This window comes from Stegostoma tigrinum, chromosome 38, assembly GCF_030684315.1.
Source record: "Stegostoma tigrinum isolate sSteTig4 chromosome 38, sSteTig4.hap1, whole genome shotgun sequence".
In the NCBI taxonomy this organism is placed as follows: domain Eukaryota; kingdom Metazoa; phylum Chordata; class Chondrichthyes; order Orectolobiformes; family Stegostomatidae; genus Stegostoma; species Stegostoma tigrinum.
In genome coordinates, this window is record NC_081391.1 from 12,721,432 (window position 1) to 12,782,379 (window position 60,948).

Sequence of the window (60,948 nt, forward strand, 5' to 3'; positions counted from 1 at the left end):
GATGCCAGACCTGCTGAGTTTCTCTAGCAATTTATGCTTTTGTTTAAAAAAAAAGTTGGTTTAAGGAGAGTCTTAAAGGGCAGGCAGCTGGTTGGCAAATGAATAGGAAGGGTTTAGAGGCACATGGGCCAAATGTTGGCAAATGGGACTAGATTAATTTAGGATATCTGGTCGGCTTGGGCGAGTTGGACAGATGGATCAGTTTCAATTCTGTACATTTCTCTGACTCTGTGACAAGAGGAACATGGAGGTACCTAGGGTGGGAATTCTAGAGTTTACAGAAGTTTAAAGAACACACTGTTGAGATGGCCAATAGAGTGGTGAAGACTCCATATGGGCTAATGAAATCCTGGTTCTTTGATGCATCAATGGTGACTATGGAGGAAAGAGTCCTGTGAGACTGCACTGCACCCACTAGAGTGAAGTGGTCAGCCAGGAAAGGGTCAAACAATGAGCCCAAGCACCCTTTAACTTTCTGAAGCATGTGCAAGTGCAGAGCAGCCTGCAACAATGAAGGCAAACGCCAGTAGCTTAATCACCGATGGAGCGGAGGATGGTCCAAGTGGTCTGAGCTGGGAAGATCAGTAGCATTTTCAAGCTTTGCTGCATTCTGTTCCTGTGCCCACATTCCCCCCCGCCACGGCCACCCCACCCCAACTCCCCATTGAACAGTCCCTTACCCTGGACTGGTAACTCTGCTCCTCAGAAAATGGCAACTAGGCCAATGTGACAGTGGGGGTTGTGTTGCAAGGATGGCGGGTCGTGTAGGTGGGGAGCAGTGGTTCAGTAGTGGTAGAATAGGGGTCAATCACTGGGTGTATCTGGGTGAGGAGGAGCAAGGTGGTCGGAGGAGGTGGACAGCTTGAATGTGTCAAGGGGGGTGTAGTTGCAAAACGAGCCCATTACAATTTGACAGAGGGTCTTCGCTGTGCCTTCTGTCACTAGGAAATGTACACATTGTCTAAAAGAGGTGAGTGCACAGGGTAACATTTTTACCAAGCACTGTAAAAGGACAGTCACATTGGAAACACTGCTTTCTAGCTAGAAGAATGGAAGGCCTGACAACCTGTGGAGCAACAATAAAATCAGGAGGTGTAAGAATTGGGGGCTGGGGAACTCCGAGGTTTGTAGGGCTGCAGGAGGTTACAGAAATCAGGGGCGGTGAAGCATAGCAGGATTTCAACACAGAGGCTGCAAACTATAACATCTGGGCATTGTTGCACGGCCTGAGAGCAGTCAGCAAAAGCCTGAATGATGGATGAAAGGGTCTGCAGCCTAACATAATGATGAATTAAGAGGTATAACGATGTTTAAGGGGGAGCCAGCAAAAGGACTATCCCTCAAAGGCCTCAAATCACAAGCAGACTCCCTTAAAACCACAGAACTTCCACTCAGAATTCATCCCAGCAAAACACTGCTCTCAAACTCTGAACTTCAATTAGCTGAAAGTATTCAAACTATTTTTCTCCAGCCGAGTCCTGGTCCCATGGGATCACACGTAGATCTGTTTCTAATAATGCCAGGCCGGGCCTGTCTCTAAAAAAAGTGATGGCCTTGAGCTGAGTGCAGATTGTTGTGACTGCGAACTCTGAATGTTCCCAGACTAGTGCAATTCACCCGAAGGGGCTAGAGGCTTAACGATTACAAAATGTTTCACTGAAAGTCCATTTAGTGATTCATTCCCTACCTCTCCTTTGTAACATAGCCTTTGTTTGGATACAACTGTAAATTTGCTCATGCACAGGAAGGGTCGTCAGGCTGGGAGATTTGAGATAATTGGGAAAAGGAAAGGGCTTGAGGAAGATGAGGAGACCTTTGTTTTATTAAGAGTTACAACCTGGAAAAGTCAATGGAGGTCTTGTGATGCAGTGGGTAAGCTTCTGAGCCAGGAGTTCCATGTTGCTAAAGAAGATTGACAAAGTAGACAAAGAACAAATGTTTTTGCATATGGGAGTTTGCAGTTTTATGATAAGGGATAACAGATTTAAAACAGAGACAAGGAGAATATACTTCATTCAAAGGGTAGTGAATCTGCAGAATTCACTTCCAAAAGTATGGTGGATATTGGGACAGTGAATAAATTTAAGGAGGAGATAGACTGATTTTTTTAATGAGTAATGAATTAACAGGTTATAGGGAGCAAGCAGGGAAACAGAGTTGAAGCTGAGATGACAGCAGCCATGATTACATTAATTGGAGGTGTAGGCTGGACAAAAACAAAAGTTGCTGGAAAAGCTCAGCAGGTCTGGCAGCATCTGTGAAGAAAAAAATCAAAGTTAACATTTCGGGTCCAGTGACCCTTCCTCAGAACTGGGCAACCTATTCCCACACTTGTTCTTATGTTATATTCTTATGTTCAAGTCCTGCCTCAAAACCCGATGGAGGTGTACTGTAATGCAGCCAGACTGGAAAGTTATCAACTTGTAAATCCTCACGATACACCTTTGACTGATGATAAGAGTGGGAGAATTTCCCGGTCAGCCAGAACCACGCGGTAGCTGCCATACACTCTCGCTCACACTACACACACTCACACTACACACACACACTCACTCACACTCTCTCTCTCTCACACACACACAAACACACACACATATGCACAAGCACAGACACCAGGCATGTGTACACACACATACAAACATACATTCACACACACACATACACACACACACACAGGTACATATGCACCCACTGAGACACAAACACACACACACTCCCTCTCTCTCTGTCTCTCTGAAAGAATAGTTGAAGCAGGTTCAGAAACATTCAGAATCTGAAAATAAAACACCAGGACGTTGTCAATCTGACTCACAAACTGCTTCTTGTCCTGATTTGATGAGCCCAAAACTTGCCTGCAGAAAGCTCATACGTTTTCATTAAGCAGAGGACTGTGCAGAATTCAAAGCCTTACAAGTGTATCTGAAAGAAAGAATGATAGTCCGTGACACACAGTGCCAGAAGAGAGGGATAAACTAATCTGAAACAGGCTGGAACTAGGTCAGGGCCTGTCACAGGTTGACTGTTACAAATAATTTAATACTATTTGCCTGAATCCTAAGCATCTCAATAAAATTCTACCAACTTTCCCATAAAAGGTGGGGAGCTGCATTATATGAAGTGTTCTTTCTCATTAAAGACCTGAGGGGTCCAGGCACCACAATTCTCTGTCTGCCCTCTTGGATTGTGTTACAATTGGTCCCTGCGGGAGGGTCTCCAACTCAGCTTGATTCTGGTCACAATGCCCCCATGTTTATATTCGCAGGTGAGGAGGAATAAAATCTGGTTCCTTTTAATTCTACCTTTCTCTCAACTGGTCAAAAATGGTTAATTTAAATAAAATAACCCCTTTCCTGGTGGATACCATTTCCCAAAGCAAATGTATTTACATTTTAAAAGAAGCTAAATTAACCAAATTGCCTTTGGTTAATGAAAGGGTGAGAGTGCTTGCTACTAAATGTGATGAAATGTAATAAAAAGCAACTCATGTACACAAAAGTCAAAATGTGAATTGAAACATAGTGATTAGAAGCAGGATGAGGCTATTCAGCCCTTTACTCTTGCTGTGTCATTTCTTATAATCATGGCTGATCCTCTCTTTTAATGGCATATTCCTGCTTTCTCTCCATATCTATTTAATATTCAAATAATTAGCAATTCTTTCTGGAATATACCCAGTGTCCCAACCTCCACAGCCTTTTGTGGTAGTGAACTTCATGGGCTGACCGCGCTCTGCATGAAGAAATCCATCCTCATCTCAGTCCTAAATGGCCTACCCTGTATCCTGAGACTGCATTGCTTTGTTTTAGACTCCCCAGACAAGGGAAACATCGTTCCAACATCTGGTCTGTCCAGCCCTGTTAAAATTTAATATGTTTAAATCAGATACCATCTCTCCTTCCAAATTGTAGTGAATGCAGATCCAATCGAACAGATGTCTCCTCATAGAATGATCCTGTATCAGCCTAGTGAACCTTTGCTACACTCCCTCCATTGCAAGGATATCCTCTCTTCGGGAGGGAGACCAAAACTGCACACCAAGTGGCTCAGTAGTTAGCACTGCTGCCTCACAGCGCCAGGGATCCAGGTTTAATTCCACCCTCAGGCGACTGGCTGCGTGGAGTTTGCACATTCTCCATGTGTCTGTGCAGTTTTCCTCTGGGTGCTCTGGGTCCAAAGATGTGCAGGTTAGGTGGATTGGCCATGCTAAATTGCCTGCAATGTCCAGGGTTGTGTAAGTTGGGTGGGTTAGCCATGGCAAATATTTATTTATTTACAAAGTAGGACATGGGATGCTGTTTGCATGGTCAGAATGGACTTGATGGGCCAAATAGCCTACATCCTCAATGTACACTTTATGTGGCAATCCTGCAGGTGCGAGGGGTGGCACGGTGGCTCAGTGGTTTGCACTGCAGCCTCACAGCACCAGGAACCCAGGTTCATTACCAGCCTCAGGTGACTGTGTGGAGTTTGCACGTTCTCCCGTGTCTGCGTGGATTTCCCCCAGGTGCTCCAGTTTCCTCCCACAGTCCAAGGATGTGCAGGCTAGGTGGATCCGCCATGTTAAATTGCCCGTACTGTTCAGAGGTGTGTGGGTTATAGGGGGATGGGTCTCAGTGGGATGCTCCAGGGGCGGTGTGGACTTGTTGGGCAGAAGGGCCTATTTCCACACTGCAGGGAATCTAATCTAATCCCAGCAAGACATCATGATTTCTGAACTCAAATCCTCTTGCACTGAAGGCCAACATGCCATTTGCTTTCCTAACTACTTCCTGTACCTATATGTTTACTTTCATTGACGAGAGTATAAAGACACCCAGGCCCCTCTGGGGTCATAATCCCCATTACACTTCCCAAATATATCTCCATTTAAACAATAATCCACGTTTCTGGTTTTCACACTGAAGTGTATAACTTTGCATTTAGCACATTATACTGCATCAGCCACGCCTTTGCCCATACAATCAACGTGTCTAGAGTACCCTGAAGCTTCCTTGCATCCTCCTCACAACTAACAATTTCACTTACATTTGTGTCATCAGCAAAATAAAATGTGCAATATAAATGTGATATGTAAATGTAGTAGGGATTCCTATGGGTTTAGACCCTATGCAGCTGAAGGCCTAGTTGGCAATAATGGTGTCTGATCTGCTATTTTAGCCACTGTATTTTGTTGACTGGTCCACTTCAGTTTCTGGTTAATAGTTACCCCTAAGACGGTGACAGCGAGGTCCTCAGTGATGGCCTCAGTGATGGTAATGCTTTTGAATGTCAAGGGGCAATGGGAGGTGGGGATTCTGACTGATTGCCTGGCATTTGTCCGTTGTGAATGTTACTTGCCACTGCATCACCCCAAACCTGGATATTGTCTGGATAATTTCTGAAGAAGAGTCTAGGTCTGAAACGTCAGCTTTCCTGCTCCTCTGATGCTGCTTGGCTTGCTCTGTTCATTCAGCTCTACACCCTGTTATCTATTGTCCAGATCGTGCTACATTTGGACGTGGATTGCTTCACCATCTGAGGAGTTGGTGTCAAGAAAGCCAGTGATGAACAAGAGGCCTGAGCTGGAGGAATGCAAAACCCTCAAAGGTTTCTAGGCCTGAAGGAGATTCACCTGATCCCCTGACTCCATGTTAATTTTTTTCTAGGGCAACTGGAGGCTTTTAAAATCCAGCTGTCTCCTATCTACAACTTGCTGGTCCATCTTCATCTGAATTTTCAAACTAAGACACACAAAGCTATTGCATTGTATGGCCCCTATACTTCAGCATTAACTGCTTCTGACAGAGGCCTCCTGCTGATTTAGATCTCTCCCCTCGTGATGAGAATCTTTTTTATTGTGAGGTTTATCTTTCTTTCCCATTTCACAATGTCCCATTTCCAGGCACTAAGACCAGCCCAGGGTTTGGGAGATGTGTAGCGATCAATAATTATTTGTTTGATTCAAGAGTCTGGGTACTGGCATATACTCACTGGGCTTGATTAGTTATGACTGAGTGCAGACTCAGAGGAAAGTAAATAAAGCCATAGGGAGAGATGGAAGCCTGACCTGAAGCATGGAGCAGACATTTTTAAAGAATTGTATGAAGTACTGTGAAATAACTACACCAAGGCTGGTATCCCTTCACCAAGTCACCCTTTACTTACTTGTGCATAGTACATGGGGTGGGGCCAGTCAGCTTGGAGTAAGTCCTCTGAACTGAGGAGATTCTAAACCCTCTGTTTGTATTGGTTAGTCAGGGCTTCCTGAATGGCCAGGTTAACAACCCTAATCAAGGATCACATAGTCAATGATGTCCACCTGGTTCCAATCACTACACACGGTAAATAAAGTTCTGATATATCTAGAAACTATTGTCATCACTGCATAGTTCTGAGTTAGAAATGATACACCAGTTGGAACATTTACGCACATCCCTCCACCATCAGGCCTGAGAAGAATAGCCAAGGGGTAATTTTCCCTCCAGTTCCGTCCACCTTCCTGTGTGAAGGAAGTAAGTTCACAGCTTCTGTTAATCTCATTATTGGAGAACTAACTCTGCTGCCTCTTAGCACCAATTTTGCAGCTGTTTTATAGAGGTTTCAACACAGCTTGGTTGCTAACCTTTTAACTGGGACATGGTTTCTTGGTGTGTGAAGAGCTCTGTATTTCCCTGTGTCTGTTTCTGGCAGTCTGTTTGACTTCTGCCGGTCTGCTTTCTTGTCTTTTTCTTTATGCACATGTCTGAATGAGTACAAGATGTCTTCAATTCTCTCAAGGAATATGGGTATCATTAGCAAGGTCTGCATTTGCTGCCCATCCCTAGTTGCCCTTGCAAAGTTAAATGCCTTCTAAATGGTTCACTAATGTCCCTTTAATGTCATCCTTACCCTGTCTGGCCTATATATGATTTCAGAATTGCTGCAATGTGGATGACTCTCAACTGCCCTCTGGGCAACTGGGGATGGGCAATAAATGCTGGCCTCGCCAGTGACACCCACAGCCCATGAATGACTTTTTTTTAAAAAAACAGGGCTGAATATCTTATTTGGTTGTTTCTTGGGCAGTTAAAAGTCAACCACATTGTTGGTAGTATGGGATGACAAAGAGACAATGGTAGATTTACCTCCCTAAAGGCATGAGTGAAACAGATGTGTCTTTTTACAACAAACCAGTAGTTTCAATATCACTATTACTGGTTTCATTTTCTTTAAATGTGTGCAGATTGATTTAATTCATTGGATTGAAATTCTGCAGCTGCTATGGTGGGATTTTAGTTCATCTCTCTGGATCATTAGTCTAGACCTTTAGATGCTACTGTTCCCAGAGGCTATGTGTTTTTATGTGTGATCCTGTCAATCCAGTTATCTGCTGGATGCCTCCTTTTGTCCTGTTTCTGTGTACATGTTTGATTTTATGTGTCTGTGAATATTGTGTATGTTTGTGAACTTGCATTTGTGTGTGTCTGTATTTTTGCGTGTGAATTTATCTGTGTGCGTGCGTCCTTTAGCTCCACAATGTATCTATTCTTTCTGTTTCTCTTTTACTATCATTTTTTTCCTTTGACGCTTTTTATTGTGCTTTTTTCCTCTCTATTTATTCCATTCTTTCTCCATTTGAATCTCTCAACGTTTACTTCTCCCAAATTTTTCTCTGTAACCATTGTCCACTGTCTCTCCTTTTACATCTTTTTCTTTCTCATCTTTTGTTGCTCATTTGCTTCCCTTTTGTTGAATTACTATCTTTTATGGGGCAACATCCCTAGATCTGAGCCAGAAGCTCCAAGTTCAAATCCCACCCCAAGATTTGATGGCTATGGACATAATGTGGGCATGTGTAATAATAGTGCATGATTCTGACTTATTCAAGGCATGTGGGAGTCTCTGGCTGGGCCAGCATTTATTGCCCATTCATGCTTGCCCTTCTTGAACTGGAGCTGTAGATAGAACCACGATGCTGTTAGGAAAGGAATTCCAGGACTTTTTAACCCAGCCAAAAGTCACATGTTACCAGGTTGTAGGCCAACAGGTTTATTTGAAATCACAAGCTTTCAGAGCATAGCCCCTTTGTCAGGTGAAATCCAACATCAGCACCTCCACATTTTTACCCAGCAACAGTGAAGGAACAGCAATGTTTTTTCCCCACTGCATCCCAAAACCAGTCCAACCTGTCTCTGCCTCCCTAACCTGTTCTTCCTCTCACCCATCCCTTCCTCCCACCCCAAGCCGCACCCCCATCTACCTACTAACCTCATCCCACCTCCTTGACCTGTCCGACTTCCCTGGACTGACCTATCCCCTCCCTACCTCCCCACCTATACTCTCTCCACCTATCTTCTTTACTCTCCATCTTCGGTCCGCCTCCCCCTCTCTCCCTATTTATTCCAGAACCCTCACCCCATCCCCCTCTCTGATGAAGGGTCTAGGCCCGAAACGTCAGCTTTTGTGCTCCTGAGATGCTGCTTGGCCTGCGGTGTTCATCCAGCCTCACATTTTGTTGTCTTGGATTCTCCAGCATCTGCAGTTCCCATTATCTCTGAATGTTTTTTCCAAGTCAGGATGGTGTGCAGTTTGGAGGAGTTTGTGCAGGTGGTAATATTCCCATGTAGCTGCTTCCCTTGCCCTTCTACAGGTCTTGGGTTTGGACGGTGCTGCCAAAAGGTGCTTTACTGAGTTACAGCAGTGTGTCCTCTGCATGGTACACGCTGCTGCCAATGTGCATCACTGGTGAAGGGAGTCAGTGTTGAAGCGCTGGATGCTGTACCAATCCAGCGGGTTCTGGATGATAAAATGCGAGGCTGGATGAACACAGCAGGCCCAGCAGCATCTCAGGAGCACAATAGTTTCTTGAACTGCTTCCATCCAGGCAAATGGGCAGTATTCCAGCACACTCCTGACTTGAGCCTTGTAGATCATGAACAGACTTTGGGTAGTCAGGTGATGAGTTACTTGCTGCAGTATTTCTAGACTCTGACCTGCTCTTTTAGCCACTGTATTTACTTGACTGATCTAGTTCAGTTTCTGCTCAATAATAACCCTCAGGAAGTTGACAGTGGGACATTCAGTGATCATAATATATTTGAATGTCAAGGGATAATGGGTGATCAGGATTGTCCCCCCTTGCCTGGCATTTGTCTATTGTGAATGTTACTTGACACTGTATCACCCCAAATCTGAATGTAGACATGGACTGTTTCAGTATCTGAGGAGTTGTGAATGGTGCTGAACTTTGTGCAATCATCGGCGAACATCCCCACTACAGACCTTATGGTGGATGGATGGTCATTGATGAAGCAGCTGAAGATGGTCGAGCTTAGGCATAGATGGCATTGAGGTAATGTCACTGCAGTAATAATCCAGAGGCACAAACTAATGATCTGCAGAAGTGGGATCAAATCCTACCAGGACAGCTAGTGGAATTTGAAACAACAAATGAATTTGAATCCGAACGCTAGACATGATAACGGCCATCGTGAAATTAGCATTGTTTAAAAGCCTATCTGGTTCAGTAATGCCCTTGATGGAAGGAAATCTGCCTGATCTTGCCATAGGGCTCCAGACCCAGAGCAATGAGATTGGCCTGTAACTGCCTTCTGGGCAATTTGGGACGGGCATTAGGATGTCCTTGTCATTGGCAGCCACATCCCATGAAAGAATAAAAAAATTAAGGAGGTTTTAAAAGCAGTGGAGGAGGTAGCAATGATAATACAGCAGCTTCAGGTAATTCAGATTCACTAAGAATACAAGACTCCCAGACTGAAGAGCTGGTAAAAGTGAATAATTCACCAGGAAGTTATTGGCACTGAGACGGGTATGAAATCTGACTGCTGCTGTCCTCTGCCAATGTACAACCAGCAGCGTGTGCCCTCCACGTTGGCAGCAGTTCATTGCATGGAGCAAGCAGCAGATTCTGCTTTGCTGCCCTTGTCAAAGTTCCAGCAGATGTCAAGACAGATCTGTACCATTAAATGTTTTAGTTGGCAAATTGAATTGGAACCTTCATCTGTGGTCTGAATATTAACTTTGTGCTTCTAGCTGGCAGCCAGCGACATTCCGAAAGGATGGATTTTGCTGGACCCAACCTTTTGGATTTATCTTGACATGACATTCCAAACAAGTGTTGGAAATACCATTTGTAATGTATACTAACTGCCAGTAACACTTTGATAACGTGGCACATGACTGCCTGCTGCAAAAGTTCTTTTTAAATTTGTTCTTGGGAGGTGCACATTGCGGGCAAGGTCACCAGATATCACCATCCCACTGTCAATGCTGTTACAGAGTATGTTCCACGATTTTGACATAGTGACACTGAAGGAAGAGTAATATATTTGCAAGGATAGTGAGTGGCACAACTTATAGATTGCCCACACTTCTGCCACGACATGCCAGTTGTAGGGGGAAAGTATAAATTGGTGGATGGGGTGCCAATCCAGCGGGATGCATTGTCTTCGATTGTATCAGATTTCTTGAGCGTTGTTACAGCTGCATTCGTCTAGTCATGCGGGGAATAGTCCATCACACTCCTGACTTTTGCCTCGTACTTGGTGGACAGGCTTTGGGGAGTCAGGACTGGCTATTTAAATTTGTAGCCTACTATTCAAATCTTTCCATGGTTTTGCTCATCTCGATCTCTGAAACCTCCTCTATCCCTACAGCTGTCTAAGATATCTGCACAAGTTTGGAATCATTGGATTCTTGATACTTCTTCACTCTACTATCAGTGCCTTCGGCTACCCATGCCCTAAACTCTGGAATTCCTTCTCTCTCTTTAAGACCCCACCCTTGCCTCTTCCTTTGCCTCTATGATGACTCTAAATGTCTGCATCTTTGACAAAACTCGATCGTGACCAAGTTGGGGGTATCAAGGCCCACTTCTACGTGGGTAAAACTGACACCAGAGTGCAGGAGTGCATGAGTATTGGAGATGCAGTGTTTGGATGGGATTTTCAACCAATGTCCTTTACTGGGTGGCCGTAAAACATCCCATGGCATGATTCAAAGAATTTCAGCAGAATTTATCTAAGCAGACAGATAATGATTGACACAGCACAGAAGGAGGTCACAGTGCCTCTGTCAGCTCTGTGGGTAAGCTATCCAACTAACCCCAACTCTTTTCCCATGGCCCTGTAAATTAGCTCACCAGGATCATGGCCTACAATCAGCCCTTCAATATCTTCACTGAAACAATGCCATCATTATATAATTTCTGTTTATGGGATCTGACTCCATTCAAATTGTTTTCCATGTTTCCTACCTTACAGCATAAAGAATAATTCATTGGCAATGAAACACTTAGATGTGCTGAAGCAAATGCCAAGTCTGCCTTTCTATCAATGGTGTAGCCATTCTATACCCCATAACTTTACAAACAGCACCAAAACAGGTAAACAGTCAATCTTCACTATTGTTGAGATTGAAAAAGGAAATGTTTGCATATATATGGTGCCTTTTCTGAGCACCAGATGACTCAAAGCACTTTGCAGGCAATTAATTACCTTTGAGGTAGAGCCAGTGTTGTAATTAGGAAACACAGGAGCCAATTTGTGTACAGGAAGCTCTCACAAACAGCAATGTGATAATAACTAGATCAACTATAAGTTTGATTGACAGACACATACCTGCCAAAGAAAATCCCATTGAGCTGGATGATCAGTCATGATCTAGAATGCAGCAGGCTTGAGGGGTTGAGTGGCCCACTCACACCCCTACGTACACCCCTGCTTTTCTCCAAAATAATGCCTTATGGGAACGTTTCTGTCTAACTAACCTTCTGATTAATGTCTCACATAAAAGGCAGCACCATATTCTCAGTGGATTCACACTGGAGTCACAGCCTTGAGCTTCGTAATTCAAGGCCTGGAGTGGGACTTGAACCTAGAACTTTCGACAGATCTAGGGGCAATATCCGGCAAGAAGACTAGCCAGTAAAGCTGGAAAACTCCCTGCTCTCAGTGTCAGCCTAGGCAATAGTTAGTACCATTCAAAAACTTTATCATCTTTGCCACTCCATACCTCACTGCGGTTATTCCAGACAAAACATCCAACCTCCACAAAACGAGCTGCACTACCAATTTAATGAGGTGTTACATAACTGGGAAAATTGTTTTCTTGGCTCCTCCATGGTTTCAGATAGCATCATAAATCACCAAAGCTTTCCTCTTGCAGTTTATGATAATCCTGTGATTAGATTACAGCTTTCAACCCTCTCCCTGGTGGCTATTGTGAAGTAATAAATACCTCATGGCAGTTCATGAGTGGGAAAGTAAAACTGCCCTAACAGTGAGGAGGAGACCTTTAATGCAAAGGTGGGTTGATGGGGTGTCTGATCTGTGTGTGTGTGTGTGTATAATATGTGTGAGGGGAAGTTGAATTGGATTCATGCCCAATCAGATCTCTGGGCAAACAAATGCAGGCCTTCCGGGTATTGTATTTCCATTTATTTTTATTGTTGCGTTTATCTTGTAGAGGGTCTGACCCTCCTGTGAAATGTTAGCTTCTGACCCTACGGACAGTGGGTCTGTGAGTCTGCTGTGATCTAAACTTCCCTTGCTGCTCAGGGGACAGATTTTAGTTTTCATTGTGCCACCCATCACTGTCGTTTTGTCAGAAAGTAGTTCCTGACCGATTGCAGAAATGTCAAAATTCTCATCCCTCTGTTCTGACACCACCAAACCTCTGTCCCGCTCCCTATTTCTGCGACATGAACCAGCCCTTTGACCCTTCCATGATCCCTGCATTCCTTAAATTCTGCCCTTGTTGTGCAATCCCCTATTTCCTTCTCTCCATCATTGCCAGCTGTGCCTTCAGCTGTCTAGGCACTAATCTCTGGAATTTTCTGCCTAAACCTCTCTCCTTCTGAGATCTTTCTGTTAGATATCCCTTCGAAATAACCTCTTTGGGCAAAATTTTTGTCTTTTCTCTTGACATCTCCCTAACGTAGCTCAATACCAAAATTTGTCTGATAATGCTCTCAGGAAGTATGTGGGTGCTGTACAAATGCCAGCTTTTGCCTCTACATCAACTGTGGCTCAACTGGCAGCCCTCTTATTGCCTAACACAAACATACAACAAGAAATATGAGTAGGCCCCACATGGGGCCTTTCGAGCCTGTTCTGCCATTAAATAAAATCATCGGTGATCTGATCTTAACCTCAACTCAATATTCCTGCATATTCCCGATAATCTTTCATTCTCTTGTTAATCAAGAATCTACCTACCTCTGCTGTAAAAATCTTTAAAGATTCTGCATAAGCTGTGTTATGAGGAAAAGAATTCCAAAAAACACACAGGCCTCTGAAAAAAAATGTTTCCTCATTTCTGTCTTATGTGGGTGTCCCCTTTTTTAAACCCATAATTCAGATCCCTAGTTCTAGATTCTCCCCCGAGAGGAACCATTCTTTGCACATCCACCCAGGCAAGTCCCCTCAAGATCTTAAGTGTTTCAATTAAGTCACCTCTGAGTCTTCTAAACTCCAGAAGATGCAGGCTTGGCCTGTCTAGCCTTTCCTCATAAGGCAATCTGTTTTCAGTCCTGGGGTGGAACAATCAAGGCTGGAGTTGCAGTGCAGTGCCGAGACAGTACTGCCTTACTGGAGGTACCATCTTTCAGATAAAGCACTGAATTATGGCACGCCTTGGATGGGTGGTCTTAAAAATCCCGTGGCATCACTTTGATGAAGGACAAGAGAATTCTTGCCAGCATCCCAGCCTTTAATTACCTCTCAACCAGCATCGCAAAACACGGGTTATGTGTCAGTGTTATATTGCCATTTGTGGGAGCTTGCAGTGCATTAAAGGCTACCACTTTTCCTACATTTACAATGGTGACTACAGTTCAAAAGGCACTTCAGTGTCTGTGGAGTAAAGTTGTTTGAGATGCTCAGTGTTCCTGAAAAATGCTTCCTCAATACAAGTCTTTTTTTTCTTGTTTGGAATTATAAAATCGATGGATAAGAGGAGTGGATGATAAAGTGGATTTGAAATCTGACATTGTTGCATTACAATAAAAGCAAACCACTATGGATGCTGGACATTTGAAATGAGTACAGAGAATGCTAGAGAAACTCAGCAAGTCTGGCAGCATCATTGAGAGACAAACTGAGTTAACGTTTCGAGTCCGATCTGACTCTTCTTCAGAATTGTATGTCTCACAGGCAGTATGCAGTACACCTTTAACTGGCAGTTTTGTTTATTCATTCAGAGGACATTGGCTCCTCTGGCTAGACCAGTATTTATATCCCATCCTTAATTGCCCAGAGGGCAGCTAAAAGTAAAACAGATTGCTGTGGGGCTGGAGTCACATGTAGGCCAGACCAAGTAAAGACAGCGATTTCCCTTCCTAAAGGGCACTACTGACTCAGATGGGATTTTCTGACAAGTGACAATGGTTTCATTGAATCCCAATTCCATTTTTTTAAATTGAAGTCAAATTTCACCATCTACCACGGCAGGATTCAAACTCAGGTCCCCAGAATATTACCTGGGTCTCTGCCTTAATAGTCTAACCGTAATACCACTGAGAGCCAACACATGCTCTCCATTTTATCTAATTAGGTGTGCCTCATACATGTACCTTTAGAATACCCCAGTGCATAATATCATCTCCTGTATCTCTGTGGCCTGAAAGTATAAAGGTCTCTCTGACTCCATCGCACCTCAGGCCACTGAAGTGCCTGTGCATGTATATTTGTGTATATTAGCAAGCTATAATAAAGGTCTGTTGTGTTATTATCGACATTATCCACATCTTAGTTTGTATGTTATGTTGTGAGGGACAACATAATCCTTGCCGTATTGGGTAAAAATGCCCTGCTGGAGGCAAAACTCACATCAAATGTCAGGCATGATCATACTGAAAGAGGAGAAGCCTTGACAGGTCAAATAGTGTAATCCTGCTCCTACTTATCATGTTCTTGTGTCTTCTCAAAAAGGCTCAGTCAGATCACCAAACAACTCAGGTTCAGTTCCTCACCCGTGGTGAATAAACCACAAACTTTCACATTAACTGGCAATGACTGACCTCAGAGTTGCTGGTCATAAATGGAGAGTCAACTATCACGGTGGATCCCAGTCCATGTTCAGTTGGTCAGATTGGGAGAGAAAACTGGCAGACAGGGGAGGGCATTGTCATGCCACTACAGTTGGTTAGCCATTCATATTCACTATACGGACATACGTGTAAGGCATGGCCAATCTGATAACACGGCTGCATTCTGCCAAAAGCCCTATGAGTCTCCTCGTTCTGAAATGACAAGAGACAAAAATTGGGGCAGAGGGATCAAATGAAGGTCAGAAGGCAAATTCTACAGACAATTCACATAGTACTCAATATGAACTGATCATGCAAATTCAAAAGGACTAACATTACTCCAAGATCTAATTACCAAATAAAGGAACAACTGCCCTAGCACACAATGGATTTATTCATCGTACACTAAACACTGTAGGATTGGTAATGCTCACATTACCAATCCTACATTGAGAACGCTGGAAGGTTGAAATTAAAATGGAAAGTGCAGGAGGAACTCAGCAGGTCTGGCGGCATCTGGGGAAGGAGAAACTGAGAACATTTTGGGTCCCATATGTCTCTTCTTTAGAGCTCAAAAGTGACCCTTTAATTTTGTACAGGGACCACAGCTTCAAGATTCTCCTGCAAGAGGAAACATTTCTTCACGTCTACCCTGATAAGACCACCCAGGAATCTGATATGTTTCAATCAAGCCACCTCTTACTGTCTGAAACACCCACTTTCATTCTGAGACACTTCATTTTTGCATTGAGACAGGAGGCACTAAAGATGTGTTCATAAAATTGTTCAGGAGGCCATTCAGCCCATCATGCCAATACCAGTTCTTTGAGGAAAGTTTCTAATTTGTTCCCTCACACCTGCTCTTTGGTCTCATTGTGGGATTGAAAATTGGTCATGGGTATGGATAAAATTAATCCAAAGCAATCTGTTCAGGTAAAACTTGGAATACTAAGCAAACCTACATTCATGCAGCACCTTTCACAACCTAAGGACATCCGAAAGCACTTCACAGTCCAGGAAGTGCTTTCTAAAGTGTAGTCCCTGTTGCAACAGAGGAGAGTTTGGAAACAGAACAAGGGGATGCGGGTTTAAATGAGTGAAAAGGGAATTTTCCAGACCATTAATTCAGCACTGTAAATAATGCACAGAGTGCAACTCCAGAATGTAACGGAAGTAAAAACTCAGCAACCATTTAAGAAATAATTCAATGTTGAACTTAGGGAGAGAGTAGAATTATTTTTAATGGATGGCTCATGTCACCAAATGAGCATTGCCTGCTGCCATTCTCCCACATTCTCGTCATCCGTTATTTTTCCTGTGCCCATTACAACCAAATTCAATGCCTCAATTAAACCTCTCTCCATCACACCCACATGCATGGGATTCCAAAGCACATGCACTTGCTGCATGAAAAAGTGTTTCCTCCTTAATAAGTCCCTTGCTACTTACTCCATAGCCGACACAATAACTCATTAGAAATTCCAAAAACTTTGCTCCGGAACTTGCATCACAATGAGGGTACAGGGTACATTTGTTTGATGTCTAGTGTTTGAAAACAATTCCATCACTTCATAATGTTTCCTATTTCCAAAGGTGGAGCTTGCACATTTGAGGAATATTTGGCTGGTGAGTTAGCAAGCGAGGACAAAAGGCCAATTCCTCACGAGTTTTCAGCCAGAACAAGGGACTTTTGCTGCCCTCTGACCTCTAACTGCAACTTGCACAGCTATCATTAATCCTCTCCCTGGCACTGGGGCAGATGGTTTATAAACAGCCTGTGAGTAGGAATGCTCCTGTAAAAGTAATATTTACTTTGGCAAAGGTTGTGCCTCTATAAAAATCTAATGGAAAACTACTAATTTATGGCAATATTGAGGCTGTGGATCCTTCATTACAGCTGCTATTCTTGGAAGGTGCGGTATTGGTTTTCCTGCTTTGTCTGCTTCTTGCAATCTCGTGGATGACTGCTGTTAAACAGATTTAGCCCTCAGGCACAAGTTAATTTGGGGGCTCATCAAGAGAAGTAATCTCTGACTACAAGAGCAGGTTAGAGGTTGGGAAATCTGCAGCATGTAACTCACCTCCATCATCAATAAGTCACAAAACAGAAGTGTGTTGGAATACTCTGACTTGCCTGAATGGGTGCAGCTCCAACAACACTCAAGGAACTTGACGCCATCCAGGACAAAGCAACACACTTGCCACCCCATGCACCATGTGCAACCTTCACTTTTTTCATCACCAGAGAAGAGAGGCAGTAGTATGTGCCATCTACAAAACATGCAACACCAACGTATCAAGGCGCCTTGGATAGCACCTTCCAAATCCACAGCCTCACCATCAAGAAGGATAAGGGAAGCAGACACACGGGAACACTAGCTTGACACCATCCAGAACTTGAAACCATCCAGGACAAAGCAGACCACTTGTTTGGCATCACACAGCATCCACCATTGATACTCATTAGGAACAGTGTGTAATACCTATAAAGTGCACTGCAGAAACTCTCCAATGCTTTAATGGACAGCACTGTCCGAATCCATGGCCACTTTCATCTAGAGAGACAAGGGCAGCAGATACTTGGGAATGCCACCAGCTGCAAGACCCTGGTCAAGCCACTCACCATGCCGACTTGGAAACATATTGCTGTTCCATCAGCGTCACTGGGTCAAAATCCTGGAACTGGGCCCTAGGTGTGAAATGTGGCCTCAGCCTAAAAACTTTATTTCTTGGAGAATTTATGTTGCAGCAACAATTCCGGCTTCAATATTTGTTCAGGGAGGGTTCAAGTCTGAATCCAAGCATTTGGAGTCCCATCATTCCTGTTACTTATAACAATTAAATATTTCAGGGCATTTGGAGCAGTGAATCCCTGAAGTGTAGAGATAATGGGAACTGCAGATGCTGGTGAATCTGAGATAACAAAGTGTGGAGCTGGATGAACACAGCAGGCCAAGCAGCATCTTAGGAGCACAAAAGCTGACGTTTCAGGCCAAGACCTTTCATCAGAAAAGTGGGATGGGGAGGGGATTCTGAAGTAAATAGGGAGAGAGGGGGAGGCAGATCGAAGATGGACAGAAGAGAAGATATGTGAAGAGGAGAGTATGGGCGGGGAGGTAGGGAGGGGATAGGCCATTCTGGGGAGGACGGACAGGTCAAGGGGGCGGGATGAGGTTAGTAAATAGGAGATAGAGGTACGGCTTCGGTGGGAGGGGGGGATAGGCGAGAGGCAGAACAGGTTAAGCAGGTGGAGACATATAGGTTGATTATAGCTGCCTCTTCAGGTCAAATGCCATTGTTCTGTCTTTTTCCTTCCTCCTATTAAATATTATTCCTCTAAGACGAATTTTCCCACACTCTGTGTTCCTATTACTCTTCTCTTCCATCTTTAGGGCTTTATAAACACTAATTTGGGCACTCCATGGCCCATTTTCAGATCCAGTTTGCCACAGTTATTTGCATGAATGCACTGTTACCACATTTATTGTTTTCGACAAATACCAGCTACAGCTTTCAAGAGGAAACAGGAAACAGTCTTTCCTCGAGGAACAATAGATTGTTTAACTTAATGGAGGGGCCTTCATACTGCTCTCTCTTCAAACAGCCCATGAAATAAATCTATAGCACGGTGATAGTATCCAAAAAGGAAAAACTGTAATACTGCAAACATGTGGAGACTGAGCTAAAATTTCTGCAGATGGCTTTTACAGATGGAGTCTTGCTGTCACCAACCCCAACACCCTCCAACTATAGAAAAAGTAGGCATGTTCTGTCCATGAAAACATTTGATGGCGGAAGCAGAATAGAACAGTCCTTCTGAGATAAGCAAGAGCTTCACCTTGACAATAAGGAGAGTGAGGACGGAGAACGATGGGTTGACTGAGTTGACCAGAATCTGGTAGATGATGTATAATGTGGGAAAACATGAAATGCACTTCTTTATCCTGGATGGCATGGTGTTTCGAGTGTTGTTGAAGCTGAATTCAACTAGGCCTGTGCCAAATATTCAATCATACTCCTGACTTGTACCTTGTAAATAATGGAGATGCTTTGGTGACGGTTCACTGGCTGAAGAGTGTCTGATCTGCTTTGGAGTGGTGAAGATTCAATGATGGTAATACTTTGATTTTCACTCACCTGGAAGACTGTACCTGTAACAAAACTGAAGATGTTCAATGCTGCCCAGGACAAGACTGCCCATTGGATCAGCACTGGAACCATCATCTTAAACATGCACTCCCCACCCCCTATGACAGCAGTGTGGACTATCTATAAAATGCTTATCAGTGACTCACCACAACATCTTCCAACCTGTAACCTTCATAACCCACAACCTAGAGGCAATCCCCTCAAATCACAAGACTATTCCAACTTGGAAATATATCTCCACACCTTCACTGTAGTTAACACTCCTGGAATCCCTCCTTAACAATACTGTGGAAGAAGCTTTGTACATACAGACTGCAGCAGTTCAAGTGTCAGCTCATTACCACCTGCTTTAGCGTAATTAAGGATGAGTAACAAATGCTGGCCAAGCCAGCAATGCCTATATGCCAAGAATGGGATATTAAACCATCCTGTAGGATGGTGTACAGCCCATTGAGCTGCTGAGTCAGTAAATATCTATTTTACAGCAAAACAATTAGATAGCATCACCCCATCATACCATTAGATACATTTAAGAGTCATAGAATCATAGAGATGTACAGCATGGAAACAGACATCCATCTATCCAAACCAGATATCCTAAATTAATTTAGTCCCATTTGCCAGCATTTGGCCCATATCCCTCTAAATCCTTCCTATTCATATACCCATTCAGATATCTTCTAAAAGTTGTAATTGTACCAGCCTCCACCACTTCTTCTGGCAGCTCATTCCATACACACACCATCTTCTGTGTGAAAAAGTTGTTGTTCAGGTCCCTTTTAAATCCGTCTCCTCTCATCTTAAACCTCTGCCCTCTAGTTTTGGACCACCCCACCTTGGGGAAAATCCTTGACTATTTACCCTATTCTTGCCCCACAAATTAGCATACATAGATAAGGATCAAACAGGATGCAAGATGCAAAACCTGGGCCATTCAGCCCAACCAAATGCAGGATAAGCTCTACTCATGCCTTCTCCCATTTTCTTCTTATCTCAATCTAGTACTGAAATCCTCTATTCCCTTCTCCCACATAAGTTTGTTCAGTTTCACTCTAATGTAACTATGCTTAAATACTTTTACTCCACAGGTAGAAAATCTATTCATGAGTTGGTTTGTATGCAAGTTGGAACACAATGCAGGACAAAGTAAATCAGCTGTTCATAACTGCAAGAAATGTTCCTATGCCAGGTCTTTAAAATTACAAGCACATAAGGGATTGTATTTTTAAGTACAGACATTTCTAAGTTGGACATTCGTAAATCAGGGACCTCCCTGCAGAAATGTTTCAACCACTCCCTGTGCTAATGGCTTCTACCCAAAGAGTGCTGAGAATGTAAAAACATTTCTTCCTCATTCTTTGACAAATTTTTTGATTACTATCTTCTGTATCAGTACTGAAGAAGAGTCATGTTGGACTTGAAACATTAAATTCATTCTCTCTCCACAGACACTGCAAGACCTGTTAACTTTCTCAAGCACTTTCTGCTTTTATTTCAGATCCCAGCATCGGAAAATTTTGCTTTCCCATTTTTACATCATTTGATACTCTCACAAATGATGTGGTTGAGTCTGTCAGGCCTCACTTATATAGAGAGAAAGAAGGAAATGACAGATCAAAGTTGTTCTCTTGCCTAGAAAACAAATCTCGAGATGTAAGTTGTCTTGAGGGTGTCTACTGGACAATCTTCGAAAAAGGCAAACGGCATAAGAGGCGATTACAGTTGTTCTGGGGGTTTCAGGACAGGATGTATAAGACAGATATTTGCACCTCGTTCAGTGCAGGTATCTGATAGTGAACGGGCCTTGTTAATTGAATTTCCCATGCTGCACAAGCAAAAGCTATCCATCTGTGACCCTGTTTGGCCAAATCAAACACATGCCATATGTCTAACCACGGCCAGACGGAAGACAGGTAGGGAGCAAATCCCAAAACTAACTACATTTTTTTCCCCCTGTAAGTGGATGAGTAACTGTAGAACTCTCTGATGAAGGGTCGAGGCCCGAAACATCAGCTTTTGTGCTCCTGAGATGCTGCTTGGCCTGCTGTGTTCATCCAGCTCCACACTTTGTTATCTTGGATTCTCCAGCATCTGCAGTTCCCATTATCACTCATACTCAATCAATCTATTATTTTATACTTCAAGTAACAAATTGGCCTGAATTATTTTATTGAACACAGTTTGGATGAACAATTAAACCGGCATTGTTAATTGAGGGTAGGTCATGATTATTGAAAGTCACCCAGGTCCACTGCTGCCCTGAGCTGCTTCTTTGAGATCTATTGCTAAGCTGAGTAATTTGGTTCAGGAATGGGAATATAGCTCTGAACAAGTTGTGACATTTCCAAGAACTTGCAATACTATAAACAGAAAAGGTGATTAACAGAACCTGTAAAATGAACCCTGTCAAAAGCCTGTGCATTTTCCAAGTCTGCTAAAACTCAGAGATACTCCCAGACAGGATACAAGAAAATGCTCATGAATTAGGCTATCCCAGCTGTCTTGTCTCCCTCTCTCTCTCTCTCTCTCTCTCACACACACACACACACACACACACACACACACACACACACTCCCTTTCTCTGAGATTGCCTTTCCTGTTCTTTCCTAACTTTTGAAACTATCAGTCACTTATCCACTCATATTTCCTCCTTGATCCCCCCGGAGTACCAAATACACCCTCTTACATATGATTCTGCTGAACTGCATGTTCATCATGTTAAGAAACTTAAAAGTAAACTACCTGTGTTTATATAGAGTTTTTAATGAGATAAAGCATCTCAAGGTGCTGCTGTGCAAGAACATTATAAAATTAAATACAACTTCTTTTCATTCAATCATGGGAAGTGAGTATCAGTGGTTAAGCGAACCTAATTGCCCAGGGGGCAGATAAGAATCACCCACATTGAAGCCACATGTAGAGCAGCAGATCTCTCTTCCCAATAAGGCATTCATGAACTAGGTGGTTTCTTCCCCCACTACAATCAAAGCTGATTAAATGGGGACTATTTGGTTAGCTTCATAATTCTAGATTTTTATTGAATTCAAATTTCTCCATCCACAGTGGTGGGATTTGAACCCACATGCCCAGAACATTAACCAGGAGTTTTTAGATAACAAAGTCCAGTGACATTATCACTACGCCACCGTCTTCCATTGAGCTACTGAAGGAGACATTGGTCAGATGACTAAGTGCATTTTAAGGGATGCTTCAAGGGAGGAGATTGAGTTAGAGAATTGGTGAGGTGAAGTGTGTTTAATCCAGAATTTGAGTAATTGAAAATACGGCAATCAAAGGTGAAGTGATTAAAATCAATGACAGTCAAGAGGCTGGAATTAGAGAAGTGCAGAGTTGTTGGAGGGTTGTGGCTCTAGAGGAGATTATAGGCATAGGCAGGAGTGAGTGTGAAAAAGAGCTTAAAACAAAGATGAAAAGTTAAAGTCGAAACACCGTTTGACTAGGAGCCAGTGTTGGCCAATGTGCATGGAGTGGCAGGTGAATGGGACTTGCTGCACGTTAAGACAGGGGAAGTAGAATTTCGGTTGACCTCAAGTTTGCAGAGGATGGAATGTACAACACTAGCCAGGAGTACAGTGGGATAGTCAAGTGCAGAAAGCTTGCAGTTTGTGTGGGCGTGGTAGTGTAGTGGTGATGTCAGTGGGCTAGTATTCCAGATTAGTGCTGATGAGTTCATTATCCCACTACAGCAGATGGTGATATTTCAATTTCATTAAATTAAAAACTCATCTAATGGTGGCCATGTAACCATTACATTGTTTAACAATTTCCTATAGAGAAGGAAATCTTCCATTCTTACTGAATCTGGCCAATAAATAACTCCAGACCCATAACAACGTGACTGAGTCTTAACTGCCCTCTGAAATGAGTAGCAGGCCAAGACCAATTAGGAACAGACAAAAAATGCCAGCCTTATCAGTGGCACCCACATTCCAAGTAAGAATAAATAAATTAATTCTTCTACAGTGCCTTATTAAATCAACATCTCTTTTGAAATAATAATGTGGATTAATTTTGTTGTACATTGATTTAATTCTGATTCCTGCTCTTTCTGAGCTGGGAGATGCAGCAAAGACAGTTCACAGCATTAATCCTTTTGGGGTGCGAAGACAAGTTATAATGCAAAGAGTTAGCCGTGGACAGTGGTCACTGTCCAGAATTTTGTTGCCATTTGAAGCCAGGTTAGTCAGCGATGCTTAATTTTTGACCTACACAGCTAATTATCAGGTGCCAGTGTTATCTCAGGGTGAGCTCCACTTGCAAACATTGAGTACTGATGCCTGACATTCCATGTAGATCTCAAGGACTGATAATGCAGGTTGACTGGTTTGAATCAGTGGACTCTGTACATTTAATATTAACAGTCCTGTAAATCCATGTGGTGTGATGCTGTCCCTATTCTGAAGAAGATTGTTCACTTCAACAGAGATGAACATGTTGGATCATGCACCTTTCCAAGAATGTGCAGCCAAGCTAATCTTGCAAAACACCTTTATGATGTTCCTCCCTCCCCACCCTCCCGGACTAACCCTTTGTCAGTTTTACATCAAGTTGCTGAACACATGAACTCCTCACTAGAGCAGTTTCACTGGTAGTGGGCATCCTCTGGCATCTCATCCAAGTGGGCATTCTTAGATGGTGGTAATGAATGTCAACAGGCCATTGTATCTCGGGATGGTTAGAGGATGGGAGTTATTCCAATGTACCTTCACCCTTGGCATTGCTGGATAGAAATCAAAAATTAGAGCTTTGATTCATTGCATTATTTCTTGGCTGATTTCAGGTTCATTTTCAGCTTAAATCAACATAAACAGATGTGTACTTCTTCAGTTCAATCCACTGCTCCACAAATAGGACAAGGAAGCAAAATCAACACCCCCCATGACAATTAGGTTCAAACTCCACTGGCACCACTCTGCCCATCTGGGCCATGAGTACTCCCTCCTCAATGATTTGCAGTGGTAGCATACACATCTACCTGCATTTTGTAATCTGGAGCAATGGGTAGTTACAGGAGAAGCTTTAATTTCTTTCCATCTCATGGCTGACTGGAAATCTCTCCTGATCTTACCACCTGGCTTGGTATGTTTTGGAAGGATTAGTAGCTGGATACTTAAGTTGTTTGGCTGTGTTATGAATGTACTTTCTTTTGACATCAAGTCCTAAGGCAGGATTTGAATCCAGATCCATGAGCTCAGAGGCAGGAACACTATCCACTGCACTGCAAGACCACCCCTGGTTGAGTTATAGTGAAATCCCAAAAAGGATCTGAGCAAGGTGGTCACATCTGAACACAGATTATTAAATATTTAATATCTGAATTATTAAATAATTTTATAAAACTCTCCTCTGCATATGCTAAACTGTGTTGCTAAACTCTTGTGTACCTGTCACACTGTTTCATATCACTCTTGTATATTGGATATGATATTTTGCATCTGTGTGAATGTCAAAAGTAATAGAAACAGCAGAAATAGTACATTAAACTTTTAACACTGCGGTACTAAACAGATGATATTGCAGATAGGCAACGATTTAAAATTAAGCAGTAAGCGCAGGTCAGGCAACAGCTGTACAAAGAGGAAAGCTTACAGGGTTAACTTTTATCTTTCATCAGAATGTAGCAGAGATTTTAACTCTTTTACTTTCCAACTGGGCTATTTCAATATCAGTCCTGTACAGGGATCTTCATTTACTTCTTTCCCTTTTCCCTGGTCATTGTAATTCCCCTTTGACAGCCTAGGACATTTAACTCTTGGAAATGTTTATTTATCCTTGTACTCAATACAGGATGATTAACAAATTTAAACTGATGTATTGGGGAATCTCTTCGACATGTTAGTTTTCATTTGTTGAAACCAATAAGAAAAAATCTTTAGTGCTGAAGAAAAAGGGACATGTTGTTGAAGATCTTCACCATGCACCCATCAAGATAGAATCACAAGAATGCCACATTTCGTAGCGAACACCAATTTATACTGCTCTCTTATGAAGGGTCTAAGCCCAAAATGTCAGCTTTTGTGCTCCTGAGATGCTGCTTGGCCTGCTGTGTTCATCCAGCTTCACACTTTGTTATCTTGGATTCTCCAGCATCTGCAGTTCCCATTATCACCAATTTATACTCCTTGAGAAGCCAAAACATATATATAGGGCACTTTGCAATTGGAAAGAACATGTTCACGTATCTTGTCTCTTTTCAACTGAAGAAATGCTTGGAGGAAAAGCATTGCCTGGCGCTTTTACCAATGACAACATCTTGACCAAGCAGGGTCAGCCTGTCTGTTTTGAAGTTGAACTAAAGTCAAGCAGTTCACTGTTCCTTGATGCATTCTCCACACTAGTGCCTCTGCCAGACACCACTCTCTTTACATGCATAATAAATTGTTGTTCCTTTTGAGATTTGGCATTTTTGTGATTCTGCCCTGATGAGTGCAGGACAAAAAGTTTCAACACGTCTCTTTTGACAGCAACATTTAAGTTCTGTACCCCAAAGAGTTTTTAAAAATAATTTAAACATCACTGGTAAAGCCAAGATTTATTGCCAGTTTCTAATTATAGTTCAGAAGGTGCATTGCTGTATTTTAGTGTGGGTACATGCATAGTACTAGAAGGGAGGAAGTTCCAGGATTCCATGCCAGAGACAAAAGAACAGAGATATGGTTCCACAAAAGGGCTGCGTATGGCCTTGAAGGGAACTTGCAGGCAGTGGTGTTCCTGTGGGTGAGTTGCCTTTGATCTTCTAGATGATAGACATCATTGGTATGGAAGGTACTGGCAAAGGAGCAAGTTGTGGCAGTGTGTCTTGTATGTGGTGCACACTGTAGCCATGTTGTTCTTTTGGTGGAGGGAATGAATGTTCAAATTGGTTGCTTGGGTGCCAAATTAGTAGGTTGCATTGTTCTTGATGTGTTTTGCCATATTGGGCTTTGGCTACCAACTATGGATGGCTTGTGTCACCAATCCTGATTTCTAATCTGAATCTGAAGTTTTGTCTAATTTTTAGCAATACAGGATAAACCATTGTAGATTTCTAACAAGAGGCACTTATCTTACATAACAAGTTGTGATTTAGATATTTCTAATCAACTTGTTTAGAGATGTTATTACACACCTCTGGAGCATGTGGGACTTGAACCCAGGTTCCCCTGGCTCAGATGTAAGGATATGACCATTGCATCAGATGAGCCACCAAATTGTGGCTTATTTCTGATAGCAATGATAGCAACAGGTAAAATTAATATTGACTGGTTACACATAATTATAACAATCAGAAGTCAAAGATGACCCATCCCTATCCATCAGGATGTCACACAAGACTGCCCAAATCTCCACTCCAAAGTAGTGTTATATCATCAAATTGGGCAGAACTAATGCAACCTAAACATTAAGTCCAACAGTTTTGGGTCTTTTCAGTATTGTTGGTGCTGAGAGTATACCATCACGCTTCTGACTTGTGCTGTGTAGGTGGTGGACAGACTTTGAGGAGTCATGAGGTGAGCGACATGCCTCAGAGTTCCCAGCTTCTGACTTTCCATTGTAGTCCCAACATTCATGTGCCTAGTCTAGTTTAATTTCCAGTCTAGGTTAACCCTCATGATGTGGATTGCGGGTTATTTAGAGAAAGTAATATTGTACAATGTCAGGGGAAGATAGTCAGATTCTCTCAGAGATAATGGGAACTGCAGATGCTGGAGAATCCAAGATCACAAGTGTGGAGCTGGATAAACACAGCAGGCCAAGGAGAATCTTAGGAGCACAAAAGCTGATGTTTCAGGCCTAGACCCTTGAAATGTCAGCTTTTGTGGTCCTAAGATGCTGCTTGGCCTGCTGTGTTCATCCAGCTCCACACTTTGTTATCTTAGGTCAGATTCTTTATTGTCACAGGTGCTCATTACCTGGCACTTGTGTGCTGCTAAGGTTACTTAAATAGAATTGAAAAGTAGGGAGATTATGTTAAACCTCTCCAGAAACTGAAGTAAACTGCTCTGTGATCAGTCTTAGTCCCAACCTTATGTAAAAGATAAAGAGGCACTGAAGGAAAAAATATTAATATGGACTATACCAAAACTGAAAAGATATCTCTGTGAGAAAAATTAAACTGAGCTGGGAAGGAACATCATCTCAAAGCAGTAAGGGATTGATAAGGTAGCCATATAGAAAATGCTTCCACTTCTGGGAAAGACGAAGACTGGACATCATAAATATAAGAAAATCTATTGACAAAACCAATACGGGAATCGAGAAAATCTTATTTACCCAGAGGGTGATTAGAAACTTGAATACACCATGGCATGAAGTAGTTGAGATGAGTGGCAGAGATGCATGTAAAGGGAAACTACATAAACACGAGGAAGTAGAGAATAGAAAGCTTGCTTGGCTCGGTTTAATGATGGGAAATGGTAGAATGTTTTTGTAGAGTTTAACCTGTAAAAGTCCATCTGGTTCACTAATATTTTTTAGGGAAGGAAATCTACCATCCTTTCCTGATCTGGCCTACATGTGACTCTAGATCCACAGCAGTGGGGTTGATTCCTAACTGTCCTGTAAAATAGGTGAGCAGGTCACTTGATTCAAGGGTAGTTAGCGATGAGCAATAAATGCTGGACTTGCCAGCAACATTCACATCCCAGGGAAACATTTTTTTAAAATCTCTCTTGATCACTGGTTGAGATTATTGACCCACCTTCATGGATTTGCTAACCCAGAAACACCAGTCTTTTCTGAATCAATCAGTCCTATCAGTAAGCATAAATCTGTGTAGCAGGTGAGATTAAATCCTACAAAAAGGGTTCCGTGGAAGATAATCTATCCTGTTACAGGAGAACTGACAAGCACTGGTCAAAATTGTATCCACTCTTTGCTGCAACATCTGAAGCGGGAAACAAGAAATTAGTAACTACAAGGTTTAAATTATGTTGTTTTGATTTTATCAGCATGTTGAAGTTTGAAGATTTGTCTGAACTGGCCAGTCACTGTGTGGGTGTATTCAGTGATTGGAGGGAAGGGGAGAGACAGAAAATCTCAGCTGATCTGACACTACCTGTAAATTCCAATTACTTGCCAAATGCATACCAGACATAGAACAGGGATTCCTTGCGGGGGTTAGAATAGGAGCCCGAATATTTTCTTCCCCTATTTATTTTGACCTCTCCCAAAACAAGTGTCTCCAGCCAGGAGTGTAGCTTTTTTCAAACAGATGCATTACCTCGGGGCTGACTCTACCATGCCTCCTACCCTAAACCCAACATCCTCCCCATCACCCCACGTACTTTTCATCAAAATGCACCAGCAGGTTGCATAATGTGCAGCATGCAGGTGTGAAACCAGGTATTATTCTTGTTTAAATAAAACAAGAACTGTGGATGCTGGAGGTCTGAAGCAATGACAGAAATTGCTGGAGAAACACAACAGGTCTGGCAGTTTCTTCTGGGGGCAAAGTGGAGTTTATATTTTGAGTCCAGTGACTCTTCATCAAAACTGTTGACTTGGTGATGCGGTGATGGCATGCTGGCCGCTGTGGAGTTATTTCAATATGGGTGAGAAATAAGTGTTTTGAATCAAAGCATGTGGATGCAATGGGTACTTTTTTTTCTCTAAAACATAAGGTCCTGGATTTAATTTCCACTCTGGAAACACGAGTTCAAAATCTAAGCTTACACCCAGCATTAGGCACAGTGGGACTGTACTTACTTCTGGGTGAGAAGGTGTATGGCCAAGTCCAACCTGACCCAGGTATGTGTTAAAACATCTTACTGGCTGAATAAATTGTTCCTACACGCAGTGCTGCACTGAAGGCGTACTATACTGTCAGAGGTATCACTCTTTCAGGGTTTGAGTGAAGATTTGTAGCTTGGGTCCCGATTGTAGATTTGGGTGTGCTGGTGTCACTCTTGAGTGCCCTTCCTGTCCACTCTCTAGGGGAATGGAAAAGGTGTTTCAGAAACATAACAAAAATTTCTGAAAAATCTCAGCAGGTCTGGCAGCATCTGTGGAGAGAAATCAGAATTAATGCTTCAGATCCAGTAACACTTCTTCAGAAAAGATTTCAAAGGATGAGAGCTTGTGAATTTTTCCTGTGGGTTCACAGAATTCTTACAGTGCAGAAACAGGCTATTCTGTCCAACAAGTCCAAACCGCCCCTCCAAAGAGCATCCCATCCGGGCCCAACCACTAACCTTTCCCCGTAACCCTGCATTTCTCATGGCTAATCCACCTTACTTACACACCCCAGCCACTACAGGTAATTTTGCATGGCCAATCCACATAATCTGCACATCTTTGGACTGTGAGAAGAAACCTGAGCACCTGGAGGAAATCCATGCAGACACAGGGAGAATGTGCAAACTCCACACCGACAGTCACCCAAAGGTGGAATCAAATCTGGATCCCTGGCGCTGAGAGGCAGTAATGTGAGCCAGTGAGCCACTGTGCCGCCCATATTCATCTCTCATTGTGCCAATATTTATCCTCCAACGATCAATGCCGACTATCTGCTTTTGTTCCACTGTTGTTTGCTGGAGCTTGCGATGCACAAATGACAGCAAGGACATCGCAGGATGTCACCCAGACTCTGAAATCAATTTGCAAGTGGCATCACTATTGTCATTTAGGAAAATTTCTTCATTGAAATAATGTCACCAAGAGGGTAAAAATAGGTTAACAACTCACTCAAAACCCAATCAGCACCAACAACACCAGAACATTTCCTCAGTACTGCCCTGGATTATCAGATTGGATTTTATCAGGTGACTAGAGTGAAATTTCTACCTTTTAACACAGAAGCAGGGGTGCTGTGAAGTTACAATTTAGAAGTAGTAGGCCATTCAGTCCTTTGAGTCTGCTCTACCATTTTTGTTTTTTATTCAATAATGGGATGTAGGCATCACTGGCTAGGCCAGCATTTATTGCCCATCCTTAATTGCCCAGAGGGCAGTTAAGAGACATCCACATTGCTGTGGGTTTGGAGTCATATGTAGGCCAGCCCAGGTAAGGATGACAATTTCCTTCCCTGAAAGACATTAGTGAACCAGGTAATGTGTTACAAGATTGATAATAGTTTAGTTTTGATGACACCAGACTGGGACTGACTCTATGATCCAGATTTAATAACTGAAATTGACTTCCATTGTGAGATTTGAACTCATGATCCCAGCATTAGACTGGTTTTTAAACCTAACACAGTGACATTACCACAAAGCCATTACCCAACTTGTTTGTCAATTGAGGCCAATACAGGAATCCCATAACAAACACTTACAAATGCTCATATTTACGAATGCCATCCTATACAGGGGTGTAATTTCAAAGACCCGATGTACGAACGTTTCCTGCACTTATAAATGGCTGCTTTGTATTGCACTGTATTGAATTCTGATTTGCATACAAGTTAACTTGTGAACAGATTCCAGAATGGAATGGAACCTGGGGACTGATAAATCATGGGGGTCCAGTGGTAGAGTAAATAATGTCCTTAACTCTGGGACAGAAGTTCCAAATTCAAGGCCCACTTCAGGTCTTTGTCATATAAGGGTAAGGTCAGACAGTGTGATATGGAGACGCAGTACACATTACTATAAGAAGTGATACTATGTAACGTAATATCGCAGTCTTGATGATATCACAGTAGGATGTTTCTGAAACAAAGATGTTTTCCTTAACTTAGCGGATACTGTAAATATCCTGTGATAGTGCAGTGATATTATAGATATTTTAAATCAATCTCTTCAGACATATTATGATACACCTCTGGAAATTGAACCCAGGTTTCATGGCCCAGAGGCAGGGACACCATCATCTGAATATAAGATAGACTTTAAGTCCATGGAAGTTCAGTTCATAGCATAGGCCATTCAGCCCCTTGAGCATGCTGCACTAATCACGGTTGAGCCAACATTTCGATTTATGCTTGCCTGCCCTTTCCTGTTAATCCTTGATTCCCCTACAGATTAAGAATCTAACTCAGCCTTAAATATATACAAAAACCCATATATACAAAATATATACTGAGCCCCCCAACTCTCTGTGGCAAGGAGATTCAAAGACTTACAATTCTCACAGGAGAAATTCCTCCTCACCTTTTGCTTTGATTGGTGTCCCTTTATTCTGAGACTATGCCCGCTTGTCCTAGACTTTTCCTGAGGGAAAACATCCTCTAGCACTTGCCCTGGCAACTCCTAAGGATCCTATATATTTCAATGAGATCATCTCTCATTCTTCTAAACTCCAATGAGTCCCAGCCTGTTTAGGTTTGTTCATTAGAAAATCTCTCCCTGCCAGAGATCATCCTCGTAAATCGTCTCCGAACTGCCTCCAACGAAACAATATCTTTGCTTAAATAAGTAGTCAACTCCTTCTGCTTTAACATTTGATGATTATGAAATCAGCGTAATTTCTGAAAACAAAATCCGATTTCGAATGACAAGGATTTTGATCCGTTACAAAGGAGTGAGAAGAATCACCCGGTCATTTCTCATTGGGCAATGTTACTATGAATCAAGAGTTGGTCTGTTGCTCCACCCTCCACCCGTTGCACTCTCTCGCTGTTACTTGCAAGTAAGCGTCAAGTAAAGTTTAAGCAGCGAAATAGGGGCAGTATCAAGTTTAGGTCTCGCAGGGAGACTGGGGACAGATAGCTGCAGAGCAGTTGAAGATAATTTAACCTCATTTAAAAATGTGTAGCTGTGAACGCAAGCTGTAGCAGACTGATTGGGTAAGTTATTGGTATTACCGGATATAAAAATTACTGGTGATGAATTTTAGCTCAGTGCCAAGTTGTAGGCTCTTATCAATCTTTGGAAAGTGAAAATCGAACAAAACAGTTGTTTTTAACATGTATGAAGCGTAAAAAAAAGACCCCAATGGAAATTGTTGCAAATTTCTAACTTTCAATACATAGTAATAGGAACAAATTGAGATGTCTGAACAGCATTTCATTATCGTTACTAAAATGTGCTGTTGTTTTACTCAGTCTAAACATGTTGATGTTAAACAGTTTTAAAACTCCTGGAGTGAGAATGAGAGGCTGCAATTTGAACCTAAAGTCTGGCATTGTTCACTCCGTAAGCAAATTCCTGATGTGGGAAAGTCCAGTTTGAAACCTTCATCAGACCTGACTAAAGCGACCTGTACACGCATCTCTTGCTGCAGCATTTCGACTCTTCCTGTTTTTAAGTATCTTTTGGTTTCAAAAAACAAACCTTCTAAACAAAAGTTTGAATTATTTTGCATTTGTATTTGTGACCCTTGATGGATCAACTTTGCGACACAGAGAGTGAATTAGCTCTCTGCACAAACCAAACCCCCTCAGTTGTCGCTATTTTTAGAAGGGGGTAAAAGTAATCCTCCCTCCCTAATGGTAATAAATCGGGCTCTTGAAAGAATGATTTGGGTATTGTGTTGTCTTTATAAAACGGTTTAACATGTCCCGGCCGCTCCGCTATATTCATTTGCTGTTTCAACAGCTTCTTAAATTATATGTTTTTAGAAATTCGATTTATTTCACTAGCTTTGTAATAGCAAGGGACTTAAGAACTAGAATAGTAAATTCGTCTATTAGTACGTGTTTGGGTTTTGTTACTTTGCCATGTGAAAGATAATACATTTCCTTTGTTTGAATTGAAGTGTGTAGACTGAGATGAATGAATGTTTGTTAGTGATTTGGGAATTGATAGTTTATTTAGCAGGTCACAACCCATGGACTATCATCATTATTAACCCTCTGAAATTAAATTTGAGCGTAAAAATTGCCTCAAGTCCTCATTACACAATGCTATTGTCAACTGTGGGTCAGTTAGGAATCTTTGATCCAGACAGTTGTGGCTTCAAGTTCCACTTGACAGTCTGGAGTGTGTCTAGACTGATGCACCACTGTAACTCTAAGGGAGTGCTGCACTGTCAGAAGAGGCCACTTTCCAGTAAGGTTAAGAGGTCTTCTATACCTATTAAAATCAGTGAAAACTGTGCCGTTGTGTTTTATAAGTAAAAGATCCTGTGATGCTTCATTTGAAGCAAATGGTCTCCCGTCTGTCCTGGCCATTGTTTGTCACTCAATCAACGTCATTCAAAATTGCATGATCACTTGTGTGTGTGTGGGGGATCTTGCTGTGCAAAAATGGCTGCTGTCCTACAGTGTGACAATGAATTACTTAATTAGCTAATAAAATGGGTTGGAATATCTTGTATTTATGGAAGGCTTATATGCCAATTCAATTTCATATTTGCAATCCAAACCCTTATAATTACTCTCATTTTTCCAGAATGGTCAACGGGTACAAATGGTAGCTATGTAGTGAGTTTGCCTTTCTATGGATGTATTGTAAGAGTTAATTGAGTGTGGATTTATCATGCAGCAGTCAGCAGTTAAGTCAAACTGAAAGGTGCTGCCCAGTTGTTAATTGCATACAAATGTCATGTACAGTGCAGGCTTGTTAGATTATTTGTTCAGTCCAGACAGAGATCTGGTATTTAGGAGTCTGACTGTAAGGAATCAGACTGGTGAGGATGCATGAATCTAACTTCCATTCTGTGTAGTTACAAACAACTGAAGCTCTCTGTCAGCATTACATTAAGCGGTGAAGGATTAGTTTGCCTCAGGACAACTTTGGCCTCCTGGCAAGAAAATCGAGTTCAAATCCTAGTCTGGACTCATATTTCTACAATTTCTTCCCCTAGAGTGTTGTGTGTACTGGAGGTTTCTTTGGTCAGACTGACAGAAAAGAAACTGTATGTTAGAAGGGCTGGAGGTAGGTAGGCTCTTCCTCTCCTGCTCGATGTGCCTCCTGGTGGATCAGCAGTAGAACAGCCCAGGAGACAGCTGCCGGTTTAACCATCTTCCAAAATAAGGACATGGTGTGAATGCAGGCATGTTACCAAAGGCACAGGAAGGAATAAAATTGTAGGGGAAAATTAGCATCAGAAATTCCAACTGATGACTTTGCTGGTGTTTTCTTTTGATGTTATATGCTGAAATAATTTATTGTCTGTTGTATACGCAGTTAGATCAAATCTGGTCTGCTGCTCACCATGTTGTATAATGGATCGTCACCACAGACTTGCTGAAAGACATAATGGGGATTTTGCTGCCATCATCCTCCTTTTAGGTTGGGATCTTAGGGTATGGCTGGGATAGTGCAGTAGGAGACAACTTCCCGAAGAGGCTCTTGTTTCAAACAAGATTTTGTTTGTTGCGTGATAGCAACTAGGTACAAATTGGTGCAGAGGGTTGGTTAGCTCAGTTGGCTGGATGTCAAGTGATTTCAACAGTTCCTGTACTGGCTGAGGTCACCATAAAGGTTCTGCCTTCTCAACCTTGCCTAGCAATCCTCAGGTTAAACTATCACCAGTAATATCACTCTAATAAGAGTGCAACCCTACAGTGCTCTGGGACTATGGCAACTTTACCTCAGAAGTTGGTGTCGTAGTATTACTAAGACTATGAGGTGACCTTAATAGTACCTCTTGTCTCCTCCGGGGTCCAGAGCTGTCCTCCCACTAAAGTCTGTTTGCGCTCTTCATATTGGCCAGGCTTAATGTACTCCTCAGCAGTAATTCTTAGAGAGCTAAACCCCCCTATACAACTTGCCATTTGGCAGCTTTAAAACCTGAGATGTACGATTTTTTGTTTGATGAGAGTATTAAGTATAAATAGTGAAGATAGAGAACAACCACAACCAATTGAATGGTTGAACAATCCTGAGGGTCTGAACAGCCTCCTCCACTTTGTGTCTCTCTCCTCTATTTTTGCTCCCTAAAACCCATCTCTTCATTGTCAAACCTCATTTGATGAAGGTAAAGTTGCCATAGACTCACCAAACCACAGGGCTGCTCTATCACTAGAGACAAGTCAACAGGTGATGGTTGAACTTGAGGATCACCATGCCTCAGGTGAGGGAAAGATGTTGAGAAGAAGAGTCCTTCACGGTAAGCTCAGCTAGTGCAAGAATTGAACCCACGCTGTTGGTGTCACTCTGCATCACAAACTAGCCATCCAACCAACTGAGCTAACCAACAACCCCCTATGCCACTCCTTGGCTCATGATGCTCCCATGAAGTACCGTTGGAGCATTTGTCTATATTGTACAAAGAGGTCACTAGTCAAGGGCAGAGATTTGACAAAATAAGTAGAAAGGTGAGAGGGAAATTTGGGTAATTTAGTCATTCAAAGGGTAGGGGCTAGACCTCACTCCCTGAAAGAGCTGCAGACGCAAAATACTGGTCATATTTAAAAAAAATAATATTTGGATATGCACTTAAAGCACCATAAGCCTCAGGGCTATGGACCAAAAGGCAGAACATAGGATTAGGCTGAATTGACTTCCCTTGTTAAAGGTGCTGCATAAATGCAAGTGCCTATTATCGTTCCTGTTCACATGAATGTTCTTCAACAACCTATACTTTATGAAAGTCTTGCATGTGGCATACACGCTTCACATTACTCCTACTTCCAGCACCATAATTTTCTGTCAACATTTCTAACTCAAGAACTCAATGTTGACATATACAGTTGCAAGATTGCCACATCAATATTTGCCTGTCACATTGTAATTTCAGGTTTTCTGTCACTAGGTGACAATGTTGTGCCTCTTTCATGTTTGCCACAACCATGAGTTTCATGCTTTCTCCACTCACCAGGGTTGGGAAACCTCTTGTTTTGGATCTGATTCAAAAGAAGTCATTGAGTACTGTAACAAAACAAGTCCCTTCTCTGTGACAGTGCTCCTTGACTGGCTACCTTCACTGCCCTAACAATTCTTCCTCTTTGACTTCCACTCATTGCCATTTGCTTCAAGCAAATGGCAATGTTTGCTGTGTGAGCTGCTGGCACATATTGTTGATCTCTTTTGAATCCATACAATAACATGTTTCACCATTGCCCCTCTGATTGATAGGCAGAGTTTTAAGTACTCCCCAAAATCATAACGAAATGAAATTGCAGAGGCTGTCAACCTGTACCTCTGTGCCCAAGTCAATGTGCTATAAGTAAACAGTGTGAAGAAGGCAGACGCTGGTAGCTTCCAAGTAAGCGCTAAAAGTGAGGGAGTGCGAAGAAAGTAAGCTAAGAGCGCTAAGGTGCATCTCTCTGTCCGCATAACAGCATATTGTGCATATGCATGGCTGTCACTGTGCACAAATTGGCATGACAGAAACTTGCAATTCCAAGATGACCATCAGCTCCAAATTGAAGGGTTGATCAAGTGTCTGGGTTGGTCTGAGAGGAGACGTGATGGATGTGGTTTGGCTGATGCTCTACCAATGCAGTGTTGCGTGAATGAGGGGTCAAGGAGGATGGTGGGCGTGGAACATGCAAGAAGCAATGATGCAATAGCTGGGACAGGTTTACATGGAGCTGGAGCTGCTGGTAAGCATCAGTTTAAACCTTTTAGGAATTTGTGCCATCTCGTCCCTTAGTGAGGGAGAGAGTGGTTGGAAGTGGGATGTAAATGGACCAAGCTGGGGCTCTAATAGGTTGCAAATACATGGAAATAAGGCATTCACCATTCACAGGCCACATCCTAAAGTCATCATTTAAGGCTTGATGGGAAAAATGGGGAATATTTTGTCACCATCAAGGATCTGATTTAATCTTTTCATTTTTGTCGCAGTTGTCGCCATTTTTGCCATGACCACAGAATGGGATAATTCCAACCCACACTGCAAATCTTAGCTTCTTATTGTGTGAAAATGTTCTTCCTCGTGTTATGTCTGGTACTTTTACTCATCACCTTAAATCTGTGTCCTCTGGTTATTGAGTTTTCAATCACTGTGTGCCACTTCTCTAAATTTAATTAATCTTTTAAAGGCTTATATCAAATATCCTTTGGTTTATTGCTGCTCAAAGGAAAACAACCTCAGTTCTGTCCCTGTAACTGTAATCTCTCATCTTTGGAACCATTCTGGTAAATATTTGGACCGTTCTGGTAATGTTGACAACACTTCAGAGGAGTGAATATCAAACAAAGTTTGACACCAAACCATAAAAGGCAGTGTTCGGACTGCTACCCGAAAGCTTGGTCAAAGAGCACCGTTTTTACGAAGCAATCTTAAAGAGAGAGTGAGACCTGAAGATAGAGAAGAATCAGGGAGGAATTTCTGAGGACTAGACCTCAGAACGTGAAGCTTCCAGTGATGGAGAGATTAAAATGATGGGGGAAGCACAAAAGATCAGAATTGGAGGAATGCAGAAACTTCAACCTTTGTGGAGGCCGAAGGAGGTTACAGAGATAAAGAGAGGCAGGGAATTATGGGGGTTGGGGAGGAGATTTAAAATGTGGACAAGCATTTTAAATTTGCCAGCGTAGGTCAGAGAATACAGGAGTCAAGGCAAGTGGAAGTTTTTGGGGACAAAGGCATGTTGACTAAATTAGAAATCTGGTACAGCATGCTTTGTAGTCCTTTCAGGTCTGTGAACTCATGATCAATTTCTAATCTATGGTCTGCCACGTTAATTAGCAATGTCTAGTCTCCAGAACATTTAATTCAACTCCTACATTACAATGCTTAACTAACTGCTAACCATACAGTCATATTACCCATGTGCTATATTGTGCAACATTTTTCCAAATTACAGGCCTGATATAAAAAACGGCAAACGCCAGGTTGCAAATCTACAATCAGTGAGGTATTTCATTACACAGTTTTCATTAAATCAGCTTAAACCTCTGTTCACAAGCATGGCTAAGGACACCTGCTGAATGTGTATCAAGATTCCAATTAAAGACAGTTTTTTCCCCCTTTATTCACTTGTGGGACATGAATGGCATTGGCTGGCCAGCATTTATTGCCCATCCCTAGTTGCCTTTGAACTGAGTAGCTTGCTTGGCCATCTGAGGGAAGTTAAGAGTCAACCACATTGCTGTGGATCTGGAGTCACATGTAGGACAGACCAGGTGAGGATGGCAGATTTCCATTCCAGAAGGACATTAGTGAAGCAAATGGGATTTTTTCCCCCCTGACAATCAACAATGGTTTTGTGGTCATCAGTAGATTCTTAATTCCAGATTATTATTGAATTCAAATTCCATGATCTGCCCTGGAAATATTCAAACCCAGGTCCCCAGAACATTAGCTGAGTTTCTGGATTAATTGTCTAGCAATAATACCAGTAGGTCATTCCCTCCCCATTCTAGCTTGGCTGTTAAATCTCCACTCTTGAACAGTCTGCTGATATCCCATTTGAATGCGAGGAATAACAAGCTTATGACCATAAGAAATAGGAACAGAAGTAGGCTAATTGGCCCCTGTAGTTTGCTCACCATTCAATAGGATCATAACTGATCCAACATTCTATATCTCCACTTTCCTGCCTTTTCCCCATAACCTTTGATTCCCTTACTGATTAAAATCTATCTATTTCGTCCTTAAATATACACCAGGACTCGGCCCCACATATTTCTGTGGCAAGATGTTCCAATGATTCACCATTCTCTGGAAGAGGAAATTCCTCCTTATCTCAGTTTTAAATTGGTGCCCCCTTTTTCTAACACTATGCCCTCTGGTCCTGAACTCTGCTGAGGGGAAACATGCTCTCAGCATTTATCCTGTCAAGCCCTTTAAGAATCCTGTATGTTTCAGTGAGATCACCTTTCATCTAAACTCCAGTGAGTCTAACTTACTTAACCTTTGTTCATAAGACAATCTCTCCCCACCAGGGATAATCCTAGTGAACCTTCTCAACTCTGCCTTCGATGAAATTATGTTTCCATAAATAAGGGCAAATTGCTCAGAGTACTCCAGATGTGATCTTCCCAGCACCTTGTACATTAACAGTAAGACATCCCTATTCCATACGCCAAACCACTTGAAATAAGGGCCAACTTCCATGACCCTTCCTGATTCCCTGCTGACCCTGTGTGCTAACCTTGTGTTTTGTGCACAAGTCCTCCTAAGTCCCTTTATGTTGCAGCTTTTCTCCATTTGCTCTACATTTGTAAGGTAATGTGCACTTCAGCGCGTTTTAACCAATGAATGTCAATGAAATTCTGCTCAGCCTCCCATGTTCTACCTCTGTAAACTTGAGGGTAATCTAAAAACTCTCCTTTCCCGTGTCCTTCCTCACACCGAGATCCGTTCACCTATCACCCCTGTGTTCCCAGATCCGTGATAAAATTTGAAAACTCTGATCGTTTCCAATGCCCTCCATCTTTGCCCCACCCTATATCTGAAATCCCCTCCAGCCTTGAGGATATCTGTGCTCCTATAATTCTGAACTCTTCAGCATCTCCAGTTTTGACCTCTCCAACACTGGGCCTTTTTCCTTTATTCCTTCATGGGATGAGGGCATTGCTAGCCAGGCAGCATTTATTGTTCATCCCTAATTGCCCAGAGGGCAGTTAAGGGTCAACCACATTGCTGTGGGTCTGGAGTCACATTGTATGCCAGACCAGGTATGTATGGCAGTCTCCTTCCATAAAGGGATTTCTCTGACAATCAGCAATGTATTCATGGTCATCTTTAGAGTCTTAATTCCAGATATTTATTGAATTCAAATTCTATTACCTGCTGTGGCAGGGTTCAAACCAATCTGCAGTGTTATCTGGATCTCCAGATTATCAGTCCAGCACTAAAATGACTAGACAATTGCCTCCCCTAGTTCTGGGAATTGCGTGAACTCAGGAATTTGCTTTCCATATCACCCCTGTCAGTGGGAGGTGAGGTAAGAGAGTAAAGCTGTTCCCATTATTTGATGCTACAAGACCAAGTGGATGCCAGTCAGGGAAATGTAACAAATCTATTTCCCCTGGAGCCAATGCCCTGGAATTTGCTGCCTACAAACATGTGGGAAATGGTGACAATCAATCAGTTAAAAAGATAATTACATGTATACCTGAAAGAACCTGCAGGGCTAAGGGAGTGAAGCAGGGGAATGAGACTATTTGGATTGCTCCATAGAGCAAGAGTGGTCTACACTTGAAGGGACAAATAGTCTCCTTCTGTGCTGTAAATAAAGAGGCCTGTAACCTGAACCATCAATCTGATTTTGTCTGTTTGAATTTCTATTTCCATTCTGTCAAACTACAAACCCCAACCTCCCCCACTCTGCCTAAATCTGAACAATGCTCCAACTGTAAGTTCACACCCAGTGCAGAATGGGAAATATAACTTTGCGAAAAGTAATATTTGTAGACACTTCATTTCCACTCATTGTGTCATCCGTCTCCTCCTCCATCATTCCCCTCTATCAAATTTCTTTTCTAACGTCATTCTTCACTTTTCTTTCAATTAATCTGAACAATTGACCTGCCCCAATCTGTGTTTTTACCTGTATTAAAATCTTACATCGAACCTTTTGTTCATCATGTTTCTTTTTGTCCTCTAACTGTCCCAGGTTAAGAACTGAATTACAAAACAAATTGAAATTAGTGATTCTTTTGAAAGCAAACATTAGTAAAAGTCCATCAAAGTGAGACTCCAGGCCGTGATGGATGTTCATATCCGTCATGGGTCAAAGGTCACCTGCCAGATTGCATGACCTCATTCCTTACGCCTTCAAGGCATGAACATTCTGATGGGCTGTTACTCTCTGAAAACCCCCTGTCCCCAGCTCTCTAAAATAAAATTCAATCTGAAAACATGTCCCCATCTGGAAAAGTTTACTTTGTCTGAGATATTGTGTAAGACAGTAAAACTCATAGTTCTTGACATGGCTGCAGAATAACAGAGTTTGTTCTCATGACCTCACCAACCACTAAAGTTTGGCTTGGATGATGATTAATTTTTTTGTGGCTTTGACAATTCCATTCTAGACATGTTTCATGTCTGTACCCCTGTAAACAATTCCTTTATAACCTGGACTCCAACTCATCTCTACATTGAGGCCTCTTCTGCAGTACTGTATCCAGTTCCACTGTTAAAAGGATAGTTTTACACTAGAGAGAGTTCAGAAAAGATTTAACAGGAATTTTGCTGGGAATGGAGGGTTTGAGTTATAAGAAGAGGCTGGATGGGCTGGGACTTTTTCTCCTGCAGCGTAGGAGGTTGAGGGATGACTTTATTGAGGTTTATAAAGTCAAGAGGAGTATGGATAATGAGAATGGCAGGCATCTTTTCCCTAGGGTTGGGGATTTCAAGATTAGGGGGCGTATTCTTGCGTTAAGAAGAGAAAAATAAAAAAGAACACGAGGGGTCACCTTTTAGCAGAGAGAGTGGTTCGTGTGTGGAATGAACTTCCAGAGCAAATGGTGGATGTGGGTATGGTTACAGTGTTTAAAAGACATTTGGATAAGGACATGAATAAGAAATGTTTGGGATAAGGGCCAAGGGCAGGTAGGTGGGACTAGTTTAGTTTGGGGTTACAGTCAGCATAGACTAATTGGACTGAACAGTCTGTTTCTGTGCTGTATGACATTAAGAGGGTTGGACACCCTGCAGCATGGCTGTCATGACTCCTAGCCTTATCATTTTAGCACTTCCTTTCCTCGTGATGGTCAACGGACACATTAGCATCTTGGTTGGCACCTGCTGTCAATCTGACAAGGGCAGTCTTGTCCACAGGCAGTGCTATAAACATACAATTGGGTAGCTATTATAATGCATGGAAAGAAAATCTTTCATTTAAGATGACATATTTCACAACCATCAAAAGTCACACTCTGCTTCAGTCAAGTAAGTGTAGTCACTGTCGTATTGTAGGAAACGCGGCCACCAATTTGTGCAATGCAAGCTCCCACCAGCAAATGATGATGACCAATTCATCTTGGTTTTTTGTGATGTTGATTGAGGGATAAGCATTATCCAGGACACTGAAAGAGGTGGGGGCAGGTGGAGGAGGAGGGCTGGAGATAGACTGCACTTCTCTAGAAATAGTTCCACAAGATCTTCTGCACCAACCCCAAGCAGGTAGAGAGGCATTAGTTCAATGTCTCATCTGTAAGGTGACAGCCCCAATTTTGCAGCACTCCCACGGTACTGCAGTGTGGCCTTCATTATTTTGCCTTCACACCCTGGAATTGAGAGACTCAGGGCTGAGAGTGCAGCTGGCTAAGACACACTCTAGGGGGTTGAATTGGAATTACATCATTGTTATTGAGGATTCAATAAAGTTTAATGGCAGTTGGAAGACTAAATGGCCGCCTTCTGTTCCCATATTTTCTATGTGATTCTCTTAAATGCGAAAAGGTTTGCCAGAGTGAACAAAGAGGGAATGTTTCCAGTTGTAGGACAAGAGCATAACAAGAGGTCACCTGATATGTTATTCACCAAGAAATCTATGCTTATTCATTCTTAAGACATATGTAATAATATTCTTCTGTAAAATGCAACACAAACAAGGTACATGGATTCTGTTCATTTGAAGATCTCTGGACTTATTTACCGCGAAATGAATATATGTAATATCTATTACATATACATGGCCTGTGCCTTAAGAGCTGCAATACAAAGAACCCACGATTGTGGAATAACATCCAGGCATTTGTTTTATTTGCATATTGAGATTTCAAAGACAACACTGTCTCAATGCTTTGGAGAGAGGTGGGCACTGCAAGGGATACAGAGCTTTATCTCCGCCTCCAACACCATTTTGATTTAGTCCCTTTCCTGTCTCCATACCTCCCCTTCGCTTTTCATAGTTTGTATTGCCCTTAATGGGCTTTTCATGGAAATATCTAATTGGCTACATGGCTGCTTTACTGGTGGTAGTTAGCGTTTCAAAAGGGAAACAAAATAAAGAGTCCCAGTGATTTGGGTAGTGGGAAAGTCATTCAGTTGTGTACGATAACACCTCTGGGTATAAAAAGAGGGAAAAAGAAAGCAAGCAAATGAAAAATTAAAGGCAATGTCACTCTCAAGGTAACATCACAAATATGAGTGTTACTGGTGGGGCTAGTATTTTTTTGCCCATCTCTAATTGCCCCTGAAAAGATAGCAATGAGCTAACTTCTTAAACTGCTGCAGAGCACGTCATGGTGATGCACACACATCGGCAATTAAGAAATGGTGATATGTTTCCATATTGGTATGGTGTGTTGTCTGGAGGGAAACTTGCAGATGGTGGTGTTCTGATGAATCTTCTCTCCTGTTTCTCTAGGTGGTAAAGGTCACAGGTTTAGAAGGTGCTGTTGAAGGAGCATTGGTGAGTTGTTACAGTATACACTACTGCCACTTGAGCATCACGGATGGAGGGAGTGAATGGTTAAAGTTGGTGGACGGTGTGCCAATCAAGTGGGCTGCTTCACCCAGGAAGAATTCCTTCCTGAGTGTTGTTGGGGCTGTACCCATCAGACAATTGGAGAGTGTCCTGTCACACTCCTGAATTATACAAGTAAGCAATTTAGAAAAAATATTTTTACCCAAAGATCATGGAACTCACTACTGGAGGGAACGGTTGAAACCAATAACATAGATGCATGTAAGGGTATGCCTGATAAACCAATAATGGAGAAAGGTTTGAGTGGAAAATGAAGGCCAACGTGGACCGATTGGGCCAAATGGCCCTGTTTCTGAGCCAACTCTCCTGCATATGAACTGATTGGAAAGTGAAATCACAGTACAGTAATAACTTTTGCCTATCCCAACCTGGTTGTTGACTAAAGAGATAACTGCAGACATATAGACAACTTATAGGGCGTGTTATAATACAGACTGGTGGTTATGTGAAGGAAAAAGACCCAAAACAAAGAGTTTAGTCAGGGTAATTAATAGAGTGGGAGAGAAATTAGCTTTCAAAAAGTAGAGAGATGGTCAAGGCTATAGGGCTAATTTGGATAGTGATCTTGAAAGTGCATTAAATCATCAAGACTTAGCTGGCAAAAAAAGGTTCCAAAGTCTGTAGCTTTGCTGTGGAGTCTCCAGGCCATGACTATTGACCTCTGAGACACCATGATGAGCAAAACCAGGGGAAAGTCATTGACATAATGAAAGGAATTGTACCTTTTTCGTTTTCCTGGAAACGAAAGTTTGTTTAACTGGATGAGGCTGGTTGTCGGTGGAAGGCTGTGTGAGGAAACTTCCAGGTAATATCCAACCAGTGCTGGCACTCCTACCTGGACATAACCGAGAGGGTGAATGTGCAGGGGTTTGTTGCTGAAAGCTGAAGGCCGTGCTGTTACAAATCCTGCTGTGGTGAGAATAACCTGACTGGACTGAGATCATAGTACGCAAATGCATTACGGAATGTTTTCCCAAAGCAAGTTGGTGCCAATAGACACCTTAAAGCAGATAGTTCCTGGGCAGAACAGTCAGAGTTGTACAGCACGAAAACAGACCCCTCACTTCAAATCGTCCATGCTGACCAGATATCCTAAATTAATCTGGTCCCATTTGGCAGTATTTGGCCCATATCCCTCTAAACCCTTTCTATTCACATACCCATCCAGGTGCCTTTTAAATATTGCAATTGAATCTGCCTCCACCACTTCCTCTGGCAGATCATTCCAAACATGCACCACCTCCATGTGAAAAATTTGCCCCTTAGGTCCCTTTTATATCTTTCCCCTGACCTTAAACCCATGTCCTCTAGTTTTGAACTGCCCCACCCTGGGAAAAGACCTTGGATATTCACCGTCTTCATACCCCTCATGATTTCATAAACTTCTATAAGGTCAGCTTCTGATACTCCCCCTGTAGTTCAAATCCTCAAACCCTGGCAACATCATTGTTAATCTTTTCTGAACACTTTCAAGTTTTACAACCTATAGCAGGGAGACCAGAATTGGACGCAGTATTCAAAAATGTCCCATACAGCTGCAAAATGACATCCTAATTCTTAGTCAAATTACTGACCAATAAAGGCAAGTGTACCAAATGAGGAGCAATTTCTTCATCCAGAGAGTGGTGTGCATGTGGAATTCTCTGCCCCAGAAAGCAGTTAAGACCAAATTATTGAATGTTTTCAGGAATGAGTTAGGTACAGTTCTTACAGCTAAAGGGAGCAAGGGTTACAGGGAGCAAGTGGGAACAGGGGACTGAGTTGGGTGATCAGCCATGATCTTATTGAATGGCGAAGCAGGGCAGAATGGCCTTGTCCTCTGCCTATTTTCTATGTTACACTAGTTTAGTGAAACAATCCTAATTTAATCATTAAATGTAGTGTTTTATTACTCTGAGGAGAAGGTGAGGTTTGAATTGAAGTCTTCTGGTCACTGTCATCTTTCCGATAGTTCAGAATAACAAGTTGTTGATTGTTTTCTGCTTTTCATACAATGATGCATCCAGGATGGTGAGTTCAGCGCTGGTATGTAATCTCCATGTATAAAGGTGATTAATGCAGGATGATAAATTACATTGCTTTGTATTTGTTAATGGGCTATGGTTGTCCCTGGTCAGGCTGAACATTCCAGGGCAATTATGGATAGGCAAAGTGCAGTGGTGAGCTGCCTTTTCAAATGGTTAAGTTTTCAGGGTGTAGGGCTACCCACACTTCCAGTAATTTGACCCAGCAATAACGAAGAAGTGGATATGTGGTTTGACGTTAAGATACTGCATGACTTGGAGGAGGACTTGAAGCTAACAGTGTACCATATATCTGCTGTCTTGTTCTTCCAGATGGTATTGGTCACAGGTTGTAAAGTGCTATGGAAAGAATGGGAGAGAACCTGACCACTTGGTAATTAAAAGTCCAAAGTCATTAACCAACACAGGATTGGATTTGACCGTGTCACTTCCTTACCTTGTGATAGCCTAGTTACGGTTGTGGACCAGCTGCGAGCATTCTGGTCTCTGTGTTTTGTGTTTAAGCCCCACTCCAGGTCTTGAGCACAGAGGAGAAATGCTGGTGTTCCGCAAATGTAGGACTGAGTGAGTGCTGCACTGTCAAAGGTGCTGTCTTCCAGATGAGATGTTAAACAGAGGCATTCTCAGTTTGTTCAAAAGGATGTAAAAGATTCCATGCCACTATTTCAAAGATGAACAAGGATTTAATTTCTTGGTGTACTGGTCCTTAATCAACTTGACGAGAACAGATTTTTTGGTTATCACTGTAGAAATGTGTGATCTATGCTCTTGAGTGTGCACAGCAACAGGTTCAATTGAACATAATCATATATGGAGGATAGTAATAGAGGACAGCTTGGAGCCCTACATACTCTTGCTCTGGTTCCAAATGAATAAAAGCAGAATACTGAAGATTCTGGAGATCTGAAATAAAACAGAAAATTGCTGGAGAAACTCAGCAGATCTGGCAGCTTATGTTGAGCGAAACAGAGTTAACGTTTCAGGGCCAATGTCACTCTCCTTTGGATCCAAAGATTTGTATTGATGCAAAATATTAACTCTGCTTTCTCTCCAGGGATGCTACCAGATATGCTGAGTTTCTGCAGCAATTTTCTGTTTCCATTCAAGCTCCACATGATCTGATGTCATTGTGTCATACCTCTAATTTGCACGTGCTCTGTAGTAATACATAGCAGAAAGATAAATTCAACCCTTTATTCTACAACAACCGCACTGTTCTTCATTGGAACTTGCTGTGCACTTATTGGCTGCTGCATTTCTTACATGACATCATGACCACATTTTAGAGGGGCATTGTTGCCTACAGAGTAGACTTGAGATGTCCAGCGGTCAAGAAAAACACAAAAATGTTTTTATCTTCCCTTTCACAAACCTCCTGCTGTGTCTCAGTGAGGAGCACCACCACTTAGCGAGTCAGAGAGTTCAGGGATGACAGTTCCTTCTGCAAGCACGTCAGTACAAAATCTCAAATGAAATATTTCCTAAGACTGAAGTTTTTCACAAGTTTGAACCTGTCCCTAAAGAACGAGGGTGGTGCCTTGAAATGCAGAGCTGAGAAAGGTACAACTTTGGCTCCCTCACCATTTCCCTATTTCTCGAGTCAGGCCAGGAGGTTATGCTTAGATTTCTCGTGTCTTTCTGTAGCAACAACCTGCATTTCTATATTACCTTTAACAAGGTAAGTCATCTGAAGGTGTTGCACAGGAATGACATTTGACCAAGCCACGTGAAGAAATACGAGAACAGATATCCAAAATGTTTGGTCAAGGGTGAGCTTTATGTAGCATCTTAATTCACAGCTAAGGGCCTTGGCAACTGAAGGCAGGGCCACCATTGATGATGTGATTAAAATCAGGTTCAAACACAGAACAGCTCAGGTGAAGTTTAAATCATATAGTCATGTTTCAACACCAGAATATTTATGAATTCCTGCTTATCAGGCTTGGAAACTGTTCCAGTCCCCTGCTTAATGCCAGCAGGTTTGTCAATCACCTCAGGAAAAGGTTTGCCGAACAAGGTAGAGTAGGGATGAGGCCTTAATCATAACACAAGGCCCCACTAATGCATGAGCGTTTCATTACTCTTAAAGAATTTGACTTGCCTGATATACTTCAAATCTTCAGAATCCCAAGCCTACCTATATTGTTGGCTCTTTTTCATGAATCTTCATAGCTGCAATTTTTGATAGGGGATGGATTCTCAGACTGATTATCAGCCTGAAGTGAGCCACATCATAACACCCTTTCCGTGGCCAATACATCCTGGGATAAGACTTGAATCTGGACTTTCTCACCTAGAGATAGGGATGCTGCTACTGTACTCCTCCCACACTATTGGCTCAAAGGATTTAAAATAAGCGAAAATCAGACACTCAATGTGTTAATGATTATGCTACGATTGCAGATGCATGTCAGAGAGGACTGATGTTTTTCTCTCTTCCTCCATTCCGGAGCTATGGATAGAGATGGTGGAGGCTCCAACATTTTTCTCAACGCAGGTGGCATGGTGGTTGGCGCTGCTACCTCACAGTGCCAGGGACCCGGGTTTGATTCCATCCTCGGGCAACTGTCTATGTGGAGGTTACACATTCTCCTTGTCTGCATGGGTTTCCTCTGGGTGCTCTGGTTTCCTTCCACAGTTCAAAGATGTGCAGGCCAGGTGGATTGGCCATGCTAAATTGCTCATTGTGTTCAGGGATGTGTCGATTAGGTGGGATTTAAGGGGCTGGGTCTGGGTGTGATATCTTAGGGTCAGTGTGGACTTGTTGGGCTGAAGGGCCTGTTTGCACACTGTAGGGATTCTATACTATCCATTCTACGCAGCCGATCAGGAACATCTCCAGCTGTTAGTGCCTGTCATCAATATGTGTTGGGCGGAATTTACAGGTTTATACACAATCTGTTTTGGTCATTTTACAAACTTCCTTTGGCCATCAAGTCCTGGAATGGCACTCAAACTCAATATGTGGCTCAAATGCAGGGGTTTTGCACACTGCACAACAAGATCACCTCCCATTTATTGGACCTCTCCCATCCATTTATTTGTACCTTTTTTTGCGGTCGCTTTCCTTTTCTCACACACACTGCTTTGCTGCAGGGTCCACAAGTTGGCACAGTGTCCTCTAACTAGCAACCATCATTGTTCTCTTGTGCAGGACCAACCAGTGAATGCTGGTGTCTGAGATAAGGAAGCATTTCAGGTAACACAATCAATCCAAACACCATCTGCCCCCTTAAGTGGGCATTAAAGATCCCATTGCCCTAATTAAGTAACTCACAGGGGACCTTCTGCCTAGTGGCTGGGATAAATCTTTATCCCTCAGTAAACATCACAGACAGATTAATTACCTGATGGAGAATTATGGGACCTTGCTGTGCACTAGTCATGTGCCACATTTCAGGAACAAAATAAGCATCAGAAGCCCTGGAACCTGCCACACTATTCGTAAATTTATAGCAATGACAATATTCAAACATTCTTCATCAGGTATCAAGTGATTTGGGGGAGTCTTAAAGTTGTGAAAGGTGTCATGGCAACACAAAGGTTCTGAGACTCTGGCACTGTGGAAACCCCTCTATTACATATTTTAGCAAAACAACAGCTAGAATTATTTACATCTTTCAGTTTAAAATGGGCTTTAGAACTTTTATTTCACACAAGAAAGTAAGTTTGAATATTACTGAAAAGGGAGACTGGTTACCATAAAGGCGTGCACTCGCAAGGACGTTCACAAGAATGCCAAATTTCACATCAATCAAAACTATTTATACACCAGAAGGACAAGTGCTGATTGTTTGGCAGATCAACTCCGATTGGCCAAGAAATTGTTAGGGAGAAAGCAATAAGAAACTAATAGCATCTCAAACTCCTGTGTAATTCAGATTTTAAAAAGTACAAGGCTTGAACATATTCTTTTTGTTTGCAGAGAATGGGCCCCTATATGTGAATGTGTGTCAGTTCTAATGCATGTAAATGCATTGAGAAATTCAGTTATTTATTATCCCAGAGATGATTTATATTCAATTTTCTGTGGTTTGATGCTATTTTTAGTGAGTCCATGTCTTCTATTTTATTTACAGGCCCTTTGACATCTAAAGCTGGAGCTACCCTAAGATTTGACTCTTTAATTGATGAGTGCATCTAACAAGCAGCCCTTCTGTGTGCACTGAGCTTAAATTGGCTGAATCTCCATCTTTTACGCTGACAGCTTCTGAAACTCCTAACAATGAAACCACACTCTTTGCCTAAACCTCCACCCAAGAAGCTGTGCCCTGCAGAACAACCCTAGACAGTAAACTGTCTGCTGAAAATCCAACGGTGAATTTCATTTATAATTAACAGAAGGGTCACATGAGACTATTACATCACACCTCTCCCACAAACCAGAAGTGTTAACGGCCAACCCAGTCCAAGTTTAACATCAGAAACTAGAAGATAGCAAAGAAAACAAAATCTCTGTATGACCACCCCTGATAATCACATAACTTTTGTATTCAAAGTAAATCACTTTAAAAAAATATAGAAAATATTTTCTGTCAATCTGATTATTCCTGCTCTCAGGATATCAGTAATCAAGTCAAGACTAGTGTAAAATTCATTCTTTTTAAAAAAACACTACAAATGATTTGAAATTTTAAAATTTTCATACCTCTGTCAAAATTACTTTATGGGAAAATTAGTTACCATTCAGTTTTATTTGGCATTCCTATGTTAGGGTTCAGGTTGTGCTGATGTATCTGATTTTGTACAAGTCCATTTGTCTTGCAAGAAACTCCATCAGTCTTCTGTACCCTCACAGTTCCTCAAGTCAATAAATTTGTAGGGACACTGAAGATTCAAAAATGAGTTTGGGAAAGTTGCCAGTCTTCAAGAACCTGGTCTCCAACTCTCATGGCAAGCGTAGGTTCAAGTCCGAGCTGACCCCTGACATGATTAGCTCACCATTGGGTGATTTCCGGCACACCATGCATGTAGGCCGGGGTGGAGATGTGTTTGGTGACACCTCCTTCCTCAGTGACCATGGAGGGGAGAAGGCGCGCGAGACTGCGAAGTCCAACCCACTCGTCCGAGCACTAAGGAATGTGAGGAAGCCACCAATGAGGAGCCGCAACAGTAGCCGAGAGATGTCACCTCCACCAGCAGTGTCCCCAATTATTAAGAATGCTGTTTCCTTGCCACATCTGTTAGAGACAAAGAATGGGTCAGTGGAGCGACTGAATTTCAAAAGCATGATGTCAAGTCCAGGAGTGATGGATGGATCATACGGTAAATTCCAATTAACCCTCCATTCATCCTTAATCTCCTTCCATTCTCTCTTTTCCTTCATCTCTGAAGAATACCAGGTTAAAATGCTGGTCAGACAAAGTTCACTCATGTATAATCAGATATTTATTTTTCAGTTCACACATCACAAATTCCAACCACACTCATTCCCACATCCACTCAAGCACCTCCCAGTTGTAGATATTTTATAATCAATCTGTTCAGACATGTTATTGCACACCCCTGAAGCAGGTGGGACTCGAACCCGGGTCTCCTGACTCAGAGGTAGGGATACCACCATTGGCCACAAGAGCCCTTATTATCCCACAATTATTTTTATTCATATCTGAAAATGTTATCACACAACCAAACAGATTTTTCTTACGGCCAGTAAATTACCCATGTTTCCCAATTGCTCCCCAATTATCCTTCAATAAACAGACAAACATCACATGCTCCCTCATTCCATTTGATCTCATCCTGAAAGAACTTACAGGTTAATAACACTCATCCTGCCCAATCCTCTCTCTTTTCAACTTCTCCCATGTCTTCGCAGGCTCTCCTCCTTTTACCATTCATATTTCTCATTCCCTTACCCCTTAAGCCCTAATCGCTTTTCCTTTACCCTCTTCTCTCTTTCACCTGACTCTCTGCCCAATTCCATCTCACTTTACCCCTATCGCCCCATCTTTCTTATGCCCTTTTTAAAAACTCTTTTTTCATGAAATGTGCGCATAACTGCAAAGGCCAGCATTTGCTGCCCATCCCTGATTGCCCTTGAAGTAAGTGGCTTGCAAAGCCATTTCCGAGGGCAGTTAAAAGTCAACTACATTGCTGTGGGTCTGGAGTCACTTTGAGGCCAGACCAGATAAGGATGGCAGGTTCCCTTCCCTAATTAAATGAGACTTTCCAATCAATGATGGTTGCCATGGTCACCATGACTGAAATTAGCTTCATGTTCCAGATTTATTCATGAAATGAATTTAAATTCCATTCTTTGCCATGCTCTCCAGAGCAGTAGGTTGGGCCTTTTGATGGTTATAAGGAAGGACTGCAGATGCTGGAATTCTGAAACAAGAACAAAAATTACTGAAGAAACTCAGCAGGTCTGGCAGCATCCATGAGGAGAGGGTTACCATTTTGAGTCCAGCCACCATTCTTCAGAACAGTTCCAAACATATGACCCCATTTCCATCTCTGCTCTCTCCTCACCACTCCGTACTACCCGTAATACCCTAAACCCTCTGCCCTCCCATCATTTTAAACCAGCGATGGTAAATGATGCATACTGGTCTAACTTGTCTGTATGCCTCAAAATGAAAGCTCCATGCAACCAGTACCTTCATTTCCAAATGTTTTATTTTCCTAGCGAGTTTTGAGAAGATTTGAAGTTTTATTTTCCCTTTAGGATTTATTGTTCCCATTCTTGTCTCCTGTGGCTCCTCCTGACCTCTTGGTCAGAAGGTTAACTCACTAGCTCCCATGTTATTACTAGCAAATTTGTTGACCTCTTAAAGAGACTAAGTCATAGAGTGCTTTTATGATAGAGATAGGTAAGTCCTTGATTAGTATGGGGATCAAGGGTTACAGGGAGAAGGTAGGAGAAATGAGGGTTGAGAAACAAACCAGTCATGATTGAATACTGGAGCAGACTCAATGGGTCAAATGCACTGATGTGCTGCAGGAATTCACCAAAGATCTTCAAACAGTATCACTTCAAACCCACAACCACTTCCATCTGGAATGACAAGGGCAGCAGATACATGGGAACACCACTAACCTCAAGTACCCCTCCAAGCCAATCACCATCTTAATTTGGAAATATATCACCGTTGCCTTTTTATGGCTTGGTCAAAAACATGGAATTCCCTCCCTGATAGCATTGTGGGCCATTGAGCACAGAAGTTCAAGCAGCAGCTCAACACCTTCAAGGGGCAGTTAGGGACAGGCAATGAAAGCTGGGCCCAGCCAGAGAAGCCCACATTCCACAAATGAATAAATTTTTAAAAAGGTTAATGCTGCTCCTATATCTTATGCTTTAATCTGAACACAAATCCTCCCTTGTCGCCTTCTCAGTTGTTGCAAAGAACGATCACATGTCCTTTAACCCTAGCCAACCTTTTAAAGTTAGAATGTATTTTTATTCCGGAGAAGTCTTCCTTGCCAAACTCTTGCTTGTTCTCGTTCAGGGTTGGAATCGGGATTCTGCACCCTTCCGAGGTGGTCCAGGCTGGACAAGCCGAAAGACAGCCCCGTCGCAGCAGAATCGGAGAAACGGATGGACAACCTGGACACCACGGACCTTGAGTTTCCCCGCACTGACTCCTTGCTGTCCTTCAGCCTGGATCTGGGGCCCTCTCTGATGGCCGAGGTACTGGGGGTCATGGCCACGGAGAGCCCCGACAGCTCGGGAAACGCCGCGTCTCCGGTGAGGTTTGACCTGGGAGGCTCTTTGGACCAGACGGGCCCTCAGGGAAACGACAGCCCTCACGGAAGGGGTCACCAGGGAGAGAGGGGTCTGTCAGCCGCGGCACTGAGAGGACCTTACCAGCAGAAGGGCGGTGTAGACTCGCATCCCAAGGATCCGGATGGCCTGAGGGGGCCGCAGAACTCTTCTTCAGAGCGACACGTCCTCCGGCATTGCGGTGGCTCCATCAGTTATCTGGATTCAAACGAGCTTAGCGGCACGAGGGGCGAAGTCGTCGGCAGCAGCCTCCGAGCGGGAGCACGGCAGCAGCTCGCGCCGAAGGGGACGGTTAGCGCACGTGAGGGCAGCCAGCCAATGGGCAGCGGCGCCCCGCGCGCCGCCAGCCGCCATTTTGCCGCTTTGCCGCCCGTTGAATCGTGTTGTTACCGGGCCGCCGAGAGTGTGGACAGCAGCAGCAGCAGCAGCCCGGGGAGCTGGAGAAAGCTGTCACCGTCGTCGAGGCAACGTGTCCCAGCGGACGGCGAGGAGAGAGGTGAGGCGTACGGGGAGGAATACAGAGACAAGCGCCTGTCCCCGGCTCAGGGAATGGCCTTCAGCCCCCTGAAGACTGAGGCCTTTGCCTTTGCGGACGAAGATGATGAGATCCGGGTTTAATTTCTCGGCTCTGGCAATAGAGGTTCTACTATCCATCCATTATTACCGTGGATGGTCATATTCTTAAATGGGCATATTTCCTTTACACATGACGTGGAGGTGCCGGTGTTGGGACGGGGGTGGACAAAAGCAGAAGTCCCACTACAACAGGTTATAGCCCAAAGGGTTTGTTTGAAATCACGAGATTTCTAAGCGCTGCTCCTTCGTAAGGTGAAGTACTCCTTCCCTGACCAAGGAGCAGGGCATCGAAAGTTTGTGATTTCAAATAAACCTGTTGGACTATAACCTCGGCCCTGCAACTTCTGCCTTTACAGATCATAGTGACGACACCTTAAAAGTCATCCTCAAATTACAGGAAACCTCCAGAGAAGGTAGTGTGAATCTGGAATGGACTGCCTGGGAAGGTAGCAGAAGTGGGAAACCTAACAACCTTTAAAAGTGCTTGAATGAGCACTTGTAATATCAAAACATTCAAGGCAATAGTTCTGGTGTGGGGAAAATGAGATTAGTGTGGACTTAGTGTATTTTTGGTGAAACAGATTTAATGGGCCGAAGGTGTCTTCAGTAGTATCTGATTCTGTGAATGCCAAAATACAACCTTTAAACATGACTGTATCACAAGGTATTAGTTGTTGAGAGGATTTCCAGATGTGATAAATGAGTTTGCCATTGACCGGAAACTGAACGTTCATTTAAAGATGGTGGCAACAAGAGCAGGCTACAGGTGGGAATTCTGCAGTACGTAACTCACCTCCTGTTTTCCAGAGCCTGTCTACAAGGCACAAGTCAGGACTGTGATGGAATAGCCCCCACTTGCTTGGATGAGTGCAGCTCCAACAACACTCAAGAAGCTCAACACCATCCAGGATAAAGCAGCCCACCTGACCACATCCACCGCCTTCAGTATTAACTCCCTTTACCATCGATCCCCAATAGCAGCAGTGTGTACTATCTACAAGGTGTGCTACAGCAATTCACCAAAGATCTTCAGACAGCACCTTCCAAACCCGCAGCCACTCCTGTGCAGATAGACAGGAGCAGCAGATATATGGGAACACCACCCCTGCAAGTTCCCCTCCGAGCTATTCACTGACTCGGAACTATATTGCTGTACCTTCACTGTCGCTGGTTCAAAATCCTGGAATCCCCTCTGTAAGGACATTGCGTGTATACCTACAGCACATGGACTGCAGTGGTTCATCTACCGAGTCCATTCATCCTTGTGGAACCACCTCAAAAAGCTCATCCCTTAATCATTAGATGAGGGACTACAGCCTTTGGCTACATGACTTAACCTTTCCTATTTTACTGTCTTAATCACAGTATCAATTTCTCTGTGCAACTCCGGCCAACCTAAAGTCTATTACTTGCCTTGCCCCTATATAATTACCTGTGGTACCACTACCCATGACTCAGCATAACACGAGCTTTTAATACATGCTGGATATAAAGTCAGCGCCATCTGGTGACCAAAACTAGCAACTTCTCTGTGACAAATTTAGCATCTGTGCAGGAGAAAACAGAGTTCCTCAGTTCTGAGGAAGAGTCAGTGGACCCAAAACGTTAATACTGTTTTCTCCTGCACAGATGCTGCCAGACCTGCTGAGCTTTTCCAGCAACTTTGTTTTTGTTCCTGATTGACAGCATCCACACTTCTTTTGGTTTTTAACTACTCTGTGACAGTTGACATAGGAAAATTAAAAGGATGATACTAGCAGATGCGTAATCAAAGATTGTGACCTAGTAAGGTTTGTGGAAAGGAAGTTTGGCCCCAGTGTGAGATGTTCAATTCACTATGTATTTTCCTTTTTAAGTTTGAGTGTCATTCTTCAATGATTGAGATTGAAAAGAATGTTCTAATCATTGTTCACTGGGCTCCTCCCAACAGCAGTAACTTGTCTCCTCTTGGACCTGTAACTTTTTATATCAGTGATCCAAACAGTCTGATAATCACAGGCAGTAAGGGCTGTGCTGCAGCACTAGCACTCTGCCAGTTCAATTTGCTACCTTCCATCAAAAATAACAAGATCCCTATCACCTTGATGTCTAGTATCTATAATTCTCTGTGTCTGTCTTTGGATGCATTGCATGTCTAATCTTGTCTCTCTTTTTTCTCTTCCACCTCTTATGTCTACTCTCCTCTCCCTCTCTTCTTTGACTTACCCTCCTGGCTTTCATTCCCTCGCTTTCTTCCCCTGTCTTCTCTTACAGTTCTCTGTCTTCCCTCTTTCCTGCTGTTTCTCTCTTTCTCTCTGTCTCTCCTTCCGTCTCCTCTCTTTCTCTTTCCCGCTGTCACTCCTTTTCCCCCATCCTTCCCTTAGGCTTGTTCTCTCTCTTTCTTCCCCCATTCTCCTCGTCTCCCTCTGCCCTTGCCCTCTCACTGTTCCCTCTCTGCTTGTCTCTTTTCTCTCCATTTACTCTGTCTCTCTCCACTTGACCCGTCTGTCTCTGTCCTTGTCTCCCCCCCGTTTCTTGCCCCTCCTCTCCCTCTTCTTTACCACGCTCTCATGGACACTGTGCCCAAGTTGACCGTCTCAACCACCCCCCGCCCCGCAGTCCCGCCAAGTAGGAGTGGGGGCAGTGTTGCCCGCATTGCAATTATCAGCCTCTTGCCCCTATATTCATAGTTGCCTGCATACACCAAAAATTCCTTTTATCTGTTGCCTTGTCTGTCTGCCAAGAACACTTTTCCTTGCCATCATGGTCTTATCATCGAGTCTCTATCTGTGTGAGAGAATAGAGGAGTTTGTTTTAGAGTGGATCCAGGTTCTCACCTGAAGTCACTCCCACCTTTGAGATCATTGTTTTGAAATGCATTAAAACGAAAAACTATACTTTGGCAAGATTGAGGAGAGAAAAAATATCCCGGAAATCTGAAGTGGAACTGGAAAAGTTTCTAACAAGGAGGGTGGGTTCAACAACGTCTGAAGGGCAAGAGCAAGAATTCAGGTGATTTGGGGCAATTGTCATGCTTTCAGCCAATAACATGCACATCCTAACTCCCCCCCCTGCTTCCCTCGGGGAAAAAAAAACATGCCAATAAGACTGCTATGTATTTCTGGCATTTTCTGCAACCTACAAGGCCACTTGGTGCAAGGAATTTTGAACAAGGTGTCTATAATGATCAGATTACATTTCGCTTTTTCTGTTTTCAAATTTGCCATTGGATCAAAGGAAGTTGAGACTTGTAGCATGACTTGGTGCTGAAGGAGACCACTCAGCCTATCTTGGCCATTCCAGTTCTTCACTCGCAGCGTGTAAAAGTTCACTCAGGGAGTCTGAGTAACTGTGGCAACGGACACTTTTATCTGCATGAACGTGGTCAGGTGACAGTAGAGGTTTCAATTTTCTCTCCCTCACACGGTCGACCAGGAATCTCTCCTTACTGCCTGCTAGTGGCAAGTGTTTGAGGGATTTTTGGGTTGACACAAAATTGGTTTGGCTGCATTTCCTTGTCCATTAAGTCCTGAAGTGGGGCTCAAACCTTTTGTCCAGAGGCCACTTCTCAACAAGGTCTTCCTTGCCCTTTGGTAAAACTCTCTCTTTTTCCCTGCTGATTTCCCATTCTACTGTTAATCTTTCCCTTCAAGAGTTTTTCCATATCCTTTTTTACATTCTTATTGAATTTGCTTCCCATACTTTCCATGTCTGTACATTCTGGATTTTCTATTTATTCATAGGTGTTGGTGTTGCTAGCTAGGTCACTATTTATTGCCTTTCCCTAACTGCTCCGTTTTCAGTTGTTACAAAACTCAAGAACAAAAACAGAAGTTGATGGAAAAGCACAGCAGGTCTCACAGCATCTATGAAGAAAACATCAGAGTTAACATTTCAGGTCCTTTGACCCTTCCTCAGAATTGATGGTAGCTGGGAAAATTTCTGCATATAAACCGATAATAGGGAGGAGGATGGGGGAGGGAGTGAACAATAGGATAAAGAACAAGTCCAAAGAGAGAGAAGAGCAGTTGGATAGACAACAGAGTTGGTAACAATCTGGCTAGGAGGGTGCATAGCTGTAGATGGGGACTGTTAGCTAACAATAGGTGCTATGTAATGGCAGGCTGTGTGATAACAAGACCTGGTGTGTGGGGTAGTGGCCTAGTACATGGGAGAGTAACAGTCTCCATTAACAGCCATTCACCCTCTGAGCCAGGTAGTTATAAACTCCGTTGTCTATTCAACTGCTCTTCTGTCTCTTTGGACTCTATCCTTTATCCTATTGTTTACTTCCTACCCCACCCGCCTCCCTATTTTCTGGAAATAAACCTACATTTTCCCAGCTACCATCAGTTCTGAGGAAGGGCCACAAGAATCGAAATGTTAGCTCTGATTTTTTTCTTCACAGATGCTGCCAAACCTGCTGAGCTTTTCCAGCAACTTCTATTTTTGTTCCTAATTTACAGCATCTGCAATTCTTTCCGTTTTTCGGTTATAAAACTCAATTGGCTCACTGATGCACTTTAGGGGAGGAAACCTGACATCATCCTTGGTCTGGCCCATATGTAACTCCAAACAGACAGCAAAGTAGTTGACTCTTAACCACCGTCTCAAATAGCTTAGCAAGCTAAGATCGAAGCCCATTAGCGATGGGCAATAAATGATGGCTTTGCCATTTACTGCCCATATCCCTTAAGCAAAACAAAAATACTTCATTGACTATAAGGTGCATTAGGATGTGCTGAGGATAAATGGTGCTATACAAATTCCTGTTCTCCTTTACTGGTGAAGAAAGAATTGAAACACTGATGGGAAAGCTTAAACCTCATTAAAACTCAGTTAATGCTGAACCACGTATAAACCACAATACCAGAATTTAGTCTGTGGACCCTTTGTTGATTGTCAGTAGGGACTGGCTTAATATTGAGCTATTAATTAATTACTTAGTGTTCCTCTCTGTACTGTTATCTCCTTAATACCTGTTCACATGGAGACCTCGAATATCATTGAAACAATCAAAAGAGATCCACAGGAGTGATCCAGGGGCCTGAGTTCCAGAAGTGAGTTTAAATTTCACTGCAGCTGATAAAGTTTAGGTTAAATTTCAAAATTGTGGCAACCATGAATGAAGTAGATTTTTGTAAAAAAAAACTCTCTGGTTCACTTTTCATGCCTTTCAAGTGGGGATATCTGTTGACATTAGCTGGCCAGACCTACCTGTAACATCAAGAGCCTCAAGGACATTTAAGTGCCTTCTGCAAAGGCCTGTTTAGTCTCTGTTTCATTAATCTATTACAGGAAGCCTGTTCTGACACCACATCGACTGCATGTGTTTTTTGAGGGCAGTTAGGGATTCACAACAAATACCTGGCATGCTGGTGCTGTTCACATCCCTTCAATGAATAACAATGAAACATTAAGACAACAGGTCTCACAGCATCTATGAAGAAAACATCAGAGTTAACATTTCATGTCCTTTGACCCTTCCTCAGAACTGATTGTTTTTAAGGAAGGCAACAAGAGATGTTTTAAGGAGCAAATTCTCGAGTTTAAGCCCTAACAGCTGAAGGTGTGGCCACCAGTGGGAAGACACTAGCTGATTTTTCTTTCCATAAGAACATAAAAACGTAAGAGCACATATAGGCTATTTGGCCCTTTGAGCCTGCTGTGCTATTCTGTTAGATCATGGTTGATGTGATTGCGGCCTCAACTCCACTTTCTTGCCTGTTCTCACAACCCTGGAGCCTCTTGTCAGTCAAAAATCGATCCAACTCGGCACTAGATTCAACAGCTTCAAATATCTTCAATGACCAGCCTCCAGTGCTTTCTGGGGCAGAGAATTCCAAATACCAATAATACTCTGACCTAAATGGGAAAACCCTTATTTTGAAACACTCTTGCCTAGTTCTAGACTGCCCAACAAAGGAAAACATTGCTTCACATCTCTCCTGTCAAAACCTCTCAGAATCTTTATGTTTCAATACGATCACCCCTGATTCCTCTAAATTCTGAGGAATATAGATCGAACCTTTCATTGTGGGGCATCATGTCAGTTAAAACAGCTTATCACCTGGTATTCCTGTGAGTTATTCATAACAGCAAGTGATGAGTTGAAACACAATCCCTTGTAGATATTTTCTTATCAGCCTGTTAAGGCATGTTATGCTACCTCTGGAGCAGGTGGGATTTGAACTCAGGTCTCCTGGCTTAGGGATGGGGATACTAACCACAGCTCAACAACAGCTGTCAACCTCTGGTAGACTTTCTGTCACTCACACTTATTTTTAGCCTGAACACACACCTCCCTTTTAATCCTTGTCCTATCAGCCCTTGCACAAAAGGCTTTTACATCTTTGCCTTCTCTCCAGTTCTGATGAAAGGTCACAGACCTGTAACAGACCCTTTTTCTCTTTCTACACAATGCTTGCTGACCTATTGTGTCATTCCCCAGCATTTGCTGTACCCATCCATCTTTTTGGGTTTGATTAGTTAAACATGGACTGCCATCACCACCTGGAGTCCTAATGATGTAACTGCAGGAGAGGATCCCAGTCTTAACTATAAGAGCTGTGGGTACTGAATATTTAAAACAAAAACAGAAGTTGCTGGCGAAACTCACTCGGTCTGGCAGCATCTGCAGACACAGAAACAAAGTTAACGTTTTGAACCTGGTGACCCCAGATGCTGCCAGACCTGGTGAGCTTCTCCAACAATTTCTGTTATTGTTCCTCCTTTAAATATCCCTGATTATCAACATCACTGTCATAGGAAGACCACTCCCTTGTATTTATCCATTTTATTCTCCGAATCCACCAAGTCACTCATTCATGCCATTTTCAAAAACTCAATACCTGAATTCTAGCACCAAGGCTATGTATGTGTGGGTGGCATTGATTATATTGACTATGGCATGGACCAGAGCAAGTGGCTTTGTTTACCTTTACAATATGGCGAATAACACACCTTGAGTCAACTTACCTTGAACTGTTCTGCAAAAGGTGGAATGATGGCATTCACAACAACTCAAAATAGGATCCACATACACTTGTGGGCCTGAAACCCCTCTAATTCGAACGTCCCTCATTTGTGTGGATTTGTATTCAACTCAGTGATGGGGGAAGGAGGGGTTGTGGGGGAAGGAGGGGTTGTGGGGGGGGGGGCGCGGGGAAGAGGAATGAAGAGCATTTGTGAGGTGTAAAATAGATCTACTTCAGACTGGGATTCAGCTCCGCGTCTTCTGATTGGATGAAAAATACTCATAAGTTAGAGAATTGTGGCGAGAGAATGGCTGCTCCCATTCCTCATTAGCTTTGGAAAGCTCAGTTT

The 60,948-nt window shown here is 42.7% G+C and overlaps 1 protein-coding gene across 4 annotated transcripts; it reads left to right on the forward strand.

Annotated features, from left to right (window-relative positions):
• The first annotated feature begins 31,726 nt into the window (after window positions 1-31,726).
• LOC125447273 (cdc42 effector protein 1-like) lies at window positions 31,727-60,731 on the forward strand. 4 transcript variants are annotated; one of them, XM_048521571.2, is made up of 5 exons: window positions 31,727-31,884; window positions 43,198-43,242; window positions 49,421-50,606; window positions 52,793-53,563; window positions 54,451-60,731. In XM_048521571.2, the coding sequence occupies exons 3-5, from the start codon at window positions 50,183-50,185 to the stop codon at window positions 54,489-54,491; spliced, it is 1,236 nt and encodes a 411-aa protein (XP_048377528.1). In that variant the 5' UTR covers window positions 31,727-31,884; window positions 43,198-43,242; window positions 49,421-50,182; the 3' UTR covers window positions 54,492-60,731. The 4 variants fall into 4 exon arrangements, with proteins under 4 accessions (XP_048377528.1, XP_048377525.1, XP_048377524.1 ...); XM_048521568.2 differs by having other exon boundaries at window positions 43,198-43,431; window positions 52,793-60,731; XM_048521567.2 differs by having other exon boundaries at window positions 52,793-60,731.
• Window positions 60,732-60,948: the final 217 nt, after the last annotated feature.

Coding starts and splice junctions, on each gene's coding strand:
- LOC125447273 (XM_048521568.2), top strand. CDS start 50,183: ATGAGTTTGGGAAAGTTGCCAGTCTTCAAGAACCTGGTCTCCAACTCT. Junction 50,607..52,792: donor AGTGATGGATGGATCATACG/GTAAATTCCAAT, acceptor GTTCTCGTTCAG/GGTTGGAATCGGGATTCTGC.